Source organism: Emydura macquarii, unplaced genomic scaffold (assembly GCF_026122565.2).
Source record: "Emydura macquarii macquarii isolate MOO-44397 ecotype Brisbane River unplaced genomic scaffold, CSIRO-AGI_Emac_v2 contig_306, whole genome shotgun sequence".
Taxonomy (NCBI): domain Eukaryota; kingdom Metazoa; phylum Chordata; order Testudines; family Chelidae; genus Emydura; species Emydura macquarii.
The window spans coordinates 7799091-7870312 of NW_027130443.1; the positions used below are offsets into that span (position 1 = coordinate 7799091).

The 71222-nt window shown below is 49.4% G+C and overlaps 2 protein-coding genes across 3 annotated transcripts in view; both read right to left on the minus strand.

Moving 5' to 3' along the window:
• Positions 1-14526: 14526 nt before the first annotated feature.
• Positions 14527-45367, minus strand: ZBTB7A (zinc finger and BTB domain containing 7A). 2 transcript variants are annotated; one of them, XM_067558163.1, is made up of 3 exons: positions 45270-45367; positions 26380-27584; positions 14527-21585 (listed from the first exon to the last, which is right to left on the minus strand). In XM_067558163.1, exons 2-3 carry the CDS (start codon positions 27567-27569, stop codon positions 21120-21122), a joined length of 1656 nt encoding a protein of 551 aa, XP_067414264.1. In that variant the 5' UTR covers positions 27570-27584; positions 45270-45367; the 3' UTR covers positions 14527-21119. The 2 variants fall into 2 exon arrangements, with proteins under 2 accessions (XP_067414264.1, XP_067414257.1); XM_067558156.1 differs by lacking the exon at positions 45270-45367 and adding an exon at positions 43237-43826.
• A 15358-nt stretch (positions 45368-60725) lies between these two features.
• Positions 60726-71222, minus strand: part of MAP2K2 (mitogen-activated protein kinase kinase 2) — an 18413-nt gene continuing 7916 nt past the window's right edge. Inside the window, exons 7-11 of the mRNA XM_067558169.1 lie at positions 70944-71157; positions 69888-69952; positions 68820-68881; positions 67366-67411; positions 60726-65489 (exon numbers count right to left, since the gene is read on the minus strand). Of these exons, the coding sequence (XP_067414270.1) occupies positions 65379-65489; positions 67366-67411; positions 68820-68881; positions 69888-69952; positions 70944-71157 (498 nt within the window). The 3' untranslated portion in view covers positions 60726-65378. The remainder of the gene's footprint in view (positions 65490-67365; positions 67412-68819; positions 68882-69887; positions 69953-70943; positions 71158-71222) is intronic.

Sequence of the window (71222 nt, forward strand, 5' to 3'; positions counted from 1 at the left end):
GAAAAAGCTTTGTAACTCTAAGGGCAATGAAGCTACAGAGAAGGCTTCCAAGGGAGGCTGTGGAGTCCCCGTCACTGGGGGGTTTTAAGAACAGGTTGGACAAACCCCTGCCAGGGACGGTCTAGGTTTACTTGGTCCTGTCTCAGTGAAGGGGGCTGCACTTGATGACCTCTCACGGTCTCTTCCAGCCCTCATTTCTATAACTCTGCCTGTGCCAGTTACAATCAGGCTGGGCAAAGCACTAGTTAACGTGCTGCAGAGACCAATCACCCATGGACCAGAGGGGACCCGGCAGGCTCTTAATTCCAGTGGGCCTTTCATACGGCACTGTTGTTTGAAACAGATAGTAAAGTTCCACTTCTGCCTTGTACGCTTTGGGTGGAAGGCAGCCATCGCCCCCATGCTCCACCGCACAGCCATTGCCCCCGGTGTCAACGAATCTGATCCCAGCTGAGTTGGAGGGTTGTTCGGGTTGGTTTCTCTGCGGAAGGGGGGAAGGTCTCATACAATCCATGCAGCGCAAAGGTTTTTCAGACATACCGCGGGCGTGACAGCATGCGACCCGCCCATGTGTGGAAATGCATCGCCTGGTATTCGAGCACAGTCCATGCACCACCCAGTCAGTGTTAAAGCCTGTCCCATGCGTCCCTTCTCTTTGACATTGCGATAAATCCTCTGGAACCGTCTACTTCCTCTTTTTACCGACGTCTAGGCGTGTGTGTGAGTGTGGGTTCCCTCCTCCTCCCCACCCCCCTCTGAAGCTGTTTATACATATGGGGATTAAAATCTCCATCTTGCATGGGTGCTCGTGGTGGTGGGCAGGGAGGGGTTTTGGCAACGCTTTGACTGGGAATTCATTTGACTGATTGTCTAAGCCTCCATTTTTATTTAAGACAGACCCTGTCCTAATTTCTTCCTGCTAATTGCTCCTGACACCCTTAATGAAAATCGCAGATCCCAGCCCCTAAGTGGCATTAGCAACCCTGCTAAGAAAGACGACTTTGCTGCTTTAATCCCAGGAGCTAAGCCCCCCAAATCTTATAGCGGCCTCGAAAAATAGGAAGCTTATGACACAAACTAATCTTTTAACATGGTCCGTGCCCTTTGCATGGAGGCTGCCGGGACAATGCAGCTCAACCCCTAGGTCAGATGTGAATGGGTGACGGGTGCAGGCCCCAGGGCTGCAATGTGGGTGGGGAGCTGAAGTTTTCTTTCAAACTGTCCTGCCAATGAGCCTTTCACGGCTGGGCCGTGGGTGCTGCGAGTCGCCTGCCGTTCTCCACCTCCCACGAGACCTCGGCTTTGTTTTCCCAGCAAGCGGGAGGGATGGTCCCTGTAGGGATCCTCTCGCAAGGGCGAGTGTCTCCCCTCCTGCCTCGAGGGCTCGCACGTTGAATCTCCAGCACGAATGGGCCTAGGGTGACCAGAGAGCAAGTGTGAAAAATCAGCAGGGGGGTAATAGGCGCCTATATAAGACACAGCCTCGAATAGCGGGCCTGGCCCTATAAAATCGGGACATCGGGTCTCCATAAATGTGTCCCTTTCCAGGCTGACTGCGGGTAGATCTGTAACATCTGGGCCAGGGTGTATCTGCCTCCCAACTGCGCCCCGCTAAAGCACCAGGAGAGGCATTGATTTGAATTTAACAAGCAGCAGCTAATGCCAGGATTCACTCCCAGCCCCGAAATGCAACCGTACGGCTAACCCTGAGAGCGTGCTCGCTGCTCTGCATGCCTGGGGCTCCCAGTAAGGCTGGAGGGGGCTTTGCACACAGTGGTCACCCTGCCCTTCCCAGCTGGCACGGGGGGAGGATGCTGGCGCCACTGCCTGGGTGGGCCCTGTCATGGCAGAGGCTGAGCATTGCTGCTTTTACTTCATTACCTTCATGGGGGCCTTTGGGAAATGAGTTTGGGTCTCAAGCCTGTTCCCCCCTGTCATGCTGGCTGGATTGGGGGGGGGACATTTATTATATTGTTCAACATCAGTATGTCAGGATCATAATGATCCATGTGAGATACGCCGTGTCCGGTACTGTTAGGCTATAATGTGCTAAGTCAGGTGATGATGATGATGTTCATGTGTTATGTGTGTAATGGAAGTTATGGATACAGTTGCTATATTTGTATTTCAAATTGTGCTGTGTCTGGGCGACACCCCAGACAAGATGGCTGCAGCACTAGCCTGCTTAATGGCCCATTAAGACATTCACAGGTGCAAGGGGCCCAGGGGGAGAAGCCAGGGATAGACCTCATGAGTCACCAGGACTTGCTCATGTGACTCTGGACTCCATTTTGGTTCCTGTGAAATTCCACGAGCAGCATGGCAGGAGCCAGAGGACATAAAAGGCAGAGGCCTGGGAGCCGTTTCGTCTTCAGTCTGTCTTTGTCATTCAGTCTCCAGCCTGCCTCTGGACCAACTCATCTACAACTGACCTGAAGCTGTGAAACAAAGGACTGAGACCCGTCCAGGTGCTGGCTGTACACCAGAGGGACTGTACAGCCTGCACACGCCACAATTCTTCTAGAAACCTGATGTCTATGGACTTTCAAATCATTTGTATGTGTCTGATTGCTTTAATCCTTTCACATTCTCTTATAGTTTGTTTGTTTCTTTTTATAATAAACCTTTAGTTTCAGTTACCGAAGGACTGGCTGGCAGCGCGGTATGTTGGGTAAGATCCAAACTCATATTGATCTGGTGCTGTGGCTGAGTCTTTGGGGTCAGGAGGAACCTTTTTGGTACAGAGCACAGAGTTAAAAAGCTGATCTCTTTACTGGACCTAGCGGCTGATTGGGAGCCAGAGACACACAGCCCCCTTTACTGCATTTCAGTATCTGTATTTTGGCTTCTTGATAACCAGTGTGGGGAATCAGAGGCACGGTTTGTGGCTGGTTGGGAAATCTGACTTCAGTGTCACCCACCAGTGCTGGGAGAATCTGCTCTCCTTTTACAGCCTGTCCTGACCTTGGCATTTCCAGGTGGCTACCCTAGGCATGGAAGGGTCTCTCTCTCTCTCTCTCACGCACACACACACATCTCCCTCCTCCTCCCCCCCCCCTGCGTTGGCAATACAAAAGTGACGCTTATTGAATGATTTGATTGCTGACCCGGTCCTTCTGCAGCAAGCCAGCCACCAGGGCAGGATGGAGAGACAGCAGCAGCCTCGCCTGGGCCCCCTGCTTTCAAGCCAGCCCCGGCCCCTGGCCTAAACCTGTCCCTTTCACGAGCCCTCTGTTTCCAGGGCCCGGTGTGAGGCGCCGTCCTGCCTGGGCCGGCCTCCGGGAGTGGGGAACAAGCGGGCAGCAGCCCGGCTCTAGGCAGCAGGCAGACACGGGGCGCTAAGGAGCGACAGAGGCTCTGCCGGTGCAGGAGGGGCAATGTCTTCGCGGCTGTGTGTACCAGCCTCTGCCATGGGTATTTGAATTACACCCTCTACCCACCCAGGGGAGGTTCCCGGGTCTCGGGGAGAGCAGGGCTGCCTTGCCCCAGGCACTGCCTTGTCATCAGCTCTGCTCCCACGCTAACCCTGGCTGCCCACTGCTCAGACCGCTGGCCTGGGTGCTCTTTAAGGCACAGCCTGGCCTGTGTGCGTGGGGAGCACCTGGGATCTGGGCAGGATGAGGCGCCATCCCCTTGGTAACCATGGCACCTGGCCGGGCCTAAACGTGGTTCCCCACTTGGACAGGAGCAATGTTCGACCGGGGCTGGGTGACCCGTGCTGTGTCCCGTGGGCTGCTGGGGCCTGGCCCGGGTGAGCTAGGCTGGCCTGGTGGGAGGAGAGGGGGAAATACCTGGTCACTCACCTGCCTCCATACCAGCACAGTCTGGATCAGTGTCTCTTGCTAGTCACTGCCCCGCTACAGCTGGTAGGCCACGGAGGGGAAGGACAGCGGCTGTGATGCCACATGGGGGAAGAGAGTTTCCACCATCACCCACGCTGCCTTGGGCTGCAGACGGGAGATGCTTCTAGTTGGCTGCCTGCCTCCCGCACCCAGCGTGGGCTGGACTTCCTGGGGTCTGGCTGTGCGAGACGGTACCGCCCCGTCCCAAACCCCGAACGCGAAGGACATGAGACCCGCCTGGGAAACTGAGGCAGCGATTGGGGCCCTACCTTGTCTCCGCTCAGCGGCGGAGCTCAGGCAGTGGAGGTGGCGCAGAGCTGCCCCGAGTCACTGGCCCAGCTCGAGAGCCAGCTCCTTGCTCCCCTAACCCAGCCCTTCGTCTTCTTAACAGCCGAGCCCCACCAGGACACAGGGCCCTTGACTGGGCTGTGGGAGAGCGGAGTTCTCATCCCAGCGCTGGATCCTGGACCAATTTGCCCTCCTCCCTCCAGACCTCGTTTAGGTTGAGCCCTTCGGGTCAGGGACTGTCTCTTGCCCGGCACAAAGGGGCTCTGCTTTTGGTGGGGGGGTCTCTGGTGTGACTGTCCCCCCACTGAACCAGGAGCCCGGTATTGCTAGAGAATCGAATCTCCATGTTAGCGCGGCGGAGCTGATGCAGTTCTCAGGACCGGCTGCTGGGCCGCTCCCCCCGGCTAGCTACCGCCCACCGCCTGCCCAGCTGTAATGCATCTCTCCTCTCCTCGCCCCCAGCAGAGCTGTAAGCCCCATGGGCCGGGACTGAGGCACACAGAGCCTAGGGCCTAGATCCTCCAATGCATTTAGGCACCTCGCTCTCATTGGGTCCAAAGGGAGTTAGGTGCCTATGTACCTTTGAGGGTGTGGGTCTAAGCGACCTCCCGAGGGTCACCCAGGGAGGCTGTAGCAAAATGATTTAAACTCAGAGTTCCCAAGTCCTGGGCTGGCACCAAAGCCCCCGAGTGTCTGTCCTCGCCCGCTCACAGCCAAGGTTCCTGGCGGGCGGGGCTCCATCTGTCTTCTTTGTCATGGCTACCCCAGGCTCTAATACGTGGCCCGTGCGAGGCTGGGCTAGCGAGCGAGGGGCCAGCTGGGCTCTGCTGCACGGGTCGCCCGGGGTGATTGTTTTTCACCAGCCTCTGCCAGTGGCCGCCCAGAAAATCAAATGCAGCATTGATCTGCTGGGGGCAGCGCCTGCTACGTGCCGTGTTCGAGCCAGCAGCAGCTGAGCTCAGGCCGCAAGGGAAGCAGGAGAGCCGGGTTTTCTGCTTGGCTCTGCCCCCGACTCACTGCACGACCTTGGGCAAGTCACTGCGCCCCTCTCTGCCTCAGTTTCCACAGCTGTAGCATGGGGCCAATGATACTGACCTACGGCCCAGGAGGGTTGGGGGGGTCGCTTCCTTAGTGTTTGGCAGGGGACGGTGCTTTAGAGCCTCATCCAGCCCCACAGCGCGAGCCTTGTAAGATGGGTCAGGCACAAAACGGGGTGGGGCCCTCTGTGTAGCAAAGAACGCTTGGGTCACCCACCCAGCCTGACTGCCTGGCGCTGGGCAGCTCGCAGGAGAGCAGCAATGATTTGTGTGTTTTTAAAGAAGGCTGGGGGGGGGTGAGGGGGCGAGGGGGCCCGCCCCGCTCAGCAGTGGGTGTGCTCAGCGCTACGTCACACTAGCCTGATTTCAGCACGGCCTTGAGGCGTCCAACTCAGCCCCGGGCCTTCGCTCCGCCCGCCACTGAAAGGCAGCCTGCTCTGGGGTGGAGCCCAGCGGCCGCCCCCTGCTCTGAGGAACGCTGCGGTTGGCAGGGTGCGGGGCACGGCCACGCTGTGGCTTTGGTTGCGGCATTCCTACCTCAGGCCAGGCCTCGCCTTGTGGGAAGGGGGGTCAGACCGTGCTGTTCAAAGACGGGGAAGGGCTGCGTTACCCAACTCATAGTTGCATGGGACCCAGCTGGTTTGCCTGCTTTCCTGCCTCTCCTATTATGTAAGCATGACACAGCTGTTCTCCCCACTCTCAGCCCGCCTGGGCCCTGGTGTGGCCAACCTCCCCCAGCCCAGCTTTTCCTTTCCTCAGCCAGGCCTCATCTTTGGGCCTAGGCTGAGACCAAATGGCCCTAGCCCCTTTCAGCCCAGACTACGCCAGTGCCAGCAAAATGCGACCAGTGCTAGGGTGTGTTGCTGCGGGCCCCGGATCCTCAGCCGTGCCTGTTTGCAGGGGACGCCCACTGGGGGACTGCAGCCTGCAGAGGCGCTTTACTTTCTGGGGGCTCCTCCCAACCTGTGGGCCACCCAGTTTATCTCGTGGCTGACTCAGCTCTGAAAACAGCCTTGGGCGGGGGGGGAGGGTCGGAGGGGAAGGGAGAGGAGTCTGTGGCAGGCACAGGCGAGCTGCTGCTGGATTCCTTCCTGCGCTGGGCGCTACTGGGGAAGGTGCAAAGGCTGCCCCCGGCAGCTGCTTCCGCTGGTGAACCCAGGGCTAACATTCACGCCTGGCCAAGGCCCAAATGATTTCCATCCCTCCCCTGAAACCAGCCCGGGAGTGGGGAGAGCAGGCGGGACGGGGAAAGGCCCAGTCCTGAAGCTGCAGCGATCCGGGGCCAACGTGACGCCCGGCAGAGGCTGGCTGAGCTGAGGCCCAACGGATCTCACCCTCGGGGGGCCACTTACATCGGAGCAGTCAACGCGCACGTGACTCCGGCTTCTGCCAAGTCGCTAATGCAGCCCTGGGCGCCGCCCGGCGGGAGCCGCTCCCGAGGGGCAGGGGGACTAAACGTGGGACGCGCCGTCCCGCTCGCGACCCAAAAATGCTTGGCCAGTCCACAAAAGCTGGGCACGCCCCAACCCTGCCGGCCTGCGGCTGGCCAGGGCGCTGCTTGTGGCTGGATGCTGTTGTGAACCCCGGGCTAGTTTCATTTGTGCTCATGGACGCGTCACTCCCCCCTGCTGTGCATCAGTAAAACGGGGGCAAGCCGTCCCTGGGCGGCTGCGGCTGTATGGCCCGTGGGCCCCGCTATACAACCCACATCTGGGCCGCTTTGCTCCATCTGGCCCCTCTGCTTTAACGGCTGCCTGGCTTGGCCACCCGCCCTCTTGTGACGGGCAGGCGGCGAGGCCAGGTCCTGGCCCCGGCTCCCAGCGGAGGCCCGTATGAGCTCTAAGTCGCTGCCATATGCTGCCGTGGGCCCGCTGGGCGACAGGCTGGCCCGTGCTAAGCGGCGGGTGCAGCCCAGCGCCTTAACACGCTGCGCGGGGGAGCATTAGCAGCCGCTCAGGCAGTAAGCTGAGCAAAAGGAGGATTACAATCATGCTTTGTGTTGCTATCCAGGCATCAGCAGCATCAAATCACACGTCCTGCCAGCACCGGCAAGCGGCTTAGTGCGCTGAGAGCCGGGAAAGCTCTTTTAAGGCAATAAGCAAAGATGGTCCACAGTGTGTCACCCAATAACTAATCAAGCAGCAGGGGCACGAGGGGAAGGAGGTGAGGGACACACACACACACGAGAGAGACAGACAGCAGGGCCCAGCAGCACCGCGCCAGGTTGTTAACTGGGTTTATTCCACCGCCCACCACAAGGAGTCACTGCAAAGCGGGAGGGTGGGAGGAACGTAAATGGCTCGGATGCGGAGGAGCTGCCCCAGAGCCAGTTTACCCACCCCGCGGGAGGCAATGCTAGCTAAGGGCAAACTGCCAACTCCGGCCATCCTCACCCTGTACGCCAGGCCCAGCCTCTCCCAGCAGAAGCCGCTGCCGTAATAAAGGCCGTGCTGGCACCTGGCGTCCAAGGGGGTCAAAGGAATTCACCCCCTGCCCCAGGCGGGGGAACTCAGCCACCGGGCAGCCAGCGTCTCGCTGAGGCCCTCCTATGGCCCCTGCGGCGGTCCTGGCCGAGCACCTTCTCCTGCCTCGCACCCCGCTCAGCAGTGAGGCTATTAATCCCATTTCACAGGCGGGGGGGGACTGAGGCCCGGCTGCTCGAAGGCGTTTAGCTGTCTGACCTCCATTAAGTTCCATGGAGTTCAGGGCCTAGACGCCGTGCCCCAGGTCACACAGACAGTGTTTGAACAGGAGACCTCGTGGGCCCCCCCACAGCACCACGGCAGCATGCTACGTCCCCTCCCCACACAGGCTGCTGTTGCTTGGGGGGGGGGAGGCCTGAGCCCCTGCTGAGGTCCTGCTGTTTTGGAGCCCCCTAGTGGAAGGTGAGGGGTACGGGTGCTCCAGCCTGGCTCCTTGGCCAGGGGAGCTAGATGCTGTGACGCCGCTGGCACCGGGCTGAAGAGAGACCTGTGGTTGTGGGGGGGGGGCAGCGTGACCAGCACAGGGCAGAGGTGCTCAGGAGTGGGGTTGCAAAGCTGATTCCTAGGGGAGACGTGTGTGTGTGTGGTGGGGGGTGGGAGGATGTTTCTGAGCTGCTCCACTCCCAGCCTCCCCAGCCCGTGCTGGTGTGGATGCAGTGTCTGTGACGAAGCTGGCAGGGGGCGGGTGGGAGACGCTGGGAACGTGCTGGTTCTGCAGGGAGCGCTCGGGTCCCCACGGCCCAGCAAGCGGGACTGCGGCAAGCAGGCCGGCTGCAATAGCGCCCACAGCTGCCCCCCGACACCGCCCACGTGGCCAGCCTCCAGCCGGCGAAGCCACGTGCAGGCAGCTAATGCAAACGGCGCCGAGGAAGTGGCCGAGCAACGCGAGACGGACACAAGTAACCGGAGCAGACGTCAGAGAGAAAACAATCTATTAGTGCAAAACTGACCAGGTCTCTGTTACAATACAATCGATGGCCAGGAACGTACAATCGGTTTAGTCCGGAACAAGAGGCGGGACGCATCAAATGCAGAGGCTGAACTGTCGTCTCCTCCCAGACAGAAAATTCAGGCACGGCGAAGGCTGCGTGCGCAAGCGTCACATTAGTGGTGGCTGCCCTGGCCTGACCAGCTATTAATAAACAACTCACCGCACTTCTACCCAGCTCTCCCAGAAACACAGCCAGGCCGTCTCCATCCCACCTCCCTTTGGGTTTCAGCAGCTGCCCTGCCCACCTGTCCCTAGCTGAATGAGAAAGGAGCAACCACGATGCCTACGGAACAAGGTGAGGGAGCCCCCAGGACCAGCAGGATCGCACCATGCCCCATGTCTCAGCGCAGCCCACAGGGCGGCGCCGTTAACTGCTGGTGCTTAGAGGAGAGCTCTGGGGGCAATGGGCCTGTAAAGACGGGGGGTCTCTCACCATTGGTGAGGCAGCACACGGAGCGGTCGGGGAGCTCTCCTGGTCCTCCGCACGCCGCAGTTTGGAGCAGGGGCTGGCAGTGAAGCCCCATTCACAGGAGGGAGTTACTTTATTGGGGGGGAGAGATGGCGTCACTGTGTCAGCCTCCCTGGGGTCATTGTCAGTTTCAGCAGCGGATGGGCAGGGCAGGCAAGACACCGGATTGATTTTAAAGGTGGTGTTCGCCATGGTGGTGCAGCCGTGGCAAGCCCCGGATGGCGGCGTAACAAGGCAGGTGAGGCGGTATCCTCTACTGGACCAACAGCGGGTGGGGAGAGAGACAAGGTTTTGCACTGACACGGCCCCTGGGGCAGAACTCTGTGCTGAGCAAACCAGCTTGGCTTTTTTTCATCAACAAAAGTTGGCCCCGTACAAAATATTCCCTGGCCCCCGGCCTGGAAAACGGGGTTTGCCAGGAAGAGGCATTTCTTTGCTGCTAGATCCTGGGCAAAAATTCGTTGGGTTCTTTGATGGTTCTGTGGGGGGTGACCGGTGGGTTTCTTGTTTCTAGGGTGGGTGGAGTGGGGAATACAGGCCTACTTCTGAACCGAGCAGATTTAAAAAAGTGGATCCTCCCCAAGGAAGGTGGCCCTGAAAAAACTCCCTTCCTCAGCGCTCCATGGAGGATATTACTGCGCAATAGGGGAAAAAGCAAACTGGGAGTGAGCGGTGAGTCAATTCCAGTCTGTCCTGTAGCCAGGAAGTCAAATACCTGACGCCCAACCTAACTGCCAACCCTCGCTACCACTCATCTCTTCCACTCACAAGCCCTGATTCGGTGTATGTTTTTTTCCTGCAACAGGACTTTGGGGTTCATCTTGGGGGCTGGGATAGAAACAAATGGGCAAGGGTCCTTAAGGGTCTCCATCGCTTCGAATCGCAGGCAGGTTTGGTCAACCCAAACCCAAAATGGAACAAATCAAGCTGGGGGGTTAGCTCCTGGGGCGCTGACTTGCTAATGGCAGACGTGTCTTCCAGCAGTTCACACAGGGCAGGACAGATCTGGGAGGAGGGTATTTGCCACAGGGGTGGTGGGGCAGAGGGGTGAATAATCCTAATCTTCTGAGAAGCTATTGGCTCAGCTGGGGCTCTGAGCTCGCTAGGGCTGTGTCTGTGCTGGCAAAAGCCGGTCGATCAACTGCAGTTAGGGTTTGCCCAGCCAGCAGGGCTCAAAGCGGGTTCCAGAGACCTCGGCGTTTTCACTGCCCGAGCTGGGGCCTGGTTTCTGGGAACTGACCAGGCCTGGCGTACGCCGCCTGCGTTAGCAGAACCCAGCGGGCTCTGAGCAGAACCTCAGGCCAACTGCTCAGGTATTTGGTTGCTAGCATCAGGTAGCCTGGGAAAAATGTGCATCTCCAATACCAGGCCTTTTGTCCTACTCCGCGTCCCACCACGCTCGGTCGGGAGGAATGTCACTGATGTGGTACCACTGGGTAGAGTTTGGCCCTCCAAACTTTCCCAAGCCCCTTCTGACCTCCCTTCCACTGGTGTCGGGAGTGGATGTTTTGCCAACATGGGGCCAGAGCTGACAGCAACACCCGTCGCACAGGTGGGCTAGACACGTCACTAGGCCACCTTGCTCTAACGGGAGCTGGCCAGGACTGATCCCCAGCGTTGGTCAGACCCTGGGCCATGGGAGACCAGTGACAGCAGCGGGACGGTGGGGTCAAGCCAGGCTGGCCGCCTGCTCTCAAAGCCAGGTCGTTTTCGCTGGGTAGACCCAGGGCCAGATCCTCAGCTGGTGTAAACCGGCACAGCTCCACTGAGCAACTTCAAAACTGAGCAATGCGGATTTACGCCAGCCGAGTACTGTGCCCCACAGCCTAATTTTCAGAGGTGTCACGCACCAGCTGCCACCGGAGCAGACTTTCCCCCCACCCAGGCTAGGCCGTGTCAGCCCTGGGATTTGACTCACTCAGACCCAGGGCCGGGGCAAACGGGATCAGATCCCTCATGTAAGCGGCGCCGGACAGAAAGGAGAGTCCGACGTGGCTGGCTGCTGCAAGACAAGTCTGGCTGCAAGGCGCCCAGCAAAGAGAACGTGGGGGGAGACAGCCGGCTTTAAAAAAAAAAGCTATTAGCCAAAGCACAGTCAGCTGGCGGAGTGGGATGCAGGCGAATGATTGAGCAATGGCCCCATCCAAAGACTCCCCTGCCCTCCTTCAAACATAAAGCCAAGAGCATGGCTATAAAACCCAAAGCTCCGTTCTCCACACAGCGTTCCCAGCCCAGCGCTGGAGGGAAAGGCGTAGAAAGATCCCAAAAGCAGCAATATAGTTAATAGAGTTCCAAACTTCCTTCTGACGGTGTGATTCCCCTCACCCCAATAAAAGAGACGTCACCCCAAAGGGAAATCAGGTCCAATTCCACAGCCTGCCGTCATGGCCCGTCCTCAGATCCGAGGGCGACATTCATCCTGGTGCAGAGGAATCTGGACAAGGCCGCCATGCTATTAAAGAGGCACTAGCCCCTCTGCACTGGGGTGACCATCAGCCAGTGTGAACAGCTTGCAGGCGGCAATGGGGCCTAACCCTTCATCCCAAAGGAAGGAAGGGGAAGCACTGGGGGCACAGCAAAAAAAGGACATTGAGAGCATGAAGGCGTTGGAATCGCCATGCATTCGGTCACACGCCAGGGGTGCACGTTAGCGGCTGCCTCTCGCCCCACCAAGATCCTAGCTCGCAGCCTCAAGTTCTAGCCTAGAAACTGGCGATTTTTATATATATCTTTTTTTCTTGTCTTCTCTTTCAATTTTAAACAAGCTTTAAAAAACCAAAACTACTCCCCAGTTCTTAACGGGCAGAGTGTTACATTCCTGCTTTGCTTGGTTTTAGTGGTTCTTATATACAAGAAGAAAAAACTGTTGCGTTTTTATATTTTTAATATATATTTTATTTTTTTTAACGCCCCCAAAAAGTGCATTTTTATTATTTTTTTTTCTTGTCTCCCACACTTTATAAAGAACTACCAAAGTTACAATCTATGGAATGTCTTTTCTGTGCTTTTCTTGCCTCGCTCATTACCCAGATACCACACAAAGTAGTTTACACATAAGACTGATGCAACTTGCGAGTGTTTTATATATAGAATTCTCTTTTGTTTCTTTATTTTCCTTAATAGATTATATATAAAGACCTAGGAAATGTGGCCCCTTCGTTAATATTCTCTCTTTCTTCCTCCTGGCACCAAATCAATTGATTTCTGGGGAGGTGATGGGACAGTTTAAGATCTACCCACCTTAGATTAAAAGTTTAATCTCTCTCTCTGTGTGTATATATATTTTAGAAAACATAACTTCAATACAGCATCTCGTTACTTGTCCCAGGCAGTACAAATGCTACCCATACAGGTTCCCAACTAGTAAGCTAAACCTGCTCTTTAAAAAGTGTTCCTCTTTATTTAAATAAAACTTTCATAATAAATCAAAAATATAAATATAGATATAGATATTTTTAAATAGTCGAATCAGGCCTTCTGAACGCTCATCAGACGGGCATTTTGAGAGAGACACAGACAGAACTTTTTGTTTGCTAACCTGATGGATGGGCTTAAAATGCTGAACAAGGGGGTTATTTCAAGAATCCCAAATGTTCTGTGATGATCTAGGGACTTAAGTAGGTTTGTCGATTTCAAGGGACTGTTATAATCGCTCAGTCTGACCTCCGGCATTGCATAGGCCAGAGAATCTTAGCCACTGATTCCTGCTTCCAGCCCACACCTTGTGGCTGAACTAGGGTGTAATATTATTGGAAACAGACATCCAATCTCAGTTTAAAGACACCAGGTGATGGAGAATCCACCCATCCCTTGCGGAGAGGTCTCAATGGCTTAATACTTGCACTGCTCAAGAATCTGCATGCCTGCCTCCACCCTTGTCCCACATCTGAACTCTCCATCCGGGTTTTCAACATGTGGCCAATTTGAGAATGGTATTGCAAAATGCAACCTCCCCATCTTCCCTTGAAATTTGGAGCTGGGTAGAAGGGAGTGGGTAGAAGGGAGAAAATTCCCTTGCAGCATTAAACACCAGACACTAAAGGAACAGGAGCCCTTTGTGTGCAGAGATCCCCCACTCCTCCCCCAGATCATTCAAATTGCCAAGCCTGGTCTCAGGAAGGCCCGCTCTCCCACGCCTGGGCTCTCCCAGAACCACCCTCTCACTCACCCGTGCAACAGAACAACTTCCCATTGAGGCTAATGGGTCCCGTTAGTGCAAAGAAAAAACCTACTGCCCTCCAAGATGCTGCATCTCCCTCTTTCTTGTTTAAGGCTTGGGGAAAAGTAGCGTCTCTGTGCCTTCCGCAGTCCTCCCCTTCCAGTGCAGGAGGCGACTCGAGGCCTGGGTTGGAGGAGTGCACAGCGCCCTTGGCTGCGTCCACACTGGGGCAGAGGGGGCATGTGATGATCCCCCCATGACAGCGATGGGTGGAGGCTGCTGTGCCAGCCCCACAGCATGGTCTAGCTACACCGTGGGCTTTCCTCCTCTCCCCGCCTGCCCCCAAAATTCAGATCTGGGAGGGGCATCCCCCTGCTCAGCCAAAGAGATCAAACCTCTATCTGGGCGTAGCTGCTTTTCCGCCTCCGCAGGCAAAGCTTTCGTCTCCTGCCACAGACGAGGGCCATGTCGCTGTGGGTGAGAGGCGTGGGTCCAGTGGAGGCTGGGGGAGGGTTTAAGTAAGAAGATGCAGCATCTTTAAAAGGAGCTCAGAGAAAGGGGGGGAGGCACAAAAATTAAACTGACACATGATGCATGGCTACAGTATGACAATGGAGAGGAAAATACACCCCACACTCACGTTCGACAGCTATTGCAACATCAGCAGATGCATCTCAACAAGGATCTCCCACTCCCCGGTTCATCACCCCACAGGAAGATCCCCAATCTCAGAATGAATCCCTTCCAGCCCGGATCAAAGGGGTCCCATCAGAAATCGCTCTCCGGCCCCCAGAGAGCACGGCAGTGAGGGTGGAGTATACTTTGGTATTGACTGAAGAAGTCACTGGAACTCACGGTTCTGATCTTGTCACTGTGAGTCGGGCGCAAATAGGATCTTTTACAACACGGCTGGGCAGCCCGGCCCGCACCAATCCCTCCTTCCTCAACCCTTCGCCACGTTCACGGTTTACATTCATCGGTTGCATATGGGGTGGAGCCGGGAAGAAGGGAAAGGAAGGGAGGAGATAACAGCTTAAAACAAGGACAACAGTATTCTGCCTGTGAGACTGCCTGCCTTGCGAAAGGCCGGGTGCTCACTCCTAGCACAAATCAGAGAGCACAAATCCATGGTCTCCTAGAGCAAAGGTGCAAGTAGAGGTGGCTTTTCTGTATCCCACCATGGCTGGGAGACGCAGGACAGTATGTGTGTCTGTGCAGGTTTCCCTCTAGATGCGGGCGGGAGGTAAGCGGGTCATATGCATTGGACAATCTGTGCTCTCCTTCCATAACACTAGAGAGGGATGAGACCACACAGATGTTTGTCTTTAGTGTCAAAAAACCCAGGCCTGTTTCTGATCCCATTTACTTCAGGGGGAGTTATTCCTGATTGACACGGGAGTAGGAGCACAGTCAAACCCGTGGCTGTGCAACTAGGATTCTCATATAGAGATCTCAAACGGCCACCGTGAAAACACCACTCCCGGTCAGCAGGGGGCTAAAGCCAGATCTAGGGTGGCTGGATAACCCAGGCACCCTCCCGGTCTAGGGGAAACCACTGTCCGAGACACACATACCCACACAAACACAGTTATACCACTACTGAAATTACATGTTTTGTTTTGTACCAAGAAATTAAGAGAGGCGGTACTAAAAAGTCCACCCTGTTGTCTGGTTTTTTTGTAGGAGTTATGGTTGGTATTTCTTTTTTTTCCTGAAACGTCATAATTCAGCAGTATCTTTGGCAACACTTTATCACAACCTGAATTTCAAAATAATCATCATCATCATCATCTTAACAACAGCAATAAAAATCAATGCTTATATACAGTATATGATTGGGGAGTTTTTGCATGCGCTATTCTTTCCATTCTTGGTTGGTACATAGAGTAAGACAGGTAAGAAAGTTAAGGCAGAATGTACTTGGAGGCCAGAGACTCCCTACATGGAGAAGGGGTAAGATTGGTTGGTTGGTTGGTTTTTAGTGCAAACGTATCGAGGCTTGTGCTAAAGTGTTGCCGGCACTGATGCATAAAACCAGAGCCTCTCAGAGCTCACCCATCGGCTCCCCAGATCTCGAATAAAGGTAAAAGCATCTCATATCACAAACAAGGTGCGGTATCTCTGTTCAGAACAAACCAGCGCCCATCTGTCCTCAAACCCTCCTCTGCAAAGAGACTCCATGCCAGCGACAGGGAGAAGAGGTTGGATCTGGGGAGAGGGCACGCGAAGAGTTAGCGCGTGTGGGTTGGAGGCGTGGAACTGGGTGCAAAGAGCAGCTGTAGCGCCATCCTACATTGCGTGGAAGCTGCTCCCTCTTCCTCCCAGACTCGAAGGACACCCCCCGTCCTGCAGCAGAGATGGACCCCAGAGAACGTCAGATCCCTAAGGTTAACCTAGTGACCCGGGAGGGTCCAGATCCAGCTCCCCATGGGATCTTTCCCAAAGTGTGGGATTGTTCTGGTTGGGGGAAGGTGGAGCTGGGATTTTAATTCAGGCCCCATCTCTGCTGTGCAGATTTCACATAGGATGGCTCATCCTGGTATCTTCACGATGGGGGGGCAGGGCAGGTTGAGATTGTCTAGAGGGGGGCCACAAGTCTCCCCCCAAACCTCAGCGCTGCTCTAATTTCTGACAAGGAATCTAGGCGGTTGACTCACTCTCCAACAGGAATCCTGAGACCTTTTTTTTTTTTTTTTTTTTTGCTGTCCATTTTGGGGGGAGGAAAAAGGATTTTCTTTTTTTTCCCGAAATGGCAGAAGGAGATTTGGAGAGAAATACAAGCTTTAAAAGGTCGTGGGGCAGAGAAGGGGTAACACAAACTAGAAAAGAGATACCACAACTTTTGATTACAATAAAGAACCTCAAGTAACTGTCTATTTACAAGTCCACACTAGTTTTTGCATATGCAATAGGTAGCCAGTGCTAAGCAGAGGTTCATCCCGGGGAGAGGTGGCTTGCCACATCCAGCTAGTCCTGAGTCATGGGACTCCCCACTTGGCTCGCTTGGGAGGGGAAGGGGGGGCCAGGATTAAAGTGTTTTTCAGCACGGAGGAAGGACCCAACACCTGCACTGTCACCAACACACTAACCGATGCTGCAGAGAAACTGGGATTGGATTGGGGACAGCAAGATATTTTTCAGACCCATCCCTAGCTGCTTGCGGCATGGGGAATGATATGGTCCCTGCTTTGGGTCTACATTTCAGCTGACTGACACCCTCCAACCCCTGCAGTTTGACAGACAGGAGACCTGCTTCTAGCCATACATGCAACTGACCACTGAACCATCTTATTAAAATTTATCTCAACTGTCGTGGGATCAGAGGAGTCAGAGGTGAAGAGACCTCCCAGGTCATCAATTCCAGCCCCTTAAAGGCAGGACACATTATCCCAACAGTTTATCTCCTCTGCGCTGATGTTACAGCTCATCTTAGCCCAGCCTCACTCTATGAAAACGGGAACAAGAGCTGGAAAACAAAGGCACCAGCAGAAAGAGTTTTTCCACGTCTACTGGAGTGAGGCCGTTCATACACTAAGCCTGTGCCTCGCTTACTGTTGGGCATATGCCACGTGGGAAATGCTGATTCTCGAATGCGGTGTTTTGTACCCTTTTTCTTCTCCTCCCCCTTGAGAAAAAAATTAAGAGGGCTCCAATTTCTCACTGGGAGATTTCTTTTGATTTTTACATCATGCCAGAAGGAGGCGCTCCTGTGATGAAAAGCTCTGGCTACCAGCCCAGTCAATCCGTTGGCAAAGAAAATCAATGGGGGATATTATTTTTGATGCTTCATTTTCTCAGCATTTAATTTGTAAGGTGGGTTCCCCCCTTCACTCTGAGCATCTGATTCTGGAATAGACACTGGACTGGCAAGTGGGGTTGGGGGAAGAGCAGGATTTGTGTCCCTCATCAAGCCAAAAAAGCTGAATCCCTCCTTCATACTAGAAGCACGTCTACTGCTGCCCAAACAGTGGGACAGCATTAGCCGCTGTTTATGTGGCGGCAGGAGGCAGAGCTGGGAAACATTAGGTTAACGTAAAAGATCGAGCATGCTTTTGCTTTAAGCTCTACACCCAGGAGCCGTATATCAGCTACCGAAGCCTGGTTGAGTAACTCTTGAAGAAGAAACGAAACAAGGAAGAGCGCAGGGTCTTCCCCTGTCCCATGGTCCTTTTCTCCTGATAAACTACATTACCCATCAGCTCAGACGCTTTCTTTCCTCCTTGCTCCACAAGATGCTCCTGGGGGGGGGAGGCGTGGGGGAAGGTGGGAGAGACATCTGGGCTAGCACTGGCTATAAGACATTTAAGAAACAAACGAATAAAAAAAAAAAAAAGGAAAAATAGAAGGAAAAAATACAAAAACAAAAACACCCATGATTCCTGCCTAATATTCAAGCTTTCATTTTGTGAAGTGCAATCACTTCTGAGGGGTTTGTTTTCAGGTCATGTCACAGAACCTAATTAGCATCCTTCCTCGCATTGGGTATCTTTTTGTTTTATTATTCCATGAAATAGACGTTGGATTCTGCCTAGGTTGGTTTTTTTTAATATATATATACACTTTTTTTCTTACAAAAATAAATTTAGGAATTTTTTTTTAATAATAATTTCTTTCCGTAGAAGTTGGTTTCAACTTGTAAACATATTTCGCTTTTGCTTTTTAAATTAAGATAAAGTGATCTCGAAGTACCCGTTCCATCGCAAAGTGCTAAGACTTCTTTGTTGTTTTTTTATGGTTTTTTAATAATGGTTTTTTTTTTTTTCATTTTTATTGCTTTTTCTGCATTAAATAAACATCCATCTCTCTTCCCCGCCCCCCCACGCCCCCGCCCCCCATTTCACACACTCTCCTTTCACTCCCTCTCCAGTTTACATTCAGCCAAACCTGCTCTCAATTTAAAATTAAAAAAAAAAATTCTAAAAAGTGCTTTCAAAATAAAAGGACTAGAATCGCTTTTCATTTTGAACTGTGCATTTAAAAAACAGGAGAATGACTGAAAGGTGCTCTTTCTAAACTCTGCTAAGCTGGAGGAGCTGTGTAGTATATATCCATTTTATATCTGTATGATTGACTCTCTATACAGCTGGGGAATAGGAATTGACTGAAACTGACCTGTGTAAGATGTTTCAGATCACAGGTTCAGGACTGGCTAGCAATAACCAACAACCCTCAATGCTAAGGTCTTGTCTACATTAGGTCTTTACCTACCCCAGAATAGTTAAAGGGGTACAACCCCCCCCCGCCATGCTGGTAGAAAGGTGCTCATACCAGTAATGCTTATTTCCCTTCTTATATCTTTATACTGGTATCACAGCACCCACAGCAGGTATTGTATTGGTATAACAGCAAAAAGTCATACCCTTACTCAAAACAGTTATACCGGTACAAAACCCTGCGGGTAGACCAGACCTAAGACCCGTGCCATGCTGGCACCATTACAGTTAAAGTAATTTACAAGCCACTTTCAAGGTCTTTTTGTGCTAGCAGAGAGTTGTATAGGCCTTGGTGTAACAGACTCAGGCCCCGATCCTCTTAGTTTCAAGGAGTCAGCGGCCCATTCTGTACTAGGTTAGCCTGCAAACCCGATCATCTCTGACACAGGTCACGCCCGCATCTTTTGGGTACTGAAATCAGGTGCTGGGTGAAGCTTAGGGCACTCTCCTAGCAACCGCAGCAAGGAAAGGAGGATGGAGCTTGAGGTACGGTCAGCCCCAGCGCCCATCTCCTCCACCCCACCACACATTCATCACGTTCAGTGCCGGCTATTCAAATAAATAAATCAGGCTTTGCCTCTGTGGGACAGTAAATACATTGGTGCCAGTCTGCTGGAGAACAACCCATCCCAGAAGCCTGTGCATTTGTTGATCCAGCCTGAGGTGCCCAGAGGAGATAAATTCCAAACCCCACCTCCAAAGCCTTAAAGGAGTAGCAGCCCCAGCATGCCTTCATTTCAACCCCTACAGCTTCCATCTCCAGAAAGACTCCCTGCACCTTTAAGGGAGACCTTAAATAACCCCTTTTGTTTTTTTAAAAAAGCAACTTAGGTTTAGCTGCGTTTAAGATGCCTCCTCTGATTCCTAAATCTTGGGAGTTAACCTGCTCCAAGAGATTCTTTTACTTGCTAGAACCATCTAATCGAGTGCTTTGAGATCCTGGGATGAAAGGTGCTAGAAGTGCTAAGAATTCTGCACAGGCAGTGTAGGGGCTGTTCATTCCAGATCAGGACAGCTAAAGACTAACTGCCCCATCTGTCAGTTCCTGATCATTAACTCCCGGCAGACATGAAGTCACAGAAGAATCCCAGAGGTGGCTACAGCTTCAGATCAGGTGGAAGAGAGGAGGTGGATTCTAGAGAGTCTGAAGAAAGAGGGAGGATTGAATAAGTGCTGCATCTTGAAGGGCAAAGTTAGGATTTAGGATGCAGCAATCTGATCTGCCAACATCTACCCATAGCTCCGCTCCTGTTGGGTACAATTTGCCAATCCCAGGACCAGGCAATAAGTCACAGAAATACAGAACTAGCTCATTCCCGTATCAGAAGTTGCCTGGAATTTTATTAGATTCCTGCCCACGTCAGGGTTTTCAGTGCGATAGGGAGAGTAGTTTGGTAGCCACAAGGCTATCTTACTAAAATAGGCCCTTTAATGCCACAGCACATTACGACCTAGCTATATATAGCACCCAGGAAATTGCAGCCACCTCTGGGGTGGAGGACAAGAGGCATAAAAATGTGGTGCCTAATGGGTGAGTGAGGGGGGAATTTTGGCCAAAGACTGCAAACATCCTCAGGAAAAGTGCCAACAAAGATCTTTGCACAATGCAGATGGGGCTTCCATTTTTGTCCAAGAGATCCTCACTCAGTAACTGCTGAATGGACTAGTTTATCTGCCTTTGAAGCAGTTAGCACCTCTACCGCAACAGGTACTCTGTGGATCTCAAAGCACTTTCCAAACCTCGGACAAACAGCATTAGTCTCATTTTACAGCTGAGGAAGCTGAGACCCAGAGAAGGAAAATGACTTTGCCTAAAGTCACCCAGCAATTCTGTGGCAGAGCCGGGATTGAACACAGGAGCCCTGCCCCCGTCGGGAATGAAGTGCTAATTTAAATCTCCTGAGGGCGGCACCAGTTTCACCCGGGATCTAGGCATTTCAACCCTGATGCTCGGAGCAGCCTTGCAAAATTCTGTTTGCTCATCCACATGGCATAAGCAATAATTTTTAAAAAATGAATGTGTAAAATATCATTTGTTTCCCCCACCCAATTATCATAAGTATTTTGCACTGGGGCTTGTTTCCAGGTGATTTCGCAAAGGCTGAGCCAGCTTTGCTTCAGCATCAGGGCAGGAAGGATCTGAATTTCCTACGACACAACCAAATCAGCGATCAACAAAAAGACTGTATCAGGCATTGGGAGCTTTATCTTTCCAATGGAGGAGAGGAAGCTGCGCCCAATTCTTTCCCATCCAGTCAGACGGAGGCACAGAATGTAGTGACTGCCCAAAAAGAACCCATCTGGCTCTTGGAATTTTTCTGTTGCTTTTTTAAATAGATACAACTCTGCCGTTTTTAAAAGTGTGTTTGGACACAAAATAAAGCTTTGGATTTGCATGGAAGCTTCTTCCCATGTTATAGATCAACCTTTCGACCCTCCTAACCTCATACTGCCTAAGCATCTGCCTTCCAACGAAAGGTCCGTGGCTAGTCAAGGCGTCCCCGTGGAGCACTGGTTATGATGGGATGATTGGAAACATAGATATCGATCTTTTAAAAAGGGAGAGAAATATTTTAAAGAGAAATCGGAGGAAAGTACTAACTAGATTTTGTGACACTTTTTTTTTTTTTTTTTGGTTTAGGAGAGTTCTTGTGTGTTACCCTCTGACGACCCCCCCGCTACATTCAATCTTCCTGATGCTTCATTGTTAGAACTATCTTCAAAGTGCTCCTCTTGGCCATTTTTCTGCTCGGTGTCCTGTGACTCTTGTCTCTCGCCATCTTGTGTCTCGCCACCAGCTTCAAAGCTTCCGTCTTCGGGGTTCCCGGCGGGGGCGGGCAGGCCGCCCACATCTCTGACCCGGGGCTTGCGCCCCCTTCTGGATGGGATGCCGTTGCAACCATCTTTTTTAAGGTGCCTGTGCAAGTGGTCGGATCGGACGAAAGTCTTGAAACAGCTGTCGCACTGGTAGGGCCGCAAGCCAGTGTGCACACGCATGTGGTTCTTCAAGTCGTAGTTGTGAGCAAAAGCAGCCCCGCACTGCTGGCACAGGTATGGCTTTTCACCTGTGTGCTTCCTCATGTGAACTTTCAGCTTGTCCTGCCTGCACAGGAGAGAGAGGAGAGCGGGAGTCAGGGAGGAGGCTGGGGGAAACTGCGCCTGAACGCAGGGCCTGTTGAGTCATTTACCTGCCGCACGGCGACACAGGGTGGGTGCGTGGATAGAGCATTCACCCTCACCCCATCACGTGGCAACTGGAGGGGGGGGGGGAAGAGGAGCCATCACCACCGCCTCCCCACACAGGACATGCAGTGACCACTTCCACCGCACGGCAACCCTCCAGCACCCAGACACGGCAACTGGGGCAGCCTTTACTCCCAGCTCCCACGCGGCAATTCTCCTACCCCCAGAGGGCAGCTTTCACCCCCATCATCCCACCCCCAGACAGGAAGCAATGGGGGGGAGCCCTGTACATTCAGCACCACAATCCCTCGGGGCTGGCAGTGCTATGGACTGGTACATGTCCCACAGGGAACGAGGTGGCTCCGCACAGCAAATCCAAGCTATGGAGCCTGCTTGTAGCAGAGGGTGCTGCCGCCTGGTGGCCTGTGTGATGCAAGTTGGTGGTTCTCAGTGTGGTTCCTAGTGGCAGGGCCTCTAGGTCACCAGACTCCCCACTAGAGTCAGCCTCATGTGAACCATGTGATGGCAATTTCTGCAGCAAGACTGGGGAGACAGAGTTCCTTTGTTATTCCTGGAGAAGGCCCGGCCACTGGGAATGCGGAGTTATCACACCGCAGGATGTCCCCCCGCTTGGAACACAGGATGGGACCATGGGTCCATCCTGACACCAACTGTGGTCAGCACCGGCTCCGTTAGACGGCGGTGCAAGAACCCTCTCCACCAGACAGCTGTGGGATACCCTGCTCCCAGGGAAATTTCCTCCCCTCTGGCTCATGCTCTGACGCGGGATTTAGATCCCTTCCAAAACTTGTAATATTTCCTTACAACTCTGGCTACCCCCATTCTCCAGGTAAGTGTGAGAGTGTCTTTCAGTGACAGAGGCCTCCGGAGCCCCACCACCATGAATCTTCAAACACAAACCACACTGAACTTACTGGAAGTGGCCTATTTATATTGTCCGCACTTCCAGGCAAGCAGAGTCTTTTTGTGCTGCGTCCATACAGCACCCAGCACAATGGGCCCCTATCCCATGATTGAGGCACCACCACAACACCAGTACGAAACACGGAGCATGTTAGGCTAGTGAAAATTCTGCTGAGCCAGCACAACCTCAGCCGTTTGCCCAACATTTCTCAGAAGCACTGGGGTGCTTGAGAGGAGTCAACAGCTGGTCTTTGGATGGGCCACCAAGCAGGGAAGAAATCGGGATAGGTTTTGAAAAGGCCACCCTGTGGGTTAGCCATGGGTTAAGTGGTTATTGCATTGGCTCCACTTAAAAGGAACACTGTCAAATAGTTGAAGCCCAAAATGTAATAGTTGTTTGAAAATTAAAAGGTTTTATTAAAAACTGAGTATTAATAGATTTAAAAAAAAACCTATTTTCTTTCCTTTCATGATTCCCCCGCCCCACAAACATTCCTCAATGGGCTAGTGCAGGAGACCCAGAAAGTGAAACTGACAAGAAACTGCCTCCAGACTGACTAGCCCTTTGCAACTCTGCAAGCTGAGAGAGGATCAAACAGGGAAACAAGCAGCAAAAATGGTGACGAGCAAACTAGATTCTTTCCGGCTGCCGGTTTTATTAACCTAGGGTGCGCTCAGAGAGGTCGTGTGGCCAGGCAGTAGGGTACTGGGCTGGCTCTTAGGGGAGTAGGGTTGTATCCCCAGTTCTGCCACTGACCCGTCATTTCCCCTTTCTGTCCCTGTCTGCCTTGTCTGTTTAGGCTGTAAGCTCTTTAAGGATTCTCTCTCGCTCTATGTATGTACTGGATCCCTGATCGGGGGTTTGGACTCTAGCAGCTGTCCTAATAGGGACCATTTATTATCATTAATTGTAACTGTTAGCACAGGTAAGGAGACTGATTTTAACGGATGAGCTTTAACCTGGCAAAGTCTCTTTAAGGAAAGGAGGCGGTGGAGTGGTGGCCAGGAAAGCACATGATGACTCAGCACCCAGAGAGGTCCATGGGAAACCCTTGCTGCAGCCTTGGGGATGGCATTCCTCAAGAGGTCAAAGGGCGAGGCAGCAGAACCGGACTGCTCTCCCCCCCTTTATTTGAAAGGATCATAACAATGGTAAAAAACAAAACGCACAAGAGTTCCCAGGCTGGCTGGCCCAACCCCCCAGCCTAGGGGATCCCAAATGCCTCACGCTGAGCAATGACACATCTGACAAAGACCGACAGGCACCTGTCAAACCAGCAGAGCAGGAGGGGACCTGGACAGCACTCAGGATTCGTGTCTGGAACCCTGTCTGGAACGCCCAGAACCCTGGTGTTTGCCTGACTTAGCCTTTCTGAGGTCAATAAACTGCAGTCGTAAACAGGGGGAGTAACAGCAGGTCTTCGTGGTACAGCTGTGACATTGGATCTGCAATTAAAGGGCATCTCTGCTAATGGGGGGCAGACAAGCCATGGCGGCAGACAGCCCAGGCTGTAGATGCCCTGATTTCGGGGTTTCTGTGGCCACCTATGGGCTTGCCCAGCTGTGTGTGAAAAAACTTGGATTTGTCTGAAAAGCAACCCGGCCTTAGCTTATTATGAAACAGCCTTGTTTATAAATTCAGGCAGGATTCAGGACAGCGTTTCCATCCAATTCACTGCATTAAAGAAAAACAGCCCCTCCCGTCAGCCCGGATGGAGCAAGTGTTGGGTCCAAGGCTGAAATCTAGTGAGCCAGAGAGAGATACAGCAGCGCAGGCGTACAGCAGGCGGCAGAGATCCGAAAGCGAGGAGTTGGCACTACCTCATCATCAATTCCTTCTCCAAAATCACCCTGGCAAGCCAGGCCCTGCGGTCCCCCCCCCCATCTCTACCTCCCCGCACACTCTGTCGCTACCAGGCAGGAAGGCCCTAGTAACAAGACGGTGGCCGTCTGCATTTCAACAAGGACGTGCTTGGCAGACAGACACATCCCCTGGCTTCTCAACAGCACCTGTGAGGAGGAGGCAGGTTAGCTCCCACGTGTGGGAACGCACGTTCATGAATCCATGTGCTGCATGCACACCCGCACCGATGCATGCCACAGACACGCCGCATTCTACCACGCTGCCCTCTCCCTGCTGGCAGATGCACTCGAAGGATCGGGAGGTGTCTCTCCTCCTCTGTTCAGGGCCAAAGCTTGGTCAGCTCCATGCTGCAGCTGGCACAGAGGACTGGAGGAGCGGCACAGCTGGCACCCTTCCTCAGCAAACCAGCACGTTGTCTGCATTCCACAGCTATCAACGGTGGGGCCTGCGCGCTCTCACTCTCACAGCGTAATTCCCTCCGCTGCACTGCCGGGCGGGTCACCGCGCCGCTTCCGTGCACTGCTCTCCGGGCAAACGGGCCGGAGGAGGAAGCGAAGTGAACAATGCAGCGAGATGCACCATTCTGCTCGCACTCCAACAGGTGCCGCTCCCTTTGCTTGCAGCTGGACTCAGATCCAATCCTGCAAGGGGCTCAGCACCCACTCCTCAGACTCCCATTTCAATGGAATTCAAGGGCACTCAGGACTGAGACTTAGGCAAGCAGAAAACTGGGTGCGACGCATCCTCTCACCTTGCCTGCTTAATGCTCTCATCCACTAGGCTATAGCTCCACTTCTGATTTACACTGGCAGGGGGCAGATCAGAATCAGATCCATTAGCTCAGCGTTTACTTGGCTAGATCCTCCCCCCAGCCATCTTCCAGCGAGGGGATCGCCCCTGGAAATGAAGCTGCAGAGACTATTTACGTAAGCAGAAAGCAGGCTCAGCGGGCTAGGCTGTTTGGCTTCTCTGTCAGCCAGCCCACACAATCTCTTGGCACCGTGCAGAGAGATCTGGGCGGAACCCCCGGCCCCAACCTCCTGCAGCAATCGCAGACGTGAAGACTGAAAAGAGGAGGCCTCTTTGTAACATGTGGACTAAAGTGAACCGGAGTAACTCAAATAATATCCCCTTTCTTTGGCACTCCCATGGCAGAGGGCAGAGCAGACAGACCTGATTAGAAATGGTGACCAAACAACCATGCCCCCATGGGGCCCCAAAAAGTTGTTTTGTTTTGTTTGTTTTTTTTAAATGGAAGGAAGATGGGGAGAGAAGAGAGACAATCCCGATCCCTTCCGCTCGGATCCAGAATAACCAGGTGGCGGCAGCAGCAGTTCTGCTCATGGCAGTTTGCAGAGGGAAAAAGTTTGCTGTGGACAGGCCAAATTCTGCCTCCAGTTCTCCTGATGCAACCCTATGAGGGGGTCTTGATGTTTCAGGTTTCAGATGAGGCCATTTCTAAAGGGTCTCCTACATTTACCAGCCCGCGCCCACTAGCCAAAGAAATCTACTCACCCGATGACAGAAATAATATGGGGTGGGAAACTGCCAAGGAACCCAAACTCCCTTAGATGTTCAGCCCCCACTGGCTTTCATGCCATTGGGCCCCCCTCTGCAAACCACAGGCCTGGCCAAGATTTCCATCAGTGACTATAGAGATTCAGGGAATTTGGCATCGTAGAGTGGCTCCAATTTCCAGAGGGGTGGGTCGCTCAGCACTTTCTAAGTCAGGGTCCTTTAAGGTGCCTGAAGCCGAGCACCCAAAAATCACTTGTCACTTGCCCATCAAAAAGGAAATTACTCATTGCAGGCAAGTGCGATTGTGCAAGGCTGATCCGCCCCACGCCCATCACCCATGCCATAAGTAGCGAGCCGGCTTGTGCAATACCCCTCTTCCACCCTTGCTGCCCCCCCTCTGCCCCTCACCTGGTGAATCGGACTTTGCAGATGTTGCACTCGTAGGGTTTTTCGCCCGTGTGGGTGCGGATGTGGCGGGGCAGCTTGCCGGCCCCTTGGATCACCTTGTCACAGATGGGGCACTTCTGGAATGCTTTCGCCCTGATCTTCTTTTCAACCTTCTGGGACCAGGACGGATACACGTCGCTCTCGTGAGAGCTGCTGAAGTATTTCAAGTAATAATCCATCACCCCGTCGTCATCCTTTTGGTCGTCCTCGCCCAGCTGCTGCCTCCCCACGGAACTGATCATCTGCTGCAACAGGGCACTGGCGGCCAGGCCATCCACCTCCCTACCCTCAGCATCCTCAGCCTCCGTCCCCCCAGGAATGAAGCTGGGGGAGTTGCTGGCTTCCTGCTGGTCCAGCTGAGCCCCCGGAGCGGTCTCCTCTTCTCCTTGCGCCGTCAAGCCGTGTCCACTGTAATGTCCATTCTGGGAAGGTGGGAATAAGGCTCCCGGAGTCTCCTCTTCCTCTCTGTCCAGCCACATGGCATGGTTGCTGTCGGGGTCACCATCGTTCACCTTTGGTCTTTCGTTTTGGGGGGTTTGTGAGTAGAAGTCCATGCCGTTGCAGTCCGGCTCCTCCTCTTCCTCTTGGCCTTGGAAGTTCAGTCTCTGAAGGTCTCTCAAATCTTGGTTGGTCCACGGAAAGTTGCCTTGGTGGCCATTGATGGGGTTGCTCTGGAAGAACTCCAGGTACTCTTTTGCTCTGAGATGGTTCCTTTGATCAATTTGATCTACTAAATCCATCTGGTCATTTTTGGCCAGAATCTTCCTGTCTAGGAGATCCGTGCAAACATCCGTTACCGCCTGGATCTCCAGCAGTTTGGAGGCGTTGAGGATCTCGTTGACGTTAGAAGTGCTGATGGTAAGGGTCGCGGTGTAAGCGAACTCGAGCAGAGCCGACAGGGCATCTGCACTCACAAAGTCTATTTCATATACATTTTGCTGGTCCACCACTAACCCTGAGGTGAAGAGCTTCTTGAAGTATTGGCTGCAGGCAGCCAGGACAGAGCGGTGGGTAGGGAACTCCTGACCGTCCACCAAGATGACCACATCGCACAGCAGCCCGTTGTTCCTCTGCTCGTTCAGGCTGCTGAGGATATCGCTGCTGTGATCGGGGAACGGGATCCCGATGGGGCCGTCCACGCCACCAGCCATTTTCAACACAAAGAGCTGGGGAGAGACAAGAGAAAGCACGATCAGTTCTAGAGACCTTCATTGCTACTGTATAAAGAATCTGTCAACATGGGTCTTATTTATGGTCTGTCGGCCTTTATGTGAGGCAAGACGCCCATGCAGCCTTCACACCCAGACACCCTATGCATCCACACCGGCCCTGAGCCTCTAACACAGGCCCTCTTTGCCCTGAACATTTCTACTGTCACAGCCTTCTTTGTTCTCCTGCGTGTTACACAGCGTCCAATTACCTTGCCATCTCCTTCGGAGAGACCCCCTGCTACGTCGACCGAGATCTGAGAAGCAACGCGACAAAGAAACAGCCCAACCCATGGCACAATCCACAAACAATTTGCCGGGGAAGGAGACAGATAGCTTTCGCGGGCATCTGGCGCAATGCCTGGCTCAGGGTGCGCACACACGCACCAACACGTCCCGCCCTGTGGGAAGGGCACAGGCAGACACAGCACGGCAGAGCCCTGGCCTGTAGGAACGGGGAAATAATGAGACTTTCCCCATCTGCCACCAAAGGCCCAGAGCCGAGGTCAGAGATCCAAGGACAGCAGGGATTTAAATGCTTGTGGAACTGGGAGGGCTCCTCGTGGGAGAAAAGAGACAGGAGCTGGGCTCCACGTACAGAAAGGAGATTCATTACCGAGGCCGCCAGATACAGACAGGCCCTGTTGTTCCCTGAGCCTCCCCCGCTCCCACCCCTGTGCTGCCTGCCATCACTACATGGCGTCACCCTCAGCCCCCACCCCGGAGTCGCAGAAGCAGCTAGCTGAGGTTTATGCAGCAGAACCAAGGGCGCCGTCCCTCTGTAACCCAGCTGAAACGAGTATGGGGACCTAGGCCCAGATCCTGGAAGAGCAGTTGGCACTCACAGAATCGTAGGGCTGGAAGGGACCTCGAGAGGTCATCTAGTCCAGTCCCTGGTACTTGTGGCAGGACAACGTATTTTCTAGACCACCTGAGCCAATCTGAGCAGAGGGGCCAAGGATCGCATGGGCGATGGAGGCTCAGTCATGCCACCCCTGGGCTCTCTCTCTGCTCCAGTTGGGAACTCCTCTGGCCTCTGGGAGCGCCTCCTGGCCATCGCTGGATTTCCCACTCAGAGGCAGGCAGGCATCAGCCCCAGAGACGGGTGGGGAACTGAGGCACAGCACGGATTAATGGACTTGCCCGACGTCACGCGGGAAGCTTTCGTCAGTACCGGGAACTGAACCCAAGCCTACCATGTCCGCAGCCTGGCGTGCTGCCCTCTGGACCATTCACCCTACCCCAGGGGGCCAATGTAAACTTCGTAACTCCAAGCCTCCTCCTGCTGAGCAGTGACCCCCCGTTTCATTAACTACGTTGCCAAGGGAGTGCCACTCAGAGCGCCCTGGTCCCACCCCGTTCCCTCTCTGCCCGCACGCACTGAACAGACGCAAGGTGTCTCGATGGAGAGCTTTCCCTCCCCCACCCCGCCGCTGCCTGTGCTCCTGACGCGTGCGCTAGCAGCCTTTCACCAGCTTGGCAGACTGAGTGGAGGGGACAGGAGTTGGCCGGGGTCCCCACCCAGCTTATTTCACACAGGCCCCTATAAAAGCGAAGGCTGTACCTATGCCAGCCCCGCCCCTTTCCCCAACCAGCCCCACCCTGCCAGTTCAGCAGCAGTGCTCCCATAACAACACTGAGTGGCACGAAAGGGAAGAACCACAGGACAAAGCTGCTCCTGAAACGTTCAGGAAGCGCTGACAGCCCGGCTGGCTCTGCACAACGGCCATGTTCACCCGGTGCACCAATCTCACACGTTATTCTCCAAGCGAAAGGCCTATTTGTAACATTATTAACAAGCTCTAGCAGGCCAGCTAGACTTTAATTGCATTCTCATCAAAGGCTAAAAGCCAGACAAGTCAGACAATCCTCTCCTGAATATTCAGAAAGTTTCTACTTTCTTAAGTGATCTACCAGCCAGGAGTATGGCAGCATTTCGGTCTTGTGGCTAAGGCACTAGGCTGGGAAACAGGAGGTCCACATTCAATTCCAACCTCTGCCACAGACTCCCTGGGCAACCTTGAGCAAGTCACTTCATCTCCACAGGCCTCAGTTTCCCATCTGTAAAATGGGGATAGGAACGATTCCTTTCTCCCTCCCTTTGTCTATCTTCTCTGTTAAGTCTGTAAGCTCTTTGGGGCAGAAGTTGTCTCTCACTAAGTATGTACAGCACCTGACACAACAGAGCTCCCTTCTCAGCTAGAGCCTGTCGGTGCTATGATAATACAAACAATCATAACACCTTTGCAAATAGCATCTTTCACGTATAGCTCTCAAAATAGCCAACACACACAGGTAAGAAACAGCATCCATTCTACAGATGTGAGAACTAAGGCACAGAGAAGGGATGTGACCTGTGCAACATGAAACAATGACTCGGTGGCAGAGTCAGAAACAAAACTAACTACACAAGGAAGCAATTGATAGTGCTAAGTTATAACAGTGGTAGGCAGCAACCAGTCCCAGTAGCTAAGGTTGCAAAAGAAGTCTTCATTACAGACACGCACATGCCTACTTTTCACTAGTTCGTAACTTTCCCAGCAGCACTTTCAGGTTGAAACTTTCCATGCATGATCTCAGCCCAAGAGGAAGAGGGGATTTTGCTACACTTTCCAGTTTAAAAAAATCCTGCCACCTTTTTTGCTCATTCAAATAGCCCAAAGAACAGCTCAAGCTTAGCCCTGAGGTCATGAGTAACACCCACATGGGTCCATCAGGGACAAAATAAAACCGGCTGTGGACGGAAGTTTTTGGCATTTGAGTGCACACACCACAGCAGATGTTGGCTCAGAGGACTCCGTCCCAACAAAACTCTTATTGGTTTTAACAACCGCAAGGCAGGAACCAGCTTTAAAATCCCAGAGAGAAGCAGTGTGCAAGGAAGTCATTGGATGTCCTTCCATTGAATATGGGAGCTGCTGGAGCAGGCCCTTAAGCATGTATATTGGAGAGTAGCTACTCACACGGATCAGCCAGGTTGTGGTGTCTCATGGTATATAAAAAGGTGGATGTTTTACAGGGTTCAAAACATTCCTGGGCTGGAAGGAATTGACCCCAGCTGCAAGGATGAAATATAGTTACACGGGTTAAAACTAAGCACAAAATTTGACCTAGATTCTGGGGCTCATGGGTTTTTGAGATAAAATTCAGTGACAATGGAACAAAGGTGGTTTTGTGGTTAAGGAACTGGCTGGGGACTCAGAAGATGGGGGTTCAATTCTTGGCTCTGCCACAGACTCCCTGGGTGACCTTGGGCAAGTCACTCGTTTCCCACCATCTATAAAATGGGAGTACGTAATCCTGCCCTTCCTCACAGGCTGCTTGCAAGGATACGTTTATTAGTCATGGCAAGGTGTTCACATACACAGAGATGATGGCTTATAAGTATCTAAATAGAGAGAACTGGCCTCATTTACATCATGCAATCCTTCTGACTCCGGGGGGATCACAAGAGGGTGACTATGGGCAGAATTCTGTGTTTGAGAAAGTGACAAAAGTGCAAGACAGACCACTATCCTGCTGAGCAACTGGGTTTTTTTGCCTGGTCCTAAAAATGAAATTTAGAGACAGATTTCCCCAGATCAGGTGCTTGAGGGAGGTGCCTCCCTCTCCCCCACCCTTTTAGAGAGAATTTGAGCTGTGTGAAGCATTTAGAAGCTTTGGATGATAATGTTCATCATGGCCTGCATCACCCACACAGCTGGGCCTCCTCAGCCATGAAACTCATGCCCAGCAATTGCTGGGGCACAAGGCAAATGTCCAGGCAAGGGTTAATACCACCCAACTTGGGAGCCAGGACAATTGACAGCATGGTGTGGGAATGGCAGCTGGGTCATGAGACTTTCCAGCCTTGGCATGGAAAGTGCTTCACTTCACAACTTATTCTATTCGGACAAAATGCCTTTTGTGTTGATCTGTGGTTCAAATTTACAGCAGCGGAGAATGTAAAGGGGTTTAAAAAAATATACACATCCTCAGTTACAGAAGCAGTTCACTCAAGAGTCTCATGGGAGGGATGGTCATAAAACATCTGCCAACAGCATGAAGGCTTGTTACCTTGCATACTTCTTGCTAAGTCCTTTTGAACAGCTGGCAAAAATCACACACCCTGTTCCCTTTTCAGGGACTCTGAACGGCAAGGTTATTAAAGCATGCACAGGATTGAATAGCTCAGGGGATTAGTAATGGGATAGGAAGACTTTCACCTTTACAGGTTCAAAAGCATCCCATGTCAGTAGCAACTGAAAGGCATCACGGTGCAATGGCTCTTCAGTGGCTTGTATGAAATGAGTTTGATGGGTTTCCATGTGGTGTCCAATGGACAGGTGTGCAGGGCACAAAAGCCACCAGCACAACTACCAAGCTAAGGACTGAATGGACCACAGAGCAGAAATTTACACTACTGACCTAAACCTTCCGTGCAGTTTTTTCCTCCCATTGAATACAACATTCTACGTTCGCTGTCCGAGAGTGCGCTGCTATGTGCTGTTATAAAGATGCTACATTTCACCACGGAGGTGGCTGCATTTCAGAGGTTCCTGAGGTCCCTTCCAATCGTAATCTTCTATGATTCTATGAAATTATATCCACGTGCATAATTCGTAGCAACTGTGGAAAGGACAGCGGCAACTCTAAATCTAGTCAATTTGAAAAAAAGCGTCACACAATACGCCTTCCCTCAAAGATTCTTACAACACTGGAAACTAACTGAGGCCTGGGCTACACTCAAAAATTTTACTGACATAGTAGTTAGGGGTGTGTGTTTTGTTTTTTTAAACCAACATAGCTATGCTGGTAAAAGGCTTAGTGCAGACACAGTTATTTTGGTATAACTGTGTTTATACCAGTAGAGCTTATGCTGCATAACACAAACAAGCATATGCTATACTGGTACAAGCATTTTTATACCCATATAACTGCATTCACACTAGGGTTTTGCCAGCATAGCTATCCCAGCAAAACTGTCCTTAATGTAGACAGGGCCAAACTCAGCTGGGGAAACAGTTAAACTGACAATAGACAAAGTGGTGTGAAATGTACAAAGTGGAAGAGAAATACTCCACTTCTACTCCAATCTCTTCCTATTTCAATAAGCTTCGCTGTTACTTATAACAATCGGTAAGTTATTTTCACGCAGAAAGGTGACTTTAACTTGATGCTGCTCTCTTACATTAAGAGGATTTTCAAAAATATAATCATCACTCACTCTCCTTTCAGGACTTGCAGACAAGTTACTCTTTTTTTTAAAAAAAAAAGCAGAAAAACAACTACCAAATTGTAATTGTGCGGGGTTTTTTTTAAAACAAATCCCAAATTATTGTTATTGGAGTCAGCAGTTTATGGGAATCCTGAAATTGGAGGTTTTGAATTCAAGTGACTTGTCCATGTCATGTCAGGGTCAAAGTTAAAACTGTTGACATCACATGGTGTAATGATCAGGTTTGCCTGAAGGCATAGTTGGGTTTAATTTTTCTCCTACTACCCTGCAGTTATTTAAAGTTTAGCTGGATGAAAGGAGAAATCTGGATTGGCAAATGAAGGCTCGGAACCATATGGGTATATTTTATAGGTATAAGTCCCGGGTGATTAGCCAGTAAAAGTACTGGATGTTTGCAAAGCACTTTTTACCTGAAGATTCCCAAAGCACTTTGTAAATACAGTACAGAGCTCCTTCTCCACTGCTGAAATGCCACCTGCTCTGGCAACACATCAGCTGTTTAATAACAAAATCACACAATAATTTAGGGCTAAAGGAAAGGCTATCCTCTGGCTCCTTGACCAGAGGGTGTGACAGCTGTAGGACACCACTGTTACTTGGTTTCAGGGAGCAGGGCTTCATGGGAATAACTGCATGGCCGAACTGCAGGTGCTTGCCCTTTGACCCCAGATGTCACAACACACAAGGAGGCACGCAAGGCCACTGCTTATGTCCTATTGCTCAGGGTACAGCCACACGATACCATCAGCACCCATTTACCAGGAGTGCTGCTGTGTGCTGAGGATTATTAAAATAAGGCTGCTATTAAAAAAAAAGTCAGCAGTTTTGCTGCCTGAGGCCCAAACATTATTGCCTCCCTCACGCACAACCAGCTAGAGAAATGGCCATTTTCCACCCTATGAATAGCTCACCCCAATTACAGGTCACACAACGCAAGTCCTTGTCTCTTCGATTTATATGTAGGGAACAGTCGTCCTAGTTCCCCCTTCCCACTACATGTACGTGTCTGCAGCCCTGGATCCCTCGGGAAAAACACAACTCAGTCCATTTGGAGCCTGAGCCATCTCCACTGACACCAGTTTCTGCAGCATTACAGGGCAAGCCTGAGCAGGTCTCTTTCTGCCCAGGACCCTCCCTAAACGCTGCAGAGGCCTCAGCACAGCAGAGAGGAAGATGGCAGTCAGGAGGAAATGAAGCAATCCTAAAGTAGGGTGTTTGCCTACTTGGTAGAAGCCACTGTTTCACCTCTGCCATGCCTCCATGTCTCTATTAAAATGTAACTGCTTCCTAAACGGAATGTGCTTCAGCAGTTTAGTGCCATCAAAGTATCTGAATTATGTGGACCTGCAAAACAGAAGCATGTTCTTGAGATGAAGATCCTGGATGTCAGTGGAAACAAATGACAAGGTTTAGAATATTAAAAGGCAATTTAGAGCTGGTGAAAAGTACTGGACTGACAGTGTAGGAGGATGAAATGCTCTGTATTTAACAGATAAATGGTACATCCTCAGCAATGAGAGAACTTTTACATCCATCCATCTCAATGGTGGGTATATGTCGTCATTTTCATTTCCCAGCTGGGGTAACAGACACAGAGAGGGTAAGCCACATGTCCAAGGTCAGTGAGCCAGGAACAGAACACGTCTCCTGATTCCCCATGCCACGTTCTCCAGATTACATTTTTACTCCCTTTTTACATTTTACCCACAATGCCCACCCAACCCTGTTCTGGAGGAAGTACCTCTAGGAAAGGTGGGCCTTGGTACCTCCGCTGAGGTCATGAATATGGGGGCCCAATTAGTGCCAAGTGTGGCAGTGGCTTTTGTGACACAAACGCTTCTCTACTAGGAATCAAAACTGACCACTCTGGGCATCTCAAGTCAGCCGCTGAACAGACATCATAGGTAATGCCTTTCAGTCACCCACCAGACTGACTTGTGAATCTAAAGGCAAAATGGTACACATGCTATTTTTGGTCCCAAAAAGGTGCGTTTTGTGTTTTCTTGTGTTTTCCTTACAAACCACTGCCATGGTTGGATCTATGGGACTGTGGCTCTAGGACCAGAAACCCCAGATTTGTTAACTATAGACTAAGACTGAAATGGATGAGATGCTGGAGAAGGCACCAGGGTACCTAGGTTAAGGCAAAAACAGACCTAATGATTTGTTTGACATTGATGAACTACACTTGTCCTAGGGCACATCACATAACCTGCCCCCATTACCCTGCTAGACCCAGGTTTGACCTGCCAGGGAGACTTACTGTTACGCTGAAAAGCACATCAGGATAGAGGAAGAAGCAAGACGTATAGGGATGCTAGATCCCAATGTTATGACTTTGCTTTTTATACCACGTACCTGCTTAAAGGTAAAAGCAAAAAAGAAATATTTTAGATTTTTCTACTGCCAGTTTTCCAGCCTGTAACTACAAAGAGTTTTGCTTGCTCCCCATTTGTATTTATAGGGTCCCTTCTTGCCCCCACAGTTCTTTACAAGCCATATACTTAGCATACAGGAACTACCATATTCACCACTGAAATGCACAGAGCCCTGCAATTTCGCAAATATCTGCTTTATATCTGCAGACCATTTTTGTGGATGGATACAGATCCAAATTTTACATCTAAAGCCCTACAAATCTGCAGATATCCGTGGATCATTTTTGTGGACTGCACATTGGATGTGGATACAAACTTGTAACCGCACAGTGCTCTAGAAATGCATCCACCTATGGAGTGGGACGTACGCAGCATACAACAGTTTACAAAAAGAAGACGACTCCCCCCACATCTCATTAACACTGCCAGGGGAATTTAGGTAGGAAGAATATATGGTAATTACTCAATCTGAAGTTTGGACAAGATAGTGGAATTAATGCCCATTGCTCTTAAACAAGCCTCGTGGGAACTTTAACCACAAGTGATAAAGAACCTCGGTTTTACTTCACACGAAAAAATACTGCACCTCCAACAGCACAGTACCCAATGATGCCAAGTGAAGAGCTCTCCTATCCAAGCACTCACCAAAAAAGGGGCAAATCTAGACAGCCAGTGCAACAAGGAAAAACCTCCTTAAATTGTCAGCCATTTCCTAGATCAGAAACGGCTGCATCCTGTGTGTGCCTTCAGAGAAGCCGGCCTAGGGCTGATATATTTGGCACAGAATCTGAACTGGTATGGGACATTTGTATCTAAAATCGGCACACAAAAAACTCCACAGTCTGTCGTTCTGACCTTTGAGTTCTTTTGGTTTAGATCTCAAACTCATGATGCCAACAGCTCTCATCCAATTCTGAGCACTGGGGAAAAAACACCACCAAAAGAATCCCGAGCATTAGGTAAATATCAAACATCACCCAGTACCCTGGAACTCCTGGAAACAGCTGGGATTAGGAGGCCATTCAGCAATGCCCCATCAGCCAGGTAAGTTATGGAGAGCAGAGAGAAGGTAACACCAGAGGCTGATTTGAAATTTACAACCCAGCCTGTTTGCAACCATTTTAGCATTCAGATTTTTTTTCCTTTCATTGCTCTGTCAAGGATGAAAACAGCTGAAGGATTTAGAAAAGACCCATCTGAATAGACATAATTTACCACCCAACTCTCTGACACCTTGACCAGTTGTTTGTGCTGGAGAGGCAGTGCAATGGAGTGGTTAAAGCCAAGAATTGGGAGTCAGGACTTCCATGTCCTACTCCCAAGCTCTGCCACACAGGGCATGTCTACACTGCTATTAAACACCTGCGGCTGGCCCACAGGGGTTGACTCGGGCTTGCGGGGCCGTGGGTCTGTACAATTGTAGCATAGACGTTTGGACTCAGGGGTCCCAGAGTTCAGGCTCCAGCCCAAGCTCAAATATATACACCACAATTTTACCGCCCCGCAAGACAAGTGCCAGTCAGCTGACAGAGGCCAGCCACTGTTTAACTGCAGTGTAGACATCCCTAAGTCACTTCATCCCTCTGTACCTCATCATCTATAAAACAGGCACCCCGCCACTCAGATACCTCACAGAACTGTTCTGACGCATCATTTCTTGCAAAGCTCTGAGATACTCAGGTCAAAGGCTCTATCAAGTACAAAGCATTAGATCCAACCCCTCCGCCAGCCACACCCTCCCCCAAATCACTGACTCTTATGCAAGAAAGAATGCCTATCTTCTCCTCCCCCTCTCTCTGACTAACCAGCTATCGGTACCTCCCCCTGAACAGGGCTGGGATGAAGCAGGCAGATAATTGCCACCCAAATTGAACTGACGCTGTAGTGTCAATGGTTCTGTTTGAATATAATGAGACGTTGAAGGACTGGGATTCCTCATTGTACTCAAGGAGATTATTAGGTACATTGAAGCCCACTAGGAAAGAGATTCATTACTTTCCCCTTCAGTTTCTGGCACTGTTAAAACGTAAATGCATTTCACATGATGACCCAATAGAGAAAGCCATTATAGGACATAAAAGGGATAATTTCTTCAGGCTTATGGACGGAGAAGATGAGCAAGACAGTCATAGATTGCAAGGCCAGAGGGAGCACTGTGACCATCTAGCCTGACCTCCTGTATAAAACAGGCCATAGAACTTCCCCTGAATAATTCCTAGAGCAGCCTTTTAGAAAGACATCTTATCTTGGTTTAAAAATTGTCAGTGATGGAGAATCCACCACAACCCTCGGAGACTTGGGATCTACTCCCAACTCTGCCACTGACTGTTGTGTGACCCTGGACAAGTCATCTCACTTCTCTGTGCCTCTGTTGTCCTTTTTTTGTATGCCTCCTCTATTCAGACTGAGTTCTTTGAGGCAAGGACTCTCTCTTGCTGCATGTCTGTGCAGCACCCAGCCCTTATCTCAGGCTGGTAGGCTTTACCATAATACAAATAAAAAAAAATAGAAGGGATCAGTGTGAGAATTACAATTGTGGAGGGTAAAATGAAAGCTGATCCACCCCTTTTTCTGGCTGTGCCACAAGGCAAGGGCCAAGGGAACACCTGACAAAGACAGCAGGTAAATTCAGAATAAGAAGCAATATCGCTCTACGGTCTGAACATTTCAGGAGCAGCTGCAATGCACAGCACAGCTCAGGACCAGGCCAACATAGTTAGAATGTTTTGCCACAGGAAACTGAAAGAAACACTATAGTTGGATGATTAAAGGACTAGGTATTACAGCCACCATCTGTGGCCCTGCAAACTAACATGGGGTAAAATCAAATCTCATGCTTCAGGGCACATACTGATTACTGCAGGGTCAGGAAGTCCCCATGTGTGACAATACACCACTGGCAGAGTATATTGGGGGCAGTTCACTGTCTGTTTAGGCATTAGATATTGGTTACCCTCAGAAGCAAGATAGTGATTAGATACCAATGGTCTGATCCAGTATGGCACATCATACATTAGGACAAGGAAACCCTTCCCCAATCACTCAGTTACGACTCAGCAGATGTAGCAAGCCCTATACACTGCTAAACACAACCCAGTCCAGCCAGCTAACCTATAGAAGGGAAACACAGGAGACACACAGGGATGATTCTATGCTAAGTCAATACACGGCCATTTTCATCGCTGGTATTAAAAACTAGGACAAATTAAAACTTCTCTTGTGTTGCAAGGTTAGTCTTAACTGTACTCCACCCAGAACTCCGTGCCAATTTTCTTGTGTCATCGGGGACCACATTTAATCTCACAGGAATGTGTCTTGATAAATGTATATTTGTAGCAACACAGTCAAGACCTGTGTGTGTACCGAACTTGTATTGCTTATGTTTACTTGTATAGTACAATATTGTAATATTCAAACAAACAATCACACATCAACGGTATTCTCCCCGCATACACATGCTTTAATGGAAGGTCTTTTTTCACTGCTGAATCAAACTCTCAAGGCCAAAAGCAAATTTATCTGCATGCCTGTCGCAGTCCAATGGACTTTCTTCTCCCTCTAAGTTGCTCTGGTATTGCCTTAAAGAAACAAACAGACTGTGGTGATTTGAAGAGCATCGCTTATTTTTGAGAGAGGAATATTTAAAGTGATCAGAATGCATTACTACAAAACCACATTTAGGGTGGGATTTTCAAAGAGAGGTTTACTTCCCGAAGTATCCAACTCTTATGGTCTCTGGGCACTTCACTTCCTTAGGAAACTTCAAACTTACCCATTTTTGCAAGAAAGGGGGAAAAACCACCTGAAATTGAATTAGTTACTAAATGAGGGCGTCTACTTTTAAGGACAGGGTTGAAGTGTTGCACATTTGGGAAAAGAAAGTATAATTTATGTCTTGAAGGCTCTGTAAACCTGAAGGCAACAAAGCTCTACACACACACACAAAAAAAAAAAAAAAGCCAATGAAATTTCAAAGAGCAACACAGGACCCCGTCTCCAAATAAAGTCTCAGAATCAGCCTGAAGAATCAACATTAAAAAAAAATAAGACAGGTTCCAGTGCTCACCCACAAACGAAGGAATCTTTGGCTTCGCCTGGCAAGGGGCCATGGAGGGATTCTGGCATATGGCTGGGGGAGAAGGGGAGTCAGTCCATAAATTTCCATCTGGACTTGAAGACTGTGCGAGGGTGCAGGCTTCCGACATAGACCATATTGGAAGACAGGGCATGAGTAGACACCAGGCATTTGAGGACAAATCCTGCAGTCCTTACTCAAGCCAGACTCCCACTGTGCAACCAGAGCTTCTCCCAGAGTGTCAACCTTGGGAAACATGCAGAACTGGGCACCTCAGGACTAGTCCCCTTCACTCCCCAATCACTTCTTTGCAGTCGCACCCCTTATTGTTTTGTCTGCAAATCAAATTCTCTCTTCAATTCATGCAACCCTTCCATGACTTCTCGCCCCCCCCCGATCTCACGCACATTTACTATTTCGTCTTAAGACTAGCTTTGTATGTACTTTGATACCTAGTTTCCCTCAGGTTGTGAGGCCCAAATGATCATCTGTAAAACTGCAACCATTTTACAGCTTCCCTTTTGAGCCTCTACTCCCCTCCACGCTGAGCAAAACCCTCCCTCAAATACACATGACATTTCCTTTCTTGCTCCTTCTGGCTTTATAGTTCAAAGGTCTAACGTTATTCTGATTGCCTCAAATGGCACCTCAAAGGCTAATAATCTTTTCCATACCAGGAAGGAAAAAATAAAAAGACTAAGGTTTAAGTTTACTGACAAAGCAAAGCACACAAGGCAGGACAAGCATTTATGTAATGCCTAGTTTGTGGATAAACAGATAGTTCTTGTCTTATTGCTCATTACTTGAAATGTAAAAATGAATCCCAGAGTAAGCATGCCATAAAATAAATTCCTGGGAACTCTGTCCTGCCATTACTTTTTTTCCCTCCAGGATAATACTTCATTGTACAGCTACAAAGGGAGGGAATGTTGAACAGCACCTTCTGTCCTCTCTACCTGTCGGGGCAGGACAGTTTGAGTAAGGAGAGAACAGCTACCTGTAGTTACAAGCCCAAGCTGCAGTCACTTGCAGTGCACTGTATTGGATAGGCATTCAGAAACAGGAAGGGAGAAAAAATTGTCTACTTCCTGGTTTCCAGTTTTACCAGTGGGGAATAGCTGGGTATGTGAATCAGGAATCTGAGTAATCAGAACAGTAAATTGTGTTAAAATACATTGTGTGGCACTGCTTCACATGCATGATCTGCTGTGAAAGAAGTGTTACATACCTTCCAGAGACCAAGGTATGATTTTGTGGAATCTCAGACCACGACTCTGATGGGCTTTAAAGAACAGTAGGGATGGAAAGAAAAAAAAAGTAATTGAAGTGCTACACATCCCCAGCAAATGCTCTCATTGGGGAATGAGGATTTACTATCTTGGCACAGAGCAGTAGCCCCCCTAGTCCTGTCTGCCACCTGCAGCCATGCTACAGCACAGGACGAGTCCATTTCCCAATCCGCCATACCAGAGCAGACCACTGGCTCCTCTAATTTAGTCTTGTCTATCACCCAAAGCCATGCCAAAGCAGTCCCTTTAGTACAGTATGCCACTCCCTATCGTATCAGAGCAGAACCCACTTATGGTCCTGTCTCCCAACTATAACAGTGGCCAAAGCCTAATGCTTCAGAGGAAAGTGAAAAATCCCTTAATGCACCAAGTCTCTGGGGATGGGTCTTGGGGGAGAATTCCTCTTTGACTCCACAAGCCACCACCCTATGGCCGGCTCCACAAGAGCCGATTATTGCCACCTGGACAACTAAAAACATTAGCAGCAAAGTTATCCAGTCCTTTCTACAGAATCCAGCTGCAACATTTGGGCTTCTGGCAATTGGGAATGCAAGACTACGCGCAGCATGAAGAAGATACTGTATGGGAGTATGAGGAGAAACAAAACAATTGTCTCAGGTATTTGTATGGGATCCCATTGCCCCTCTGACCTCATTTACTCCTGTTCTGACATTTTACTGGAGCTATTCCAGGATTAGCGGGACACTCCAAACTCGAGTGTTGAAGGCAAGGACACACTACTGACTGGCTGGTGATGTGACCAATCAGAAGAGAGTTCTGAATAGAAAAAAAATCCCATTTCGGATCAAAGGGTCATGGGATTTGGCACAAATACTTCTCACCATCCGAGATGCTAATTTGCTCTGTCTCAAATATTGCTCATCAAAAGGCTTTTAATTACAAAGACATGCTGGTCTCTCCAAAGTTGAGGATGACTGTTTATTGTTTTGATTAGCAATGTAAGTGGAAGTCTAACTGTCTGTGACAGAACACTTTGCATTCAATAAACGCAGCACGTTAAGATTGTCACTTTTCATCAAGATTCAACTGCACGTCTCAAATGTTTGGACTTGATTTTCACATTTGGGGATGCAATTTCATAGGCCTAACTTTCAAACACGTGCTCTTATGTTAGGATGTTCAATTCTACACTGGGCTCTAAAATTGGTATTTCAGCCCCCAAATAAATTAGCACTTGTTTACCGAAATGGTTAACAGTTCAATGGTAAGATTGGAGGCCCAGATCTTCAAAAATATTTAGGATCCTAACTTCCATTGAAATCAGTGGGAGTTGGGGCCTTAACTTTAGACTTTCTAAAGTGTTAACGAGCTTTGGGGTCATTGACAAAATCCTGTTACTCATAGTTGCAAAACAGCAGCCATAAAAAAACAAAAAGCCTTTCAATCTTAAATTCACATTCATACAAATATAGTCCTGGAGTTTGAAAGCACAATGGGACTGACATTCAGAGGTTATAAGCAGTCCCAACTTCAACCAAAATCAACGGGATCTTCCAGTACTCAGCACCCTTGAAAAACATGCCCTTATTTGAGTAAATATTGGATACGACTAAGTATTGGCAGGTCCCAGTACCACAATACAACAGGGTGCATTTCTGAGCTAAAGAAAGGCCACATGAAGATCCACAGATCAGCATAAAGCACAGAACTACTTTTATCCACCAGCTAATTTATTAGAACTCCAGCACTGCAACACTCTCCCTATGCACAATTAAGGCTTGGTGGAAAAATCCCACCATCTCATCCACATTTGGGCTGTACCGTTTCACTCGCTCTTTTCCCAGAAGAAGCCTGAACAAAGGCCAGAATTAATATTAAACAGGAATGGCTTCTCTCCAATAACCCATTCATAGACTTAAGAAAAAGTTTAAAAACAACATCCATATGCAAACTGCTGGAATTCTTAAATTTGCCGCTTTCTCCAAATCAACCATCATAAAAGGCCACAGTTTGCTCCTTCAATCCATGACCAGCTGAAATTCTCTATCACATCTTCTCCTCAACCAAGCATTAACAAAAATAATGGAATTAACCACTTCTTGCTCATTCAGTGCCATGCTTCCACCTGCTTAGACTGTAAACTTTTTAAGGCAGGGATCTTCTCTAACAATTTATCCATAACGTGCCTAATACACTGGGCACTACATAAATAATACATTTAATAGCAGAAAATCAGCAGTGGGGTAGGCGGATGGGTAATCTTGTTAATGTAACTCAGCGACCAGCTGTAAATCCTGCCAAGGGGCCATTACAGGGAGTCAGGACCATTCGCTGTCCAGGCTGCTGCTGCTTTGGAAATAATGGACCCTCCAGGGAACCACTGGGAAGTCTGCTAAAAATGCTGGAGTAAGTAGATTCAATTAGCCATACTAGTTCCCAGTGTTATGCCTTTTATTAGACCAAGCAATAGCTAATGCATAAACTTTGGGAGCATAAAGGTCCCTGACAAGAATGACAGAAAGGTATGACACCTTGTGAACTGTAAGCTTTGTGCAGGTTCAATAATCCACATTTAACATTTTCCATGGTCTTGGTATAACCCTTTACCTATAGAGAACAGAACTTCCTTTCCCCAGCTAGCTAGAAACCAGCCTCTAGCTCCAAACCACGGTCACCACAACTCACCCACCTGTCATCTAACGTATCAGCCCCGCAAGAGCTGTGGTTCACGACGGGAAGTGTGCAATGACCTTCAGATCTATTTCCCAGCCTCTGTGGGAGAGCTTTCCCGGGGCCGAAAGCATGGGCTTGATTTATGGCCCGACGATCCCCAATTCAAGGATCAGCGGTGGTTACAGAGGGGAAGGAGGGCCAGAGAAGTCAAGGCAGTCCCAAAACACTGGCAGAGGTAGAGACGTCCCTCAGTCCTACTAGCCTGAGCTAGTGATGCTGCTGCCCCTTTCCAACCCTGGCTTGGTCTCCACATTCCAGCCTCTGCAGCAACTTGCCTGCTGACAGACACTTCCCGGCTCTACAGCTCCAGTGGGGCTGGCGGAGAGGTTTCTCCCACCCGCGCCATGCACTGGCTTCCCTCTGTGCATAGCCAGCCTCAGGATCCCCCCCCCCCCCAGGGCCCCAACAGGCCAGGGGTGGATTATCCAGCTGCAAGTTGCTTCCTGCAGCCGGGTGCCATTGTCCGGGTGCGTGAGGCGGGGGGGGGAGACAAGGCAGACTGGGAGCTGCCCCCCTCTCCCCCGCCTGCTCTCTGGCTGCCAAGGGAGGGGAGAGCCGGCCACCCTCCCTCAGGGGCGACCTTGTCTCTTTGGACCGACCCCAGCCTCGCCAGGACCCCACCCAGCTCCCTACCCTCGGCTGAGCGCAGAGGCCTGGCCCCACCCCCCCCTCAGCAGGGCGCCAGGCCCCACCGCGAGCCGGCCCCTTCCCTCCCAGCGGGGCCCAGAGGGAGCCTGGCTGCGCGCCACACCCCACCCCTCCCCGGGCTGCCAGCGACCAATGGAGGCCTGAGCTGGGGGTGGGGGAGGGTGGGGGGGGGGGGCAGGAGGCCAGGCCTGAGCCCTGCGCTGCGGACACCACCCAGGCCTGGGCCTACACTAGGCCCCGCATCCGCGGCCTTTCCTGAGCGCGGGGGCCGGGGACCCCGCCTCTCCCCCGGGCTGGGCGGCCCATGGGGGGGGGAGGGGGCGGCGAGGGGGCAGCGCGAAGAGGGAGCGGCCCGGAAGTGGCAGGGCGGGGAGGGGAGGGAGGCAGGGCGCTGCCCCGCTGGCCGAACGACTCTCGACGGCGCCTCCGCATCCCGTCCGCCCGCCCCCCACTCTCGCAGCTCCCTCGGTCCGCCATTGGTCAGGCGGAGCCGGGAGGGAAGGCGGGGCGGAGGCCCTCTTCCCATTGGCTGGGCCTGCCGCCCATCAACACACCTCCCGACGAGGGTTGGCTCGGCGGCGCCCGGCCTTGCGCGGGGCAACCTGGGAGTTGTAGTCCACCGTCCCATTGCACCTGCAAGGCAGAGCGGGGCGGGGAAACTACAACTCCCATGAGCCTCCTTTTCCCACCCCCTCCGTGCGAGTCTCCCCCCCATTTTTTTTTGCAAGCCCCCGCCTCAAAAAACTCCCCCCCCCAGGAAGCTCCAGCCCAGCCAAGTACAACGTATGCACGCAGCAGAGAATAGAGGAGGGGGGGGAACTGCATTAACTGCATGGCCGCAAAGTTATTTGCGACCCCCCCAAACTGCCCCCCACCTTATTGCCACCCCACCCCAGCTCCCCCCACCACCACCTTATTGCAACCCCAGCACCATGCACCAGCCTTGCAACTGCCAAATGCAAAGAGACAGGCAGGCAGATTAAAAACAGGCAGAACATGGAGCAGAAAATGACACCCCCCCCCCAACACACGCGCTCTTCACACTCTGCCCCCTCTCTTCGCAACCCCCTCCTTCCTCAGCTGCTCTACGTTCTTAGACACCCCCTTCCCCCCCCCCCCATTTAAAAAAAAATCATGAGGCTTATAAAGTTGGGGGAGGGGATAAAGTAAAGCACAAGCCAAGGGGAGCGGTGGGGGAGCACTTTCCTCCTGCCGAGGCAGCCCTCCCTGTTGGGGGGGGGGGCGTGAAATGTCCCCTTGATTCAGCACCTCCCCTCCCCACGCAAACGGGCATGTCCCCCCTCCTCCGCCCCCATCACCCCGAGAGAGCCCGACTCTTACCTTGCTGGTCCTGGGGGTGGCGGGGCTGGGGGGTCGGGGAGGGGAGGGGGGTCAGCCCGGAGTTTGGAGTCAGTTCCCGGCCAGCTCTCCCTCGCTCTCTGGTGTTACTGCCCCTACTGTAACTGTATATGCAAAGCCCCGTATGATGCTGAACTCCCTTCCTGGTTTCTCTAAGGGCAAAGGGGTCCTCCCTTCTCTTAAAGGTGCAGTGCAGCCTCCCCTCGCCCTCCCCGGGCTGCGAGCCGCCGCGCCAGGGCGGCCGACTGACACATGCCCTGAAACAGGCTCTGCAAGTCCCGGCTGGGAAGGCAGGACACCCTCCTGCCACGTCCCCCTTCGCGGCTCCTGCATCGGCTCCCACGGAGATACTCCCCCCCCCCCCGCCCCCAGCCTGGAGAGGGGCGCTGCTCCATTCCACTCCCTCCCTGCACGGCTGCGCCCCGTGTTATCTAACCCAGCGCAGCCTGGGGAGAAGGGAGCTGTGCCCAGCTGTGTTCCCGCAGAAACACGCACGTGCTCACCCGTGGAAGGAGTTTGGTTTGTGCTCGGCTAGCTAGCACCATCCCTCTGGCTGGGAAAAACAGGCAACCCCGGGCCCATCTGCAGAGGCGTGGTGGGATAATCAGAAAGGTGGGCTCTGTTCCCCTCTCTGCCACACGCTTCCCGGGGCCGCCTTGGGCAAGTCCCTTCGCCTCCCTGTGCCTCGGTTTCCCCATGGGTACAACAGCAGTGACAATATTTGTAAAGTGCCTGGAGAGAGACAACTGGGAAGTGCTGGAGATGCCCAAAGCACAATTGGACTATTACTAATAGTTTCCCTTTAGTGGCTAGAGTGGAGGACGGGGAAGGGGTCTCCTCTTGGCCCAGCCACTGAGCTGCTAGGTGACCTTAAATAAGTCACTTCACTGCTCAGTGCCTCAGTTTCCCCTCCCACCCTTTGTCTTGTCTATTTAGACTATCAACTCTTTGGGGGCGGAAACTGTCTCTCACTAGGTATAATTTTGGGGGTTGTCTGTGAGTGGTCCACAGAAAATCAGTCACGTCCATGAGCTGGCCTCAAACAAACAGTCCAACTCACAGAAATGAGAGATGAGAAAGTCCAGTGACGCTTTCTAGCCCCGTACCCTGCCCAATTTCATTTTATTTACTTGCAGGCTTTTCTATGGTACTCAGAGCCATCATATCTGAGTGGCTGATAAACATTAACCAGTTAACCCTAGAATAGTTCTTTGGTTTTAGCACCACCAAAAGTAAGAGACTGAATTGCCCGCACAGGAAGTCTATCGCAGAGCCAGGATGTTAGTCCTGACAGATGTTAGTTATGCTAACGCACTACAGGATGGTGCTCAGATACTACAGCGATGGGCACAGTATAAGAAGAACCTACAGAATAGAATAGAACCAAGATCACCTGTGTTTCAGTCCAGTTAATTGACATCAACATACTCTTCCCCTGTTATGAGGTTCCCTTATAAATTTACAGTCTGCGTTCAAGAACCTGGATACTATCTAATCCCCTTCTAATCCAAACAACCCACCCCTGTATAATCTGTATGCAAAAATCAGACTGGGAAAAAAAAGTGGTAGCACCCACTCAATGCCAGTGTGAGATGCCTTGCCCAGCCGCTTGTGCAGATGTTCACAGTATGATCACCCCAATTTTTTTTTTTTTTTTGATAAAGCACTTAGCACTCACCCTTCTGAAAATCAGGCCCCCATAAGGCATTTCTAATTGGGCACCCCAAAAATCCAGGGGCTCAAAATCACCCAGCACTACTAAAAATCTTGGCCACGGAAGAATATTTTATAGATTCTAAGGCCAGAAGGGACCACTGCAATCATCTTAGCTGATCTTTTCCATAGGACAGCCCCAAAATATTGCTGTTTGAATTACAGCAGATCTTTTAGAAAAACACCCAATCTTGATTTAAAAATTGCCACTGATGGAGAAACCATCACAAGTGTTGGTAAACTGAAAAATGGTCTGAAATCTGGCATATGGACTATTTGATACCTATGCCTGAATTGCAGCCACAGCTCTGTACACTGGGGGGGAAATATAAACCATAGCCTTAGAACAGTGTTTTCAACATCTGGTCCATGGACCCCTGTGGGTCTCCAGACTATGTTGAAGATTTCCAAAGGGGTCTGCACCTCCATTTGAAATGTATTAAGGATCCACAAATAAAAAAAAGGTTGAAAACCGCTGCCGGAGAGAAAGAGCGTGACATTTGTCAAATTAATTATTCAACCACCTTTAGCTGGGGCTGCCAAGAGGTATTTTTGGGAAAGCCCATGTGCATGGCTGGCTAGTCATGCAGTTTGGCAGGAGAGCTATGGGGCAAGTCCTCCTTTCAAGAGCTAGTAACCAGCTGATCATCAGAACCTTTGCAAAATGTACCTACGGATAATATTTGAGGAGTTACATGTCTATACTGAAAATTATGTTAAGGAAGGCAATTAGGAGGTGGTGGGTCTCAAACAGATTGCTTTCAGGCAGGGGGTAACAGATGTCTGGTCATATCCATATTGACTGCTTCCCAAGGGGTGCCTATTTGCAGACTGAGCCCCAAGCTAATCAAGATTGCAAAATCGACAAGAGATTGCAAGATCTATGAAAGGAATAATCAGCAAGAGGATGTCTGGTTTATGAATAAATATTGAAGGACCGTTTGGATATATCTGGGGTGCAAAAAGAGACACCTAGGATGCCTTTACCTAGGAGACAAACTTGCAGTGTGTTTTGTCTCCTGAACGAGAGATCATAGCCAGGCCCAGCTGTAAGGACTTTGGGGTGAGCTTGGTTCTGTAACACATGAAAGTATCTATCTAGTAAAATCAGTCTAGGTTCTAGAATGAATGTAGTGATTTTATTTTATGTGTAGCCCTTTGTTTCCAATACTTCAACTTGCCATCACTTGAATCACTTCTCTTTGTTAAATAAACGTGTGCTTGTTTTTACTAGAAACATGTCTAAGCGCTGGTGGGGTAGCACTAGAGGGGTATACAGCAAAAACAACAAAAGTCCTGTAGCACCTTAAAGACTAACAAATTTCTGGGGGCAGAAGCTTTTGTGGGCTGCAATCCACTTTGTCAGATGCATGAAATGGAAATCACAGATCGGGGGTATATATACACATCCAAGGGTAAGAAACATAACAATGGGGAGGGCAAGTGCTAACAAAGTCCATTCAGTTAGAGTAGATGAGGCCTATTCACAACCGTTGATTAGAAGATGAGAATGTGTGACAATTACTTCTTGTAATGAGAGAACCATTCCAAGTCCCTATTCAGACCCAGTCAGATTGTGTCAAGTCGGCATGTGAGTTCCAGCTCTGCAGTTTCTCACTGAAATCTGTTTTTGAAGTGTTTTTGTAGAAGTATGACAACTTTCAAGTCAGCTACAGAATGTCCTGGGAGATTGAAGTGCTCTCCTACTGGTTAATGGATGTTACCATTTTTTATGTCTGATTTGTGTCCATTTATTCTTGTGCGTAGTGACAGTCCGGTTTGACCAACGTACATGGCAGAGGGGCATTGCTGGCACAATGGCATATATTACATTAGTAGATGTGCAGGTGAATGAGCTCCTGATGGTGTGGTTGATGCGGCTAGGACCTGTGATGGTGTCACTAGAGTTGATGTGTGGGCAGAGCTGGCAACGGGGTTTGTTGCAGGGATAGGTTCCTGGGTTAGTGTTCTTGTTGTGTGGTGTATGGTTGCTGGTGAGTATTTGCTTCAGGTTGGGGGGCTGTCTGTAAGCAAGGATAGGCCTGCCTCCCACGGCTTGAGCGAGTGAGGAATCATCTGCTAGGATAGGTTGTAGATCCTTAATGATGTGTTGGAGAGATTTTAGCTGGGGGCTGTAGGTGACGGCCAGTGGTGTTCTGTTGTTTTCTTTGTTGGGTCTGTCCTGTAGTAGGTGACTTCTGGGTACCCATCTGGCTCTGTCAATTTGTTTCTTCGCCTCCCCAGGTGGGTACTGTAGTTTTAAGAATGTTTTATGGAGATCCTGTAGGCATTTGTCTGAGAGATGGGAGCAAATCCGGTTGTATCTTAAGGCTTGGCTGTAGACAATGGATTGTGTAATGTGTCCGGGGTGGAAGCTGGAGGCATGAAGATATGTACTGCGGTCAGTTGGTTTTTGGTATAGGGTGGTATTAATGTGACCATCCCTTATTTGTATTGTAGTGTCCAGGAAGGGGATTTCTTGTGTGGATTGGTCCAAGCTGAGGTTGATGGTGGGGTGGAAATTATTGAAATCCTGGTGGAATTCTTCAAGGGGGTCCAGATGATGAAAATGTCATCAATGTAGCGTAGGTAAAGAAGAGGTGTTTGGGGACGAGTGTTGAGGAAGCGTTGTTCGAGGTCAGCCATAAAAATGTTGGCATACTGTGGGGCCATGCAGGTGCCCATAGCTGTGCCACTGACTTGAAGGTATAGATTGTCTCCAAATCTGAAGTAGTGGGTCAGGACAAAGTCCCAAAGTTCAGCTACCAGGTGTGCCATATCATCATCAGGGAAAATGTTCCTGATGACTTGTAGTCCATCTTTGTGTGGAATGTTGGTGTAGAGAGCTTCTACATCCACAGTGGCTAGGATGGTGTTTCCTGGGAGATCACCGATGGGTTGTAGTTTTCTCAGGAAGTCAGTGGTATCACAAAGATAGCTAGGAGTGCTGGTGGCATAGGGCCTGAGGAGAGAGTCTGACATAGCCTGACAATCCTGCTGTGAGAGTGCCAATGCTTGAGATGATGGGGCATCCAGGATTCCCGGGTTTGTGGATCTTGGGTAGTAGATAGAATAACCCTGGTCGGGGCTCGGGAGGTGTGTCCATGTAGATCTGTTCCTGTGTTTCTTTAGGGAGTTTCTTAAGTAGATGTTGTAGTTTCTTTTAGTATTCCTCAGTGGAATCAGACAGTAGTGGCTTGTAGAATGTGGTGTTGGAGAGTTGTCTGGCAACCTCCTGTTCGTAATCAGACCTATTCATGATGACTACGGCACCTCCTTTGTCAGCCTCTTTGATTAGAATGTCAGAGTTGTCATTGAGGCTGTGGATGGCGTTGCGTTCTGCACGGCTGAGGTTATGGGGCAAGCGATGTTGCTTGTCTACAATCTCAGCTTGTGCACGCTGGCGGAAACACTCTGTGTAAAAGTCTAGTCTGATGTTTCGACCGTCAGGAGGAGTCCATGCAGAATTCTTCTTCTTGTAGCGTTGGTAGGAGGGTATCTAGGGTTAGTGTGTTGTTCAGTGGTGTGGTGGAAATGTTTCTTGAGTCGGAGATGGCAAAAGTAGGATTCCAGGTCACTGCAGAATTGTATCATGTGTGTGGGGGTGGTGGGACAGAAAGAGAGTCCCCGATACAAGACAGACTCTTCTGCTGGGTTAAGTGTATAGCTGGATAGATTCACAATATTGTTGGATGAATCAAGGGTGTCGCAGTTGTGGTCCCTTGTGGCATTTACGAGCTTAGATAGTCTAGAGTCCTTTTTCCTCTGCAGAGAAGCAAAGTGAGTGTTGTAAATGGCCCGTCTTGTTTTAGTAAAGATCAGCCATGTGGACATTTCTGTGGAAGTTTGGCTTTTCATGAGATTTTCCAGAATTGAGAGTTCTTTCTTGATCTTCTCCTGTTTGCTGTACAGAATGCAGATCAGGTGGTTCTGCAGCTTTTTTGAGAGTGTGTGACACAATCTCTCGCCGTTGTCTGTATAATATGTCGATCGTAATGGATTTTTAGCGCTGTGTGTTAAGCAGAGCGATGATCTGGTAAGCTGGGGCGTCCCGTGTCTTTGGAAGCAGCGAATCTGCAAATGCCATGGCTGTCCAGTGGATCAGGGGCTGGGCACTCGAGGGAGACACTTGGAGGGCTGGAGCATGCCTGCCGCTAACCTGCAGAGGCCTAAATGGGAGGGCTTGTGTTTCCGCTGGGCACTGGAGTCAGAGAGCTGACGCACAGCAGGGATAGACAAGGCTTCCTCATGATAAAGGCAGCAAGGTGCCTCACAACCTGTGTAGCATCACACACGCATTCACACACACCCACAAACACCCACCTACCACCACGAGCAAGTACAATCATGCACGTGCATACACACACAAGAAGCCCTAGCTCCTAAATAGCACTTTTCATCAGTCAATCTCAAAGCACTTTACAAAGGTGGTCAATATCATTATCCCCATTTTGCAGGCAGGGAAACTGAGGCACAGAGCAGGGGAAATGACTTGCTAAGGTCACTCAGCAGGCTAGTAGCAGAGTTCCCCTCCCCCCCCTTGCAGTGCTTTATCCACTAGGCCACACAGCAAACATGCATGCATGCAAATGTGCATACAAGTGTGTATGCACCCATGGACGTCTGCACACTCTCACACACACACTTTTATAGCATTGCAGCTTAAACATCAGGCAATACATTGGGGAGAAGCAAAGTGGGACTGGGCAGGGGTGGAGTGTTTTTAAAGCTTCACTGATTTTTTTTCTGTGCATAAACTCACAAAGGGACAAAATCAAGACCTCAAAAATGTATAGAGAGAAACAAAACACAAAGGGATTCAATATAATTAGCTCCCCTCTTCTCCCCTGAGGAATAATCAACAGATCTGCAGACTTATTGGGACATATAAAAATCACTTGCCTGTTTATCATTCAGTAGCTGGATTGCAGCTGATTATACCCTGCCTTTGTTTCATTGCTTTTCACATGAAGATCTCAAAGCACTTTACAAACGGGTTAGGCATTATCACCCTCATTTTACACACTGGCAGAGCAAAGCACAGCAGCCCCGATCCAACACCACCCACTGAAAGACTCTCATTGACTTAAAGGGGCTTTGGATCTGGCCCAGGGAGAGGAAGTGACTGGTGTGAGGTTACACACTGAGGGTGATGGGGGAGGGGGCAACGTTGGAAATAGAACCCGGGCATCCTGATTCATACCTCACCTACTTTACGCACCAGGCCGACCCCCCTTTAGATTATTTCAAAGAATTTTAATCACTTCACCCCAATGACACTATTTGTTTCTTTGCAGCTCACTCAGCAAAGAGGTTGAAATACATTAGCCTGGTCAGTTTCACTTTCTATTACCAGTCAGTTCTGTGCTCCAGCACTAATCTGTCCCCTCTGCATTTCCAGAGCAGCAGGCGAAAGGTTAAAACCATGCCCGCCTTAGAAGCCTTTTTGCTGGAATTAAGGAAGCAAAGAAAATCTCCAAAATCTCCCTATTATTGGCCAGTTTTGCATTAACTCTTTAAAAAACCAAAAGTACATTTGGGGCCTAAAAGGAGTTTTGCCAACACTCCCTATTTCAAAGTGATTTGTTCTTAAGGCCCCAGTTTCTGGCCTTATCTTAGCTTCCATTTAAAAAAAAAAGTAAATTTCAGGCCCTCCTCCTGATTGCAAAGAAAGTGTTGAAAATGTGACCCCCTGAAGGTTTGAAAATCAGAAAGTGAATAAAAAGAACCCACATTTTATTATTTGGAAAAAAAAACCCATGAATTTTAAGGCAATCTTGTGATTGTTGAACGCTTGGGGTTGGCAATAGCACCAAAGTCCCCTTAGTCATTGCTCATAGAGGCAGTATTCACATGTAAAACAACATGCTGTGTCTGTACAGCACCTAGCACAATGGTCCATAACCAGAGCTCCTAAGTGCTACTCCAATACAAATAAAAAAGTAATAACGATAATGAGCTATGCCCCTTAGACAGAAGATGGATGGTTGTACAGAATAACCTAGGCAGATCAAACTGTGCTGTGCACCCAGATCTTCTAATTTTAATGAGGAATGATTAGGGATTCTTTCTAGGGAACAGAAGCCAGGATCACATTTCAAAGAGTGCTGGGATCCTAGCTCAATTGGCACATGGAAGTATAGTCTAGTGGTTAGAGCGCAAGACTAGGAGTCAGGATTCGCCTCCCCATCCCACTCCCCCCTGGTTTATGAAACTGAAATTGAAGGCTCAGGACAAATCATGGCCCCCTTGCTGCTAGACTGGTGGAGTCTGGAAGTTGTGCAGAAGTACCATGCACCTAGGAGTGTCCCAAAGCACTTTACAAACATTACTGAGCTGAGCTTCACAACAACCTGCCATAGTAGGTATTCTCATCCCCATGCTACAAGTGGGGAAACTGAGGCACAGGGCAGGCATGTGACTTCCCAAAATGGGAAGTTATTTTGTGCTATAAGACTACATACAGTTAAATCTCAGTCCAAACCCCTAGACTTTTCACAGCCAGAGCTACATAAATACCCAGCATCTTACCTGAACTCGCCCAGGCAGAACACCAGAAATATTGTTTGTGTTGTGGTACACCCAATGGCCCCAACTGAGGTCAGGGTCCCATTGTGTTTGGCGATGCAGACACACAGTATGAGCAGTCTCTGCTCCCAAAGAGCTTACAATCTAAATAGCCATGAGGAACAAAGGAAGCGCTATTACCATTGTACAGATGAGCAGTGGAGGCTCAGAGAGATTAAATACTATTTCCTTTCTGCCATCCTTTGCCTATTTTATCTAGTTGGTCGGAAGCTCCTCAGAGCAAAAATTATCTCCTAGTTTATGTGCGGATAGAGCCCTGGTGAAGGCCGTGGCATCAAACCCAGACCAGAATAGGGCCCTGATATCAGTTAGGGGCTTTTAGGGGCTACTGTAATATGAATAAGAAGTGACTTGCCTATGGTCACACAGGAAGTCAGTGGCAGTCAGGAACGGAAGCCAGGTGTCCTGAGACCCATGTCCACAAGACCTTCCTTCATCTCAAAATTACCCAGCTCCTTATGGGCTCTAACACTCCGCAAGAAAAGGGGTTTGTTGGGGGTTCTTTTTTTTTTTTAATTTTTGGTTGACTGGTATTTTGTTTCCCCTTTATTTGGGGAAAGCAGGGCCTACAACGGTGCAGGCAGGAGACGGGGAGTCAGGACTTTGCTCTGTGTTTATACAATGCAATCCACCCTTCTACATCAAATCCAGACAGGAAAAGGTTCTTTTAAAGCACAGGGCACATTTTCATATCCCTAGAAGCTAGCAAAAGGCAGAACGGGAGCTGGGTGGGGGCCAGGCAGTAAAACTGGCCCATGGTCATTTTAGTGTGTTGAATGCACATGAGGCTGGGGTCCCATGGAAGGAATGGCAGGGGTTATAGGGTTTGTAACCTCAGTGTGATGGCTCCAGCAATGGATGGGCAGCTCCCTCCCAACCGCCTCTCCCTCAGCTGGTGTATAGTGGCGCAGATCCACTGCAGGCTGAGGATTCAGCGGGGTGATGGCAGGATTATTCCACCAGCGCTGATGGTAACTGACTGGCTTCTTCAATGAAAGCATCAGCCCAGAGGACACCAGTGCTTTCCCACCACTGCTGCAGTCACGGTACAGTCTTCTTAAAGGATTAAAGTGATAGAGAGAATTTTCTCTCCTCGCCCTGCCTGGTACCACGTCAGTGCTATTGTGTGAGGGAGGACTGACACTGACATCAGCTACCGTCCAGCGTGGGAGGAGGCAGCGTGGCTTTGTGCCTGGCTAGAGCACTGAACTGGGAGGCAGGAGCCCTGGGTTCTAGTCCCTTCCTCTGCCACTGGCTTGTTATGTGACCTTGGGAAAGTCACTTCAGTGGCCTCGTGCTTCAGTTTCCCCATGTGTAAAATGGGGATAATGCTGCTGCCCTCCTTTGCAAATTGCTTTGAGAGCTAAAAATGGAAAGCAGCTAGAGAAGAGCTAGGTAGTAAGCGGCCCCAGCATTTCATTCAGATCAAGCAGGCAACCACAGTGGTGCTGTAACTTGAGGCAACAGCATGCAAATGGAGAAAGGTTTTTCATATCAGCCTGGGAAGGTGGGGGGATGTACTAGTGCCCCCAATTGCTTTGGTGAGATTGCCACACCCAGCAACGGAGCTGCTTCCATGAGTGTCACTTCCCCCTCTCAAAAACAGAGGGAACAAATATTTGCCTATGTTTCACTCAATGATTGCAACGTGCATTGAGAGCCACAGCTTCAGGCCCACAGCACACACGAGCGCGGACGGGACTTGACCGTCGTTAGGAACGGAGTTCTTCGCTGAAACGAGAGGAGCATCTGCCCCAGTGGGTTATCCTAGTGCAGGACCTGGCGCCCGGGTCCTCTCTGGGACTGGTGATCCCGCTCAGCCTGGGCCTTACCGCTCTTTGGGTGGATTGCAAGACCCGTTTGTGTGCCTGGGCCTGGGGCCAGCCAGCACTTTTGGAAGCACTGTACATATAGGTCACCAGCTGGCTCTCCAGTCCTGGCTGGTCTGAGTGATGAAGGGGAGGAGACAGCACGGCTTCCTCTAGGATTTCATGGCAGATCTCTCTGCAGCGCCCCGCTTTCTCCAAGGATGCACTCCCAGCAGGGGCAGGGGGGTTCTGGTGCTCTACAAGGATGACAGTGACACCAAGAGAGTTTTACACACTGCTCAGAAGCCAGCAGGACTGACTCCGTTTAAACTCTGACAAGCAAGTGCCACAGCTTCTTACCAAAAATTCCCTGCCCACTACCATGTATCCCCTGGCCTCTGTGAGCCAGTCTCTGCTCAATGCAACAGCTACATCAGGGCCCGGAGAGCTTGGAGCCCTGCAAGCCAGGGGGGCAGCCTACCACTATGGAGATGTTGATATCTCTACTTTATGCAATACACCCCCAGATACTACAGGGACAGACACCTGGGAACGAAGGCATCATTGTGCTCCAAGGCATGTCCCAAGTGTGAAAGCATTCGCCTCAGCAATTGTCTTACCTTGCAGTTAGCCGGTACCACACGGCAAGCACAGAGAATAGACATACCCGGGAGATGCCCTGGAGACTTATTCTGGACTCATCCAAGGAAGAGCCCATCCAGGTGATTCCTTCTGCAGATGTAAAGCACTCATCTCTAAAGGAATGCATTCAGGTGGAGTTGCATGCTCAATTCCCACCTCCACCAGAGATTTCCTGGGTGACTATTATTTATATTCTTGTAGCATGTAGGAGCAGAGATTGGGCAAGTCCCAACATCTCTTTGTGCCTCTGCAAAATGGGGATAATTTTTCCTTTTCTCTCTCTTATCGATTGAGTCCTCAGTCCTTCATCCTGATCTGCACAGGGCTATCTCTGTACCTTCACAGACATCACGGACATCAATGGGGACCTACACCTAGAGGAAATGGCAGAACTAGGGCCTCTTTGGTACAGGATTGTCATTATCCCTGTGTACAGCACCTAGAACACTAGAGTGCCAATCTCTCCAGTAAATAATGGAGCACTGTCTGGTTAAAACATTGAGATCAAGCACTGCAGAGCAGCACTGGCCTATGTTCTGCAAAACTCCACGTGAATTTCATCAGACATGCAGCATCTTTTAAGGACCGTTGCACTAGCCCGAGGGACTGCAGTTGATAGCATCGCACCAGCATCATGTAGCGTAGTTCCTAGAGCTGGTTCAATCCTGCAAATCCACAGATCTCTGGGGCTAGCCCTGCCAGTGGTACTAGGTAGGGTTCGGGCGTGGACCCCTTCACTCACTGATGGAGAATTTGAGTTTTTGCATCCATAAGTGAGACACACACTTCTCACGGGAGGTGGAGAGACGGATGAGTCAAAGAAAATCCAGTTTGCTGTGACCATTTGAAGTCTGCTTTCAGCCTAGGTAGACAACTCGTCAATGCTCTCCAAGGTACTCGGCCTCATCTGCAGCCGGGGGGGCTCTGATGGCCCAGCTCCAAGGATACGTTAAGTCAACACTCTATAAAAACTTTAGAACAACTGCTTTTCCTTCCCTGCATTACCACTATCACCCTAGATTGTTAAAGATGGAGGGAATTTTTAAAATGCAACTCCCTCTGCTGTCCTTACCTTTTCCATGTCTGAGCTGGGCATAATGAAAATCAGTCAAGCTAATTTTACTTTTGGTTAAAGACACTTCCATTGCATCCTGCCCATCACCCCTGCACTCCTCAGTTTACGGAAACGTTTCCAGTGGTATTAGGCTTTGGAAAAGATTTGATTTTAAAAAAATCTAAATTTTGGTCCAGACTTACTGAAGGGAACGTTCTAACCTGCCACCGTCAGGTTAGACAACAATAATTTAAATATTGAGAAGTGTATTATAACCTTAGCCAGCCCTTGCAATGATCATGGATGAAAGATGACGAAAAGGGTGGCCAAAGACTTGGTAGGTGGACCAGATATCAGCGGACTGTAGAGAGAACAAACTGCATGACAGTCAGGCGTACAATCATGAGATTTGAGAGAAGGCTATTAAAGCCACCGACCCAAACAAGGAAGTGGCAAGAAAAAAAGAGGAAAGAGGTAGCACTACAACCTTAGCCAATTCCGGGCAGGCAGACCACCGCGCAACGGAACAGGACAAGCCAGCATCTGTCTAACAGAGCCAGGCTGAGAAAAGTCATTCCATTTCACAGAGGATTTTGTTTAATTCCCATTCACAGAAAAACCCAGACTTTTCAAAATATTCAGTGAAAGGAAATGGGAGCCACGCACCCTGGAAGACCCGGGGTCTCACGGGGCTCAGGCTGTGTGGCTATAAAATCGCCGTGTGGACGTTCAGCGTCAGGCAGAAACCCAAGCTCTGGGCCCCTCCCCCACATCATGGGCCAGCCATATTTCATTGCAGCATCGACATGCCCAAACTGGCAGGAACAGCGCTGCGTTCCAGCCAAACATCCTCAAATCGAAGGGTCTCTGCAAAACTTTTCACTGGTTCATAGGCAAATTCTGGTCAAAAAAAGTTTCATCTGAATTTTTCCCGACTAGCTCCAATTACAGTAGCACACAGGAGCAAATTCTCCCGATCTTGTTCATGTCAACAGCAAAACTCCGGTTGACTTCAATGGGGCCAGGATTTCACCTTCCATTTCTAACACTGAGCAGTCCAGAGCAGGGAGGAAAGCTTTTCCTTTAATTAGCTTCTTGCTGCTTGAGTGCTATTATCACAGTGTTTCAGGCTGCCAGGTGCATAGGCTGGACTTCATTGCTCGATCACATGCCACACTGCACACTTCTTTCATGGGAGGCTAGGACACCTTTGTGCCATTTCACCCAGCGTTTGCTCATTTCACCCCTTCCCAGACAAACAAAAGTGAATGTAGGACTCTGTCTTTTGCTAACAGCAACTGATTATTCATATTTGCTTTCCAAGCATCTGAGGTTTCACTTTAAAACACAAGAACTTTTTTTTTATTCACAAGAGGTTTTACCCAATTTTTTTTTTTTTTTTTTGAACACCTACATTGGGGTCCTAAACTAGGTTGATTTCACTTTGGAAGAAGAGTGATGTCAGATGTGTTCTCTCTCCATGCAGGCAGGGAAGCTCTATCCCATTGTTGATTCAGCAGCCCCCTACCCACACACACACACACTTTTAAAAGGTAGATTTCCCCAAAACAGCATTGAAGAGGCAAACGCACTGCTTCTCCACTCCAGCTAAGAAGACAGAGATCCCCAGCACACACACAAAGGGATCTTACAAAACTGGGTGACTGGGCAACAAAATGGCAGATGAAATTCAATGTCGATAAATGCAAAGTAATGCACATTGGAAAACATATTCCCAACTGTACATATAAAATGGAGCCTAAACTAGCAGTAACCACTCAAAAGAGATCTTGGAGTCATTACGGATAGTTCTCTGAAAACATCCACTCAATGGGCAGCGGCAGCCAAAAAAGCGAACACTGGTGGGAAACATTAGGAAAGGGATAGATAATAAGACAGAAAATATCATATTGCCTCTTTATAAATCCATGGTACACCTATCTCTTGAATACTGCATGCAGATCTGCTCACCCCATCTCAAAAAAGATACATCGGAACTGGAAAAGATACAGAAAAGGGCAACAAAAATGATTAGGGGTATTGAAAAGCTTCCCTATGAAGAGAGATTAATAAGTCTGGGACTTTTCAACTTGGAAAAGTGATGACTAAGGGGGGATATGATAGAGGTCTATAAAAATCATGACTGGTGTGGAGAAAGTAAATAAGGAAGTGTTGTTTATTCCTTCTCATAATACAAGAACTAGAGGTCATCCAATGAAATTAATAGTCAGCAGGTTTAAAACGAACAAAAGGAAGAATTTCTTCACACAACGTAAGTCAACCTGTGGAACTCCTTGCCAGAGGATGTTGTGAAGGCCAAGATTATAATGGAGTTCAAAAACGAACTAGATAAGTTAATGGAGGATAGAGGTCCATCAATGGCTATTAGCCAGATGGGCACTGACTGACTGACTGACTGACTGACTGACTGACACTGACACTGACACTGACACACACACACACACACACACACACACACAATTGACTGCTGTTAAGGTCCAAGATCCACAGTGCTGAAATAATTCTTCATCGTCTACCTTCCACTGGAGGCAACCAAGGTTGAATCAGACCATGGGGAGCTCAGTGAAACTGAGTAAATCATAGCTTTTAAGATACAAGAATGGATCTCACTGCAGCTGTGGCTCCCTTACAGGACATGCCCGATCAGTGATGCCTCTCATCCAGAATCCAACAGCAGCCAGTAGCAGGTGCAACAAGCACTATTCTGTAATTATCTCTTAGAGGAATCATTTGCCAGACTGCTGTGGTTAACTTACGCCTTGTAGTATGAGAACATAAGAATGGCCCCAGCGGGTCAGACCAATGGTCCATCTAGCCCCGTATCATGTCTTCTGACAGTGACTTGTCCAGATGTTTCAGAGGGAATGAACAGAACAGGGCAATTATCAAGTGATCCATCCTGTTGTCTGGTTCCAGCTTCTGGCTGTCAGAGCATGGGGCTGCGTCCTTGACCACCTTGGCTAATAGGCATTTATGGACCTGTCCTCAATGAATTTATCTGATTATTTTTTTGAATCCAGTTGTACTTTTGGCCTTCACAACATCCCCTGGCAACAAGTTCAACAGGTTGACTGAGAGACGTACTTCCTTGTTTGTTTTAAACCTGCTGCCTATTAATTTCATTGGGTGACCCCCAGTTCTTGTGTTATGTGAAGAGGTAAGTAACACTTCCATATTCACTTTCTCCACCCCATTCATGATTTTATAAACCTCTATCATATCCCCCTCATCTCTTTTCAGTCCCTCTATAATTTTTGTTGGCCTTCTTTGTACTTTTTTCAATTATAATGTATCTTTTTGAGATGGAGTGACCACAACCGAATGCAGTATTCCAGGTGTGGGCGTACCATGGATTTATATAGTGGCATTATCATATTTTCTGTCTTCTTATCCATCCCTTTCCTAATGATTTCTAACGTTGTTCGCTTTTTTAACTGCCGCTGCACATTGAATGGATGTTTTCAGAGAACTATCTCCCATGACTCCAAGATCTCTTTCTTGAGTGGTAATAGCTAATTTAGACCCCATCATTTTGTACGAGGGTTAAAATTCATGTTTCAGTTCAGGAGGGGTTGAAAACCACCTGCGATGCAATTAAAGAAGAAAAAGGCATTTTAATGTAAAGTGCTATTTATTTTTTTTTCCATGATGAAAATAGAGTTAAAAAAAATTGCACCAACAAAATGCTCAATACACTTTTCTCCTTCACCTCCGAAACCAAGCGCAAAAGCAAAACAAAAACAAAAATACCCTAAAGCTTTTGAATCGTAGAACTCCCTACCATTATTTTTATTTAAATAAGAGGCAAAAAGATATCCCCCTCCCCACCCCGAGCCTCATGGTTCATATAAATGACCAAAAAACAGTACATAGTCATCCAGAGCACATGATCTCACCATTTCAATTAGATTTTTTTTTTAATTAACCCAAACATTTTGTATAATACATTCAATCCTCAAGAGTTACCAGATTTGATGGAATATAAATGCACTCTAGGAAAAAAAATTAATGGGTTACTGGAAAACATACAAACCGGCATGCTGCCATTCAGTGATGATGCTTCAGATTCTAGCTCTCAAATCTTTGTTAGCTATCAGACAAGTCTTTCCTCTGGCTATTAAACTGTACCCAGTTTCTTCCAGCTTTATAAATATTATGGGACACTGTGGCAAATGGACATTGCAAAAGTATAGAGGCAGACTTGAGTGAAATCTGAAGCCTGCAGCTTAAGTTTTGGTTTCGAGCAGCAGTGGAACCCATCTCCCCTTCTTCTACACATCAGGAGATTGTAAAAGGTTCTCAGACATTCACCAGAACCCAGTAAGAGATCCATATTCTTCCAGATATCTCAGCTGCTTTTCTGCATTACCTGGCTCATTTGTCTGATTAACTAGAACCCAGGTATGAGAGCATTTTATAATCTGATCAAATAGGGTAACTCTCGGGTAAAAATAAAGGCCTTCAAAAATGTAAAAATGACATCAGTGCTTGAGCCACTGGTACGATTTGAAAAAATAAGCACAATCCACTTTTTTTTTTTTGTGTTTTTTCCTTTTTTTTTTTTTTTTTTTTTTTTAAACACCCAGCATATCTGAACCACAATCAGCAGCATGAAATGCATCTATCAGGAAGGGGGGAATCCCCCCACCCATTAAATTATTACACTGTCAACCTGCTAGCTGATAGGCTATACTCAACACTGGCTGGCACCTTGCCCTTCATCAAGGGGGTGAAACCTACACCATACAGACACAGCACGTGCTTCATGAGTGATCAGGTTCCGCCCGACACCCTTTTCTTTTCAGGCAGATTCAATACATTCCCGAGTGGAACAGTTAAAGGGAAAGAATGTGTGCGTCTTGTGGGGGGTGGGAAGAGGAGAACTGATATGTCTGCTGCCTACTCAATAACATGACTGTCCATCAGAAAGCAGCTGTGATCAAGTTTTCCAAGCCTCACAAATTATACCTCCCCACTTCCCCAAATTGACAAGTTCACAATTGACATCCGCAGCCACTGTGGGCTGGCTCAGGTTGCTCCTTTAACAGCAGCACGAGAACACTAGGGCCGAGGGACGCAGAGAGTCTGCCCATTAAGCCAAGACCATGCGTCTGTAAACCCAACAAAGACGAGATTTCTAGATTCTAGCCAAATGGAACTTGCATATCACAGAGACCTTCCCCCAAAGCCAAGAGGGCAAGGAACGAGTCATTCCTATGGCTTGTATTTCTAAATCAGGCAGGAAAAGAATGGGCATATTTTTTTTAAAAAAAAGCACAAAAGGCTCTTTCCACAGACCCCGTCCATGTGATCCACGCAAACGCACAGGTCATCCTTCACACCTAGTGAGACTCAACCATTACAGCAGAACAAGGCCTTTCCTTGCTCCTGTAACTGTAAGGTACGTACCTATCATTCCCTAAACTAGAGAGAGAGCTTGAGAGAAGCAAGGTTCCACAAAAGGTGAGCAGGCTCTTCTGGTTAACTATTGTTTAACCTCTTCTTCCTGTCCCTGAAGGGAATTAAGAACTGGATCCACCCTAAGAAAGATTAGATAAATACGCTTGGTGAATTCCATACAGACTGCTGCGAGGCACACAAGACAAGCTAGGTCCAGTACAGTCCCACAAGAGGCGTCCTGAGACTTAGCCTCTGGATCAGCTCACACACACACAATCAAGTGGCAGAAGCAAACGGCTACCTCGGTTAGTCACTTTCACGTCGCTATCTGGGTCTGCCTGCCCAGGCGGGCTACAGGAAAACGTTTCTGGGAACCAAGCAGCTCATGTGGAACTGTGGAAAGCAAGATCTGCTTGCTCAAGGCAGTGGGGTGGGGACAAGATTCTACAGCTCAGCAGCTGAAAAGAGAGCATACGATTGGTGTCCCCCTTCTGGGGTGCAATATTAAGATCTTTATAGTTCAGAGATTGCTAGCAGGATTGTCGTTAGATGAAGCACATTTGGAGTTGCCACTCCACCTATCACACTTATGACATTCAGATTTAATAGAACAGAGAGGGCATGGAACAGGTGCTGCAATAATGCAGGCAGCTCTGTGTAACAGTTCAGCCACCCCGCGATGGCATCTTACCTATCAGAAGAGTGACCCAACGTGCACCATGGCTGCATGGCTTTGAGGTCTCTCCCCTACCAAAGGGGTAATGCCATCAAAATGGCAGAGCAGGAGATTTTGCCCAGGCAAAAAGGGCAGTTTAAGACACCCAGCTCCCATTAACGTCAATGGGAATTAGGCGCCTAACAGTCCTTGTGGAAGTCTCCCCCAGAGGCTTGATTGCTTTTGGTTAGTTATTTCACAAAACTAGTTCCAATGTGCGGTTTCATTCCTCCAGTGGCATTGTGCAGCATCTCACCAGCTGATCGTAAGGTGGCTGGAGTGACAGCTACCTCGCCCCGTTCTTCCGCTTTATGTGGCTGTCTGAAGGCTGCCTGTTGAATGTGCAGTTATACTGTTAAAAATCAGCCACTTTGTAGAACAGGGAGACTAAGCAGGGGAAAGGAATGGAATGAACTTCCAGGGTAGGTATATTCCATGGGAGATCAGAGGTTGGAAACCCTCTAGTAGGAACTGGGGGGGAAAGATCAGTGCTGGAAGAAAAACAAAACTAAACCCAATAACCTTGACTACTGCCAGGCAGCCTGGAGAGTTCTTCAAACAAGTAAAGAACTCAAGGTAGAAATCTGCTGTTTGGCTTCCTGTAGGATTTGAGGTATCTCACCAATCCCCTCCCTGCCTCTCCAAAGGAAGTTTCTAAAAATGCTTCCATATGCCACAGCCCATGTGTGAGAAATGGTTCTCACTGGACTGTGGAGCAGCAGAGATGTGCAAAGGATCAGCTGCATCCCAAGAGCCTTTGGAGTTTGCATCACACTCCTGGGATGCTGCTAGATCAGCTGTGTCAGTGCCATGAGTAGACCTGAAGAAAGATCAGGACTTTTCTTCCCTGGGTCAGTAGCTAGGGATTCAATTCCCAACACAGTATCTCTGCACTGGAGACAGATCACGCCCTTGCTGCAGAGAAATGCATGTTTTCCCTTTGTATCACCGACAGCCGGGTGCAAGATTCAGTCTTCCTTTCACAGTGTGGAAAGGCAGTCGGGCAATAATGCTGCTTCCGTGACTGGAGAGTGCTGTCTCCTCCATCACAATTCTGTTAGGCCCAAATGTACCACAAAAAGCTCCTTGCCTTGAGCTTCATGTTGCTCTGAAGGGCAGCCAGTATTGCCCACAGCCTGTTAGTAACTGGCTCAGACTCATTTCCCTTTCTTAGCAGGCTAATAGCCCAGTGTGGCAATTTAGTAGCCCAAGATGATCACTGGACATGCAGTGCATGTCTGGAATATACTTTAAAACCACATTTTAAAAACAAACTTTTCCTCTCTACACATGGAAGATCAACAGGGAAGCAAGTTGGGCTACTAGAAATCAACTTTCCAACGCACAGTAATGCAAAAGGACCTCAAAGCTACATGAAGAAAAGCAATATTCCCTAGTCAGTCCTTTCTCCATCCTCCGGTTAGGACAGAGCCCTTCCTGCACACAAAGAGGAATAGGACAAGGGGAGCTGAAGAAAGGCTTCCCTGTTAACATCAGACAGACAAAAGAAAGGTGGGAGAGAATTTAGTGCTACCCTCATTCCTCATTTAGGTTAAAAATATTACCCATGAGCCATCTCTTTGTTCTTGCAGTGCACACCTGCTAATTTCCCCAATCAAGCTCAAGGAATCCACTAGACCCAACACCTTCACTTCCCTTTCTCGCTCTCTGCCAAGACACATGCAACAGCTGTACCATTTGGTAATTTTGCCTGCCTACCCCCCGCCATTCTGCAGATAGGTTTTTCTGTGTCCAGTGCTAGCGCTTTCTACACTAGCCATTTTCAAGCCCACACCAAAAGTAAGTGTACAAAGCATGTGATCCCCACCCCCAAACACACCATATTTTTTAACCCAAGTGAACAGGTTTCAAGAGAGACAACATAAGCAGCATCACATTTCCCAAATGTCAGAAACTCCAAAGACTGAGCTGCGCTTGAACACAGGCATGAAAAAACAAAACAAAAAGAAAGCAAGCCCATTTCTGCTCGTTTGTTGGATGATGGATTTTTCCCAAATGATGGTGCTTTGCCGTTTAGGAGCAGGGTGGGAAGGATGGGGCAGGAAGGAGGGCAGTTCTGTCTTCTATTGAAGGGCAGGAAACTGTGAAAGACAGGCAGATGTATGGATACAAGGCAGTTTGCTTCGCCTTCACATGGCGGTGCGGGTGGGAGTGCTGGGCTGGTTTAACCGCAGCGTTTTACATAACCAGCCTGCAAAATCTACCTCTTCCACTTCAGAGCGTTTGATAAAGGCATGATTCTGAAAGGGAAAAGAGAGAGTAAAGCACACACATCTCTTTCATCCATCAAAGCTGACAAGACACTCCACACTTCCTTACCATAAAGTCCTCGTTCTTTGACTTTCAGACTATGGCTAGGTTTACATTACATACTTATTTCGGTATAATTACACTGCTCAGGGGTGTGGATCAACACCGAGCAACACAGTTATTCCCACCTAAACCACCGTGTTGACAGTGCTATGTCAGCGGGAGAGCATCTCTCTCATGGAGGTGAAGTTATTAAGCTGATGGAAGAGCTCTCTCCCATTGGCTCAGAGCATCTTCACAAGACGCACTTCAGCGATGCAGCTGCGCCGATGTAAATCTGTAGTGCAGACCAGCCCTAAGAGGTGGGCAGCCCTGCCTCCAGAAGTCAGTGCAGGAAGGTCACTGAAACCAGACAAGGGATAGCAGCACCCCATGGCAGGATTCTGAAGTAATTACATAATTTCAGACCGCAGCTGCACTTGGCTAACTTCAGCAAGTCCCTCTCTAAGGCTGCCATCTGATAGCCAGCGCTGGTGTAAGGGCTTCCCAGGCAATGCTTTACAGGACATGGATGGGAGGACAAAGGGTTGCCACAGGGTAATGGTCTCTGCTGCTGCTGCTATACAGAGTAAAGCCAGATCTGTCTCTCCAAAGCAGTTTGAGCCCAGTGACGAGGTCTATACCGCCCAATGACTCATAACGTTGCTAACGGTTTGGTCTGACAGATGCTTGTGCTGCAGTGGCAGCTTCTTGCTGGAGCCATGCTGTACTGCCAGCACTGTTCTGACTGAGTCGGAAGATTGGCTCTTTCTTGTCTCCAGCTTTTTATGTAGATGTCCAACTATCTGTTATTTTCAAGAGTGGCTGTTTTTTTTGTTTTGAGATAATTTATCAGTAAGTGCGGGGGGAGGGAGGGGGTGATCGCTGTACTGTTATCTGATTGGCTGATCATTCTATCATATGCAATGTAACAGACACTGGAGACAGAGCCCCAGCAAGCAACAAAACGCATGCGTCTCCACTGTGGCAGAACTGGCAGCCTCACAGGAGGACAACAAACATGGGGAGATAAAGGGAGTGCTGCAGCTCCAGGTGCACTGGCTGAGCGGTGTGTGGTCTCAGAACTGCATTAGCAAAGCTCCTCAGTGATGGCCAGATTATAATTGGTCCCTTAATGGTAAATCCTGCACCCCACCTCCATGGGCAGAGAGCTTCAGATTCAAAACGGGCAGGATTTGAGAAGCACATCTCAGATGAGCTCCCTGCGTGCTGTCACCTTGGAGGCTGGCAAGTAAAGGATCTGCCACGCCATGGAACTGGTAGCCACGGCACCCGGAGGAAGGGGGAGGCAGGTGATGCAGCCCAAAGCAACAGTTCCAGGGAGGTTTGGAGGACACATTCTCCCCATCCCAGTCCAGAGCAGCTGAGGAAACTGGTGCACAGCTGGGGAGAGGATCTGGAGTTTAACAGGAAAAATTGTTCTCCCAAACCACTGGGAAGAATGGAGATTTTTGTGAAAGAAACGGTTCCCGTTTTCCTTCCCAAAGACTTCTCTGAGAAATCATGTCAGGAAGACCCAGTGCCTGCACTGGGCTTGGATAGCAGGATGGGCTGCAGGGCCTACATGTACTGAACCTGGTTCTGGAAGACTATAAATGCCATCAATCTGACTGATATTTTCCTGTAGCTTTTTCCTCACCTCCCACTCACTTCATCTTTAATGTAGCTTTGGAGCTTCCAGTGTCTCAAGAGGAAGAAGCCAAATGCAACAGCAGCTGCTTCCAATAAAGGAATGGAGGGGAATCCTGCCCACAATGCAAGCCTGAGGGGCCCACACTACTAAACAACCCACAACTCCCCACTTACCATCAGCATCTTCAGATCTGCCCGTTCTGCTGGATTTTTAATTAAGCTGAGAAGAGAAGAAAAAGGCAGGAAAGACCTGTCAGACCCCCTCCTCTGAAAAGTTGCTTATTTGGCTGTGCAGGTCACCCAGCCTGGTGTCAGGTTTATTTGGAAGCTGGAGAATGCTGTCTTCAGCACACCTAGACCTGTTATCTTCTATCACTACTCTGAAAGCAGCATTAGCCACTGACTGCAGAGGAACATCCTCCCAGCCTATCCTTCTAGCAGATTCTTAGAGGGCAGGGTTTCCTTGAACAGTCAGATCTTTACAGCAGATATAGTCAGGTTCTCATACCACACCACAGTACCCATGAGTTTACTGAACCCTGCAGTAGGCTTAGCAGACAAGTATCTTAGAAAAACTTCAGGGAAACCTGGCTCTGAAAGTCCAGTTCCTTTTGGGAACATTAGCAGCAACCTCTCCTGCAATCTTTGGCTAAACCACTCCCACCCTCATTTCAGCCTGTTTTCTGCAGTGACAAGCCATTTTAGGTGTCCCACAAAGACACCTTATTTTAAGCCGGAGGGCCTGTTCAACATTTCTGAACATCAGGCTTCTTTAAGGAGTTTCAAGCTGGGCACCCAAAAATTGATGATCTCAAAGTCATTAGTCACTGTGGGAAAATTGAGGCCTAAAAGCTGCAGAAGATCAACCCCAATCTGAGACTGAAGCACATCCACGAATCAAAGCAAAGCTGGCGAGTCTCAGTTCAGGCCCACTAGTCATGATGTTGCTTCTTTAGGCATATCTAACATTGGGGCTGACAGCATCCCTTAATATTGTTGAAAATTAGCACTGTAATCTCTAAATACAGCCTATCCCTCCTTTCCAAATACACAGTCGATATTAATTATAGGTTCTTCTGAACGTGAGTCTTAACCAAAGGAAAAGCAACCCCTTCTAAGTGAGGACAAGCCAAGCGATTAAGAGAGAAGATCACATGTTCCTAGAAACATTCCAAGCAAGCTTCCTCTGGGTCAGCGTTTGGAAGGATACCACATCATGGACAAGGCTGTCAATAAACCAGCATCAGAATTTAGTGAGGCAGCCCCCAAAAATCTTGATATAAAGAAAGATTGGGGGATTGGATGACTCGAGTGACCAACCCATATTGGTAGTGACTCGAAGCCATTACCCAGCTGCCATTTTTGTAGCCTATATGAAATGAGCTGGTGGTCTTAGTTAATTTCTTAGCAAAACAAGCACACACACAAAAACTCACAGATTGAATGGATCACGGAGTGACTGAGGGTGGTCCCTCCAGGTCAGAGTTGAGGCACATTGGCAGGGGCACATGGAAAAACTTGTACTCCTACTGCCAGCTTTGTTATGGGATGGAAAGTTTCCATCTCTACTGCTGTTGAAAATAGAGGCTGGGCATGGTGCTGGTTCACTTGTAGAAAGAGATGCTTACCATTTATTTACAAACTCTTGGAAGTCTTGTGTGAAAACTCCATTCGGCAGCTTAGGTGGAGGCTGGGAAAAGAAGCAGAAGGGTTTTCTGCATCAATGATTCAGGAAGAAGCACAGTTAGCTGAAGCTTTCAGCAAGTCACTGAAAAGCTGTAGCCTGAAAACCTGACTTCTCATACGTGTTTCCCTGTAAACATCAGAACCAAGCAGCTAATGCTTCCTTTCATAGCCACTAACCACCCCATCAGAACACATCTTCTGCCAGCTATACCTGTTAAGATCTTAGAAGGAAAACCTTGCCTCGCACTCTAGACAAAGCGCTGCCCATTTGGCTAGGTGCACAGAGGAAGTAAAGTTATCTACTTCTGAAGCAGTAGGTATTAGTCACTGCCAAAAGGCTGGAGTTCAACATCCCAGATCAGTGTTCTCATCAGACATGAGAAATCCCACATACCCGGAACCCTACTGCAGATGGAACTACCTGAACGGTTACAACTGTGATTAGGTAACAACTCTTCATGTCGCCTTACAGGGAAAGCTGCTCCTCCCACAGTCTACTTCTGCCTTACTGGGACACACTCGCTTTAAGACCCCAGATTGTAATTTACTTTAAGGTTTATCAAAAAAGAGCCCAGGAGTTAGCCCCACGGTGAGAAAACTAGGGTGATCTGGCTCCTAGCAGAGGGACTATTTATCTTTCACAGGTCTATGGAGGAGTTTGTTCTACATGGCTGATTACTGAACAAATAGTTCATTAACCCTAAGAGCTCCCCCTTCTACTCCTGTCACAGTTTCTTCAAAGATTTTATAAGCCCTTGTCCGCAGGGTCTTATTCTACAGCTAGAGGCATTTTAGTGATGCATATTTCAATACCAAGAGACAGGAAGAGCAAATGGGAGAGAAGGGACAGGATCCAATACAGAGGAGGAGATTTTATTGAAGCTTTCAGTTCTTGTTACCCTTTTAACTGATGAGCAAATGAGGATTTTCAATCTATTCTGAATCAAGAGACTCCGAAAGACTCCAGCAAACAGAGTGGAAGGACATGAAAGGTGATTTCAAATACCAACCTCATTAACAATATAGTCCAGCAGTTCAAAGATGGCCATTGCAGGCCGACTGTCCATTCCATGGCCTGTGTAGTTAAGAGGACAAAGGCAGGGTAAGAAATGGCACATAGATGCAGGTAACAGAACCTGCACAGTGGCGTTTAGACTCTAATGGAAGCAAAAGCAAGACCATGGGGATGGATTTTTTAAGACCATATAGCTTGGAGGACTGGAAGTAGACCAAGAAGCCTTTTGCCTTTAGATCAGCAGTTGAAATCCTGCCGCTCAATAATTACCACTTAATGGCTATTCAGAGGCCTACGTGAGATGAATTTGGTGGTCTTAGTCCAGTTCCCCGATCTGTTCAGATCTCAAATAGTCCACAACTGGCCCATATTTGGCCCCTTTGGGATCAGTCTAAACAGAGGCCAACGGCTGCTGAGACTGAACCTGCCCTCACCCCTAGGCAGGAGCCTGTGTAGAGGACGCTTGCTCTGTTGATACAAATGCTGCACCTGACCTGTAGGTAAACAGCACTTGACTCCAGAGGCTATCACTTCTCACCAACAAAGTCAGTCAGCAAAGCAATATCACACTGCTGGGGATAAAAACTTCCAACTCAAATTCTGCGCAGTTCGGCCAAGATTTTCCAAGCGGTTAATGATTTTGTGGGCCTAACGTGGCACTCCTTAAAGGGACCTGATTTTCAAAGCGCTGAACACCAGGCCTCTGAAAACCAGGCTCCTTTCAAAGTGTCTCAAGTTGAGCACCCCAAATCCCTAGTCACTTTGGAACATCTGGACCTTCACGTGTATGCTGCCTTTATGGGAGACCAACTTTACACATGTATTTTGTAAAAACCAAAGAAGCTATGAATTAGTGCTGACTTCACTTCCAGTGTTTACATACAGGCCAAGCTCCCATTAGAACCCTTATGTATTTGCCTTGCTGCATTTCCATGTCAAACCCCAGATGGAAGCCAATTAATGGTCCTGGATTGTTTCATATTTCTAACCCAGCCCCGTAAACCAAAAAAACCACCCATCCCAGCAGACAGGTGTCAATTTCAGCCCCTACCACTGACAGGGCGCCCCGGGGGTCTGGGCCGCGGTGAGATGCTGTGAGGTTCTCCCTCTGCCCCATCGACCATGGGACGGCCAAATATCGCTTCCAGTTCCTTGGAGTCTGGTGGGGGGATTGGGTACCTTCCGATAGACAGCTCCACCAGAGAGAGACCCATGCTCCAGATGTCAGACTGAACAGAGTAATGAGTGCCCTGCAACCGCTCAGGCTGGAATGAAAAGTTACAGATGTGCCTCAGTAAAACCGGCCTTCTCAACAGCAGAGAGGTCACTA

Excerpts from the sequence above, each read along its gene's own strand:
- ZBTB7A (XM_067558163.1), bottom strand. The coding sequence starts at position 27,569 with ATGGCTGGTGGCGTGGACGGCCCCATCGGGATCCCGTTCCCCGATCAC. Across the intron at positions 21,586-26,379 it reads TGCAAAGTCCGATTCACCAG|GCAGGACAAGCTGAAAGTTC; the intron begins GTGAGGGGCAGA and ends TCTCCTGTGCAG.